The 72,089-nt window shown below is 35.4% G+C and overlaps 4 protein-coding genes across 4 annotated transcripts; all 4 read left to right on the top strand.

Moving 5' to 3' along the window:
- The first annotated feature begins 1,784 nt into the window (after positions 1-1,784).
- On the top strand, positions 1,785-2,592 carry LOC127107761 (dirigent protein 22). The gene has a single exon (XM_051045084.1). The coding sequence runs from the start codon at positions 1,889-1,891 to the stop codon at positions 2,474-2,476; it is 588 nt and encodes a 195-aa protein (XP_050901041.1). The 5' UTR covers positions 1,785-1,888; the 3' UTR covers positions 2,477-2,592.
- A 20,030-nt stretch (positions 2,593-22,622) lies between these two features.
- On the top strand, positions 22,623-42,085 carry LOC127107760 (dirigent protein 22). The gene is made up of 2 exons (XM_051045083.1): positions 22,623-23,122; positions 41,803-42,085. Exons 1-2 carry the CDS (start codon positions 22,645-22,647, stop codon positions 41,916-41,918), a joined length of 594 nt encoding a protein of 197 aa, XP_050901040.1. The 5' UTR covers positions 22,623-22,644; the 3' UTR covers positions 41,919-42,085.
- A 20,449-nt stretch (positions 42,086-62,534) lies between these two features.
- LOC127107759 (dirigent protein 19) lies at positions 62,535-63,488 on the top strand. Its single transcript, XM_051045081.1, has one exon. It carries the CDS (start codon positions 62,637-62,639, stop codon positions 63,198-63,200), a length of 564 nt encoding a protein of 187 aa, XP_050901038.1. The 5' UTR covers positions 62,535-62,636; the 3' UTR covers positions 63,201-63,488.
- A 648-nt stretch (positions 63,489-64,136) lies between these two features.
- On the top strand, positions 64,137-65,623 carry LOC127107758 (40S ribosomal protein S11). Its single transcript, XM_051045080.1, has 6 exons — positions 64,137-64,148; positions 64,234-64,274; positions 64,370-64,470; positions 65,078-65,222; positions 65,316-65,405; positions 65,533-65,623. The coding sequence occupies exons 1-6, from the start codon at positions 64,137-64,139 to the stop codon at positions 65,621-65,623; spliced, it is 480 nt and encodes a 159-aa protein (XP_050901037.1).
- Positions 65,624-72,089: the final 6,466 nt, after the last annotated feature.

The following is a 72,089-nucleotide window of genomic DNA, read 5'->3' as shown; positions in this document are numbered from 1 at the left end:
ACATAAAATAAAAAAAAATAAAAACTTAGCCCTCCAAGGACTTAGAACCCTCCTCACTACCGGCTTCAGAACCGGTAGCCTCATCATCATCATCATCACCATCAGCAACACCACCAGAAGACGCACTAGCACCCGCCCCCTCACCAAACACAGGCCTGTCCACAGGCCAGTTAGCGTTAAGCACAAACTGCTCACGCGTTATCAATGAGTGATCACCGGTGGGGTCACTTCCCTGCAGCTGTAACCGCTGCATAGAATCGTGCATATCGAGCATGGCACGCTGAGTAGCCGAGATCAATCGAATGTAGTAGAGTACTATCGACTGGACACAAACATAGCGTGTACTGCATCGACTCTGAGCACTGAGGCTTCTATATATGTTGCTGGCATTATGGTCGGAGATCCCCTAGAATGGTTAGCTTTCTAGTGGAGCCCGAGAAGAGGATATGAGGTTCTTTGGAAGAATGCATGGTCCCGTTTCATGAATGAATGTTCACAAGAATAAGACTATGATTTCCTTTCTTTAATCGAATGAATGGCTTTCGATGCTACCATGACAACAAGAATTGGATCGATGAGCTATCTGAGGAAGAGATCAATGCTTTGATAGAGAGAAGATTGGTGATATAAAAGAGAAGAGATCGACGATCTAGAATTTTGTTTCTTCATGCAGAATCGTGGGAATTAGAAGTCGATTCCCACAGACGAAGCCACAGTTTCGTACAAGAAGGTGTAATTTGTGGAGATCGAATAGACTTGAGTTCCGATGCAGTGGAATGAGTTTCCGGTGCGGCAAAGAAAGAGTAAACATGCAAGGTTATCACTCTAACTTCTAAGTCAGTGAATGAGTGAGAGAGTAATTAGTGTGTGTGAATGAGAGAATACTTAAAATGACTCATGTTATTCTTTATATAAGATAGTAAGTTAAAATCGTCTCCATAAGATCCGACGCCTTATACGGTGACCGTCCGATCTGATTCAACGGTGCAAAGTGCATTAGGGGCCGAAATCACGTGTCATCTAATTGAGTAAGGTGTCATCTGTTTCATCATCATTATGCGCGGAACTTACTATTGGTATTTGCGAGCGATCCAAAACACAAACTAAAAATATATTAATTAAGTCAATAAATAAATATTTTTTTATCCAAATTTAAGTTCTTTTTTACTTCAAGCATTTTTATTTGTTTTCATTTTCATAAAATACACTTAAAAACTTTTTTCATTTTTATTTATTAAGTGTATTTTATAAAATCGTAAACAGAAATCACTTAAAAATAAATAAAACTAAAGATTTTTTTTTGTTAGTTCTTTAAATAATACTATTAGAAGTGCACTTACTAGCCACTAAAATGAAACCTACAACAAACACAGAAGACATGGGCACCCCAAAATCAAAGTCAGCAAATCCCTTCCCTCCCAAGTCGTAGTGCCTTTTTTCCAATGTTGCCGTATAGGAAAGAAAAGTGATGCATGCAATGCAACAGAGTCAATGAAATTATTCAACCATGAACCAACTACCACCCACTCATAATCAGTCATGCTTTTCAGGAAGAAAAAAAACTTTGGTAGTACGTTATTATTATAAAAAAAAACTGTTAAATAAAATTTAGAATTTTAGAATTTATCATTGTTAAATAAAATCTATACAACAATGTAAAAACTATATATTTACAGGAATAAATAACATAGTAAAAAAGTTAAACCTCATTATAATTATATTATTTAGGTATTTTAAAAATGAAATAGAAAAAGAAGAATACTATGTTTCCTTCATTCTACTCCAATTCGTCCTTTCACTTTAATTCGTTAACTTTCCCTTTTCCATATTTGTTGTCTTTATTTATTCTTCCTTTTCCTCTCATAACAATCTCACAAACCTCATCACAATGTCTTCCCAACATTTCCTCACTTTCTTCTTCTTCCTTTTCCTCTCTTGCAACACCATCCCTTCTTCAACATCATCACAAAATAAAGACACTTTCGATTTTGTTCGTCCTATAGATCGCAAGCTGTTAGGCCTAACCAAGAAGGAAAAACTAAGTCATTTCAAATTCTACTGGCATGACATTCTGAGTGGAAAAAACCCATCTTCAGTTTCAATTCTTCCACCATCATTAAACTCAACCACTTATTTTGGTTCAGTCAACATGATTGACAACCCTTTAACATTAGGACCAGAATTGAGTTCCAAACTTGTTGGAAAAGCTCAAGGCTTCTACGCATCTGCTTCACAGGCTGAACTTGGTTTACTTATGGCTATGAATTTTGCTTTCATTGAAGGAAAGTATAATGGAAGTAGTATAACTATCTTGGGGAGGAATCCGGCTTTGAATAAGGTGAGAGAGATGCCTGTTGTTGGTGGGAGTGGACTCTTCAGATTTGCTAGAGGATATGCTCAAGCTACTACTTACTCGTTCGATTACAAATCTGGAGATGCTTGTGTTGAGTACAATGTTTATGTTTTTCACTATTGAGTGCTATTTCTTGATGTTATTGTTTATTTTAGGATTTATGGTTGTTTTCACTTTTACTGCACTAGTTAATGTGGTTGGTGTTACTCTTATTAATAATAGTTAATGTGGTTGCTGCATCGAATGTTGTTAAAATCATACAAGTCGATTGAATCGAGAACCAATGTTTGGTCTAGATCGTTTTTTTAATTTTAAACAAATCTATTCTCTCGATTGTTTAAACAATCAAGAGGTATTATTAGTTATCTTTTCTCTTATTTTTTTTTATTTAAATTTTATCTATTTTCTAAGTTGATTTGTCCTACTGAGAAAAAATATATTTGCATGTATTTTTCAGAACTATAGTTTCTAACTATTCATTTATTTTCCAACTCTTTTATATTCATCCTCCTAAGAAATCAAAAGGTCTTTTCAAAAAATATGGACTCATCTTAAAATATTTATTTTAAACTTCCATGATTTATTTTACAAGTATATAACTATATATGATATATATTTTTCTGTTTAATACTAGTATCAATTTTATTCTGTAAACGTTTAGTATTTTTATTCTTTCAGAAGATGATAAGTTGGAAAAGAAATTAATATCATATGCTAGTGAGAGTTGGAGGAGTTTTAAGACACAACACACAATAGATTATATTACAAATCCAAAGAAAACCTTAACTTAACGCCTCTATACATGACTTATAATTTTATTGATAAAGATGTTTGGGAGAAATTTATCGAGTCTCGGAATACTCCTAAGTTTCTAGCTAAGAGTCAAAAAGTAAAGGACAATAGTGCAAAAAATATATATCTTCATAGATTGTATTGTGGAGGATATGATAAATTAGAAGAGATTATGATAAAAGAAAAAAGAAAAAAAAAGAGTTGAGATATCCTTTTCTAAGCGTTGGTCGTAGCCCATCTCCACCATCACTCCATGAGAAATGGAAGATCGCACATCAAAGATTGGGAGTGAGTTCATTTGGGATTCGTTTTTGTTGAAAAGATTGTAATTAAATTCATTTTTCAACATTATTAATGGTAGTTAATTCAATTTGATAATGAACTTTTATTTTTGTTGTAGGATTCATTGGTTTAAAAAACTAATTTTTGTGCCTTTGTTCCACAATGATGCCTTGATATATTAGTATAAGCAATTGGAACTAATGAACATGTTAGGCATATCTATGGTGTTGGATGAGGCGTCAACCTGAAGTTATTTTATGGATCACCATCAAAGAGTGACATAATGTGTAAAAACCAGATTGAAGAGCTGGTAGATCATAGGCTAGCAGAAACATTAGAAAAGGAGTGAGTGTCTATGCGAGAGAGTATGACCAATGAGGTGGAAGAGAGGGTGGCCTGTGAGGTGCAACTGATGGTGGCCAAGGAGATTGAGAAAAGGGGGGCCAAGGAGGTTTGGGAGAGGTTGACCAAGGAGGTGCAAGAGAGGGTGACAAAGGAGGCGCATGCGAGGGTGTCCAAGGATGTGGAGGATATAATGATCAAGGAGATGTAGGAGAGGGTGACCAAGAAAGTGCAGGAGAGGGTGTGTAACACCCCGAATATTTTGGATTAATTTAAATATTATTTTAATAAGATTATTGGAAGGAAAAAGGAATTATTAAATAATATTGGGAAATATTATTATTGGTGTTATTTATTTTAATATTAATTAAATAAATAAAATAAATGGAATATGAAGAGTGGAAGGGTAAAAGTGGAATTGGATATAAGAGGCCAAAGTGAGAACTCAGAAGTTTTGTCACGTATTTTGCCTCAGAGTCAGAGAAAGAGAGGAACCGCTGAAGAGAAAGAGAAGGAAGAGGAAAAGGCCAAAGATTGCTCAGAGCTTCCTTCAATCCAAAGAGGTAAGGGGTCTGAACCTTATTAAACAATGATATGCGAGCAATTGTATGACATCTGTTGAATTGTTGATGAATTTTGGGGATTTTAGGGAGATTGGGAAAGTTGGGGTTTTGATGGAAAATCCTCTGATTTGTGAGTTTTGTTGTGTTATATGCATCGTAATCGAAGTATGTTGCGTATATGTGTCTGTTAAATGTCGATTTTGGTTTGCTAGCTGTGGGGTACGGGTTATGGCGAGTAGAGAAGCGAAGCTGCGCTGAATTCTGCAGCAGAGGGTTCTGGTTGCGCGCGATTCGCGGCGCGAAGCCTAGTTCGCGGCGCGAACTGGGCAGGATTTAGAGGGGTTCTGTAATTCGTTGTTCGCGACGCGAACCCTGCTTCGCGGCGCGCACTGAAGCGAAATAAGTTGTTCGCGACGCGACCCTTCGTTCGCGGCGCGAACTGTGTTGTGTTGGAGAGTTCGCGGCGCGTCCCGATGTTGGCGGCACGAACTGGTGAAATGCAGAAGCTAATGTTGGTGGGTTTGGAGTACGTTGAGTTGCGAGACTCTTAGTAAGTCGCTGTAGTTGTACTATAAACCATTAATAGTGATTATATGATTTGTATGAGGTGTTATGATGATGATATGTTGAATTTATGTGTTTAATTATGAATGTGTTGTGTGACGATGTGATATCGTTATGATGTTGTTGTTGTTTTGTTGAGTTGTATGTCACGATATTAATGATGATGATAACATGACTATATGATGTTGTTGTTGCTATGATGATTATGATGCATGTTTGATGTGCATGCATTCATGAAAGGCCGATGCCTAGTGATGAACGGACATGAGTTCCAATGATGTTGTTGACTCCGGGCTTGTTGAGAGGCTTGGTTCCTTACGGGGGACTCGGATTCTATGGTGGTGAATCTGGGAGTGGTGATCCTGTAGTGGTCACAAAATGGGTATACCGAGTCGTGTTGAGTCATGCATGGGTTTGTGCATTGCAATTGATGTGTTGTTTTGTTGATGTTCATGAGTTTGTTGATTTTGATGATGATGTTGAGTTGTGTTGGCATATGTGAAATATATATTTATGTTTATATTTCTGTCGTTATATTATTATTTAATAATGTAATTCTCACCCCTTCTGCATGTGTTTATGTTCATCTATGATGAGCAATGTGCAGATAAAGAGGAGTAGCTTTTGTTGAGGTTCGAAGAATAAGTGTAGAATTATTCTACAGAGTCGAGTCAAATGCTCTGGTCATGTGACACCGGGAATTATGGGATTCGATAGCCAAATTATTTTTATTTACGTTGTTTATGATGAATAATTGTTGGGATGTTTTGTTGAGATCATGTTGACACATTATTATAATATTTATGTTGTTGTCCGCTGCGAAGTTTTAAATCAAATAAATAATATGTTTTATGTTGTGATGTGATAAAAGTGTTATGTTGTAAGGAATGTAAACTCTTCTACATGTTGTACTCTGATAATCTATTTAATTATGTCGTTTGGGGGTAGAAGGGTGTTACATTAGTGGTATCAGAGCATGGTCAGTCCAGTCGAGTCATAATGTGATGTTTTCCCTGTTGGTCGATTAGTGTAAATGACACTGTCGATATTTAACGGTTGTGGTTGTGTTGTGTAGAGTATGGCTGGAGAAAATGACTGTGCGATTGCTGAGGCTTTGGCTGCTATAGTGCAGGCTATGCAGGCGCAGCAGAATCCGCCGGTCGACGAGTTTAAGAATTTGGGAAGGTTTCTGAAGAATAACCCTCCTACATTCAAAGGGCGCTATGATCCAGATGGTGCTCAGATTTGGCTGAGGGAAATTGAGAAGATTTTCCGGGTGATGACGTGTACTGAAGCACAGAAGGTGCAGTTTGGTACGCATATGTTATCCGAAGAGGCTGAAAATTGGTGGGATAACACTCGCCAGAGAATTGCAGTACCAGGTGCTGAGATGACTTGGGAAAGGTTCAAGACGGCCTTTCTGGAGAAATATTTTCCTGCTGATGTGCGATGTAAGAAGGAGATGGAATTTCTAGAACTGAAACAGGGTAACATGTCTGTTGCTGATTACGCTTCGAAGTTTGAAGAGCTGGTGCAGTATTGTCCTCATTATAATAATGCTGATGCTGAGGAATCCAAGTGTGTCAAGTTTGAGAACGGGTTGCGTCCCGAGATCAAACAAGGCATTGGTTACCAGGAGATTCGTAGGTTTCCTACACTGGTTAATAAGTGCAGGATATTTGATGAAGATAGCAAGGCTAGGACTGCTCATTACAAGAGTCTTAGTGAGAAGAAGAATAAGGATCGTGGTAGTCCTTATGCATCTCCGAATGGTAAAGGTAAGCAGAAAGTGGTAGATGAGAAGAAGCCAAGTGGGGGAGGATCTTCCATAGCTGGTAAATGTTTCAAGTGTGGCGAGCCAGGCCACCGTGCTGATAGCTGTACCAAGAGAGTGCTGAGATGTTTCCGATGCGGTCAGGCTGGTCATAGAGTTACTGAATGTAAGGATGCTGGTCCGACGTGTTTTAATTGTGGCGAGAAAGGCCATATCAGTTCGCAGTGCTCGAAACCGAAGAAGGCGGCTACTGCAGCTCATACTACTGGTAGGGTGTTTGCTCTGAGTGGGGCTGAAGCTCCTAAAGAAGATAATCTGATTAAAGGTACTTGCTTGATTAATAATGTTGAATTGCTTGCTATTGTTGACACTGGTGCTACTCATTCGTTCATTTCGTATGAGTGTGCGACCAGGATTGGTGTGATTATGTCGTCCCTAGGCGGAAGTATGGTGATAGATACTCCTGCTAATGGTTCTGTGAAGACTTCTGTTGTCTGTCGAGGTTGTCATTTGACGATCTTTGAGAGAGAGTTCGTGGTTGATTTGGTGTGCTTACCCTTGCACCAAATTGACATTATTCTGGGAATGAATTGGCTAGAATTCTATGGCGTGTTTATCAACTGCTATAGGAAGACGGTGCGGTTTTCTGAAGTTGGTGAGAATGATGAGGCAAGATTTCTATCTGCTAGGCAGGTGGGGGATTTTGTGAAAGATGAAGCTCAGGTATTCGCTTTATTTGCGTCTCTGCAAGCGGATAGGAAAGTGGTGAGTGCAGAGTTGCCTGTTGTCTGTGAATTTCAGGATGTGTTTCCGGAGGATGTAAGTGAATTACCTCCAGAACGTGAAGTCGAATTTGCCATTGACTTAGTACCAGGTACGAGTCCAGTGTCGATGTCTCCTTATAGAATGTCGGCAACTGAATTAGTTGAATTGAAGAAGCAACTTGAGGAATTGCTTGAGAAGAAGTTTGTGCGTCCAAGTGTTTCTCCTTGGGGTGCACCAGTATTGTTAGTGAAGAAGAAAGAAGGTACGATGAGGTTGTGTGTCGATTATCGGCAGTTGAATAAGGTGACTATCAAGAATCGGTATCCATTGCCGAGGATTGATGATTTGATGGACCAGTTGGTTGGAGCTCATGTTTTCAGTAAGATTGATTTGCGGTCGGGTTATCATCAGATCCGAGTGAAGTCAGGGGATATTGCGAAGACTGCTTTCCGTACGAGGTATGGTCATTATGAATACACTGTGATGCCGTTCGGTGTGTCTAATGCTCCAGGTGTGTTTATGGAATATATGAATCGTATATTTCATCCGTACCTTGATAATTTTGTTGTGGTGTTCATAGATGATATATTGATATATTCTAAGACGGAAGAAGAGCATGCAGGACATCTGAGAATTGTTTTGCAGGTGTTAAGAGAAAAGAAGTTATATGCAAAGTTATCTAAATGTGAGTTCTGGTTGAAGGAAGTGAGTTTCCTTGGCCATGTGATTTCGAGCGGTGGGATTTCGGTCGATCCTGCTAAAGTTGATGCTGTATTACAGTGGGAGACTCCGAAGTCTGCTACCGAGATACGCAGTTTTCTGGGGTTAGCTGGTTATTATCGCAGATTTATTGAGGGCTTCTCTAAGTTGGCATTGCCGTTGACGCAGTTGACTAAGAAGGGTCAAGTGTATGTGTGGGATGCAGCTTGTGAAGCGAGCTTTGTTGAGTTGAAGGGGCGGTTGACCAGTGCTCCAGTGTTGATCTTGCCTAATCCTGGTGAGTCCTTCGTTGTTTATTGTGATGCTTCTTTGATGGGTCTTGGTGGTGTTTTGATGCAGAATGGTAAAGTTGTAGCTTATGCTTCTAGACAGTTGAAAGTTCATGAGAGGAATTATCCTACGCATGACCTAGAACTTGCAGCTGTTGTATTTGTGTTGAAAATGTGGAGGCATTATCTGTATGGTTCCAGATTCGAAGTGTTCAGTGATCACAAGAGTCTGAAGTATCTGTTTGATCAGAAAGAGTTAAATATGAGACAGAGAAGGTGGTTAGAATTACTGAAGGATTTTGACTTCGAATTGAGTTATCATCCCGGTAAGGCTAATGTAGTTGCAGATGCGCTGAGTAGAAAGTCTCTACATATGTCTATGATGATGGTTCGGGAGCTTGAGTTAATTGAACAGTTCCGTGATATGAGTTTGGGTTGTGAAGTTTCCGCTGATAGTGTAAAGTTGGGTATGCTGAAGTTGACTAGTGAAATTCTGGAAGATATTCGGAATGGTCAGCAAGTTGATGTCGCTCTAGTTGATCATATTACTATGGTTAACCAGGGTAATGGTGGTAATTTTGAGATTGATGAGAATGGCATCCTGCGATTTAAAGGTAGAGTTTGTGTTCCTGAAGTGTCTGAATTGAAAAAGAGTATTCTTGAAGAGGGCCATAGGAGTGGATTGAGTATCCATCCAGGTGCAACTAAAATGTATCAAGATTTGAAGAAGTTGTTTTGGTGGGCTGGTATGAAAAGAGATGTTGCTAAGTTTGTGTATGCCTGTTTGACTTGTCAGAAGTCAAAGATTGAACATCAGAAACCGGCAGGTATGATGCAACCTTTGAAGATTCCTGAATGGAAGTGGGATAGCATTTCCATGGATTTTGTGACGGGATTGCCGAGGACGACGAAAGGTAATGATTCTATTTGGGTGATTGTGGATCGATTGACTAAGTCGGCGCATTTCTTGCCGATGAAGATTAATCACTCTTTAGAGAAGTTGGCAGAGTTGTATATTGAGGAGATAGTGAGGCTGCATGGTATTCCATCCAGTATTGTGTCTGATAGAGATCCCAGATTTACTTCTAGATTTTGGGAAAGTTTGCAGAAAGCGTTGGGGACTAAGTTGAGGTTGAGTTCAGCTTATCATCCTCAGACTGACGGTCAGACTGAAAGAACTATCCAATCCTTGGAGGATTTGTTGAGAGCTTGTGTGTTGGAGCAGAGTGGTTCTTGGGATAGTTATTTGCCGTTGGTGGAGTTTACTTATAATAATAGTTTTCATGCTAGTATCGGTATGGCTCCATATGAAGCATTGTATGGTAGGAGGTGTAGAACTCCATTGTGTTGGTATGAGTCAGGTGAGAGTGTTGTACTCGGACCTGAGATTGTGCAGCAGACGACTGAAAAGGTTAAGATGATTCAGGAGAAAATGAAGATTTCTCAGAGTCGTCAGAAGAGTTACCATGATAATAGGAGAAAGGCACTTGAGTTCCAAGAGGGAGATCATGTGTTCTTGAGGGTTACTCCGACGACAGGTGTGGGTAGGGCTTTAAAGTCTAAAAAGCTTACTCCGAGGTTTGTGGGTCCGTATCAGATTTTGAAGAGGGTTGGGGAAGTGGCGTATCGGATAGCTTTACCGCCGTCGCTTTCTAATCTGCATGATGTGTTTCATGTATCTCAGTTGAGAAAATATATTGCGGATCCTTCGCATGTTGTTCAGTTGGATGATATCCAGGTGAGAGATAATTTGACCGTTGAGGTGTTGCCAATTCGGATAGATGACCGAGAAGAGAAGACCCTGAGAGGTAAGAAGATTGCTCTAGTGAAAGTTGTTTGGGAAGGTCCAGCTGGTGAGAGCTTGACTTGGGAGCGTGAAGATCAGATGAAGGAGTCGTATCCGGCTCTATTTGCTTGAGGTATGTTTTCGAGGACGAAAACTTCTAAAGTGGGGGAGAGTTGTAACACCCCGAATATTTTGGATTAATTTAAATATTATTTTAATAAGATTATTGGAAGGAAAAAGGAATTATTAAATAATATTGGGAAATATTATTATTGGTGTTATTTATTTTAATATTAATTAAATAAATAAAATAAATGGAATATGAAGAGTGGAAGGGTAAAAGTGGAATTGGATATAAGAGGCCAAAGTGAGAACTCAGAAGTTTTGTCACGTATTTTGCCTCAGAGTCAGAGAAAGAGAGGAACCGCTGAAGAGAAAGAGAAGGAAGAGGAAAAGGCCAAAGATTGCTCAGAGCTTCCTTCAATCCAAAGAGGTAAGGGGTCTGAACCTTATTAAACAATGATATGCGAGCAATTGTATGACATCTGTTGAATTGTTGATGAATTTTGGGGATTTTAGGGAGATTGGGAAAGTTGGGGTTTTGATGGAAAATCCTCTGATTTGTGAGTTTTGTTGTGTTATATGCATCGTAATCGAAGTATGTTGCGTATATGTGTCTGTTAAATGTCGATTTTGGTTTGCTAGCTGTGGGGTACGGGTTATGGCGAGTAGAGAAGCGAAGCTGCGCTGAATTCTGCAGCAGAGGGTTCTGGTTGCGCGCGATTCGCGGCGCGAAGCCTAGTTCGCGGCGCGAACTGGGCAGGATTTAGAGGGGTTCTGTAATTCGTTGTTCGCGACGCGAACCCTGCTTCGCGGCGCGCACTGAAGCGAAATAAGTTGTTCGCGACGCGACCCTTCGTTCGCGGCGCGAACTGTGTTGTGTTGGAGAGTTCGCGGCGCGTCCCGATGTTGGCGGCACGAACTGGTGAAATGCAGAAGCTAATGTTGGTGGGTTTGGAGTACGTTGAGTTGCGAGACTCTTAGTAAGTCGCTGTAGTTGTACTATAAACCATTAATAGTGATTATATGATTTGTATGAGGTGTTATGATGATGATATGTTGAATTTATGTGTTTAATTATGAATGTGTTGTGTGACGATGTGATATCGTTATGATGTTGTTGTTGTTTTGTTGAGTTGTATGTCACGATATTAATGATGATGATAACATGACTATATGATGTTGTTGTTGCTATGATGATTATGATGCATGTTTGATGTGCATGCATTCATGAAAGGCCGATGCCTAGTGATGAACGGACATGAGTTCCAATGATGTTGTTGACTCCGGGCTTGTTGAGAGGCTTGGTTCCTTACGGGGGACTCGGATTCTATGGTGGTGAATCTGGGAGTGGTGATCCTGTAGTGGTCACAAAATGGGTATACCGAGTCGTGTTGAGTCATGCATGGGTTTGTGCATTGCAATTGATGTGTTGTTTTGTTGATGTTCATGAGTTTGTTGATTTTGATGATGATGTTGAGTTGTGTTGGCATATGTGAAATATATATTTATGTTTATATTTCTGTCGTTATATTATTATTTAATAATGTAATTCTCACCCCTTCTGCATGTGTTTATGTTCATCTATGATGAGCAATGTGCAGATAAAGAGGAGTAGCTTTTGTTGAGGTTCGAAGAATAAGTGTAGAATTATTCTACAGAGTCGAGTCAAATGCTCTGGTCATGTGACACCGGGAATTATGGGATTCGATAGCCAAATTATTTTTATTTACGTTGTTTATGATGAATAATTGTTGGGATGTTTTGTTGAGATCATGTTGACACATTATTATAATATTTATGTTGTTGTCCGCTGCGAAGTTTTAAATCAAATAAATAATATGTTTTATGTTGTGATGTGATAAAAGTGTTATGTTGTAAGGAATGTAAACTCTTCTACATGTTGTACTCTGATAATCTATTTAATTATGTCGTTTGGGGGTAGAAGGGTGTTACAGGGTGCCCAAAGAGGCATATGAATGTGTTACCCAGGAGATGCGAGATAGTGTGGCTCGAGATGTATTGAGGTAAATATAAGTTTGCTTTAGAAACTTTCTTTTTCATATGCGAAAGGTGGTAAACAAGTTACTTTAGGCCACATTTTTCTTGTGTTGCCTAAACTCGTTTTGTTTTAGGGTCACTAGATAACTTATTCGAAATGTATCCAAAATGCAATTTTATAATAAAAAAATTAGACAACATATGAAAATTGTGGCCTAAACTAAACAATTGTTGCCAAAAGTCTTTTACAATTCAGCCTACATTTTTTTATAAACCGCATCACTTTTAACCACAGTTTTAAACCGTTGCGTAAAGTCAAAACTTTTGAAGGAAAAAAACCATCGAATAACCTTAACTAAGTTATCCGATGGGAAATATCAAAATTATCATATAACTATAACTAAGTCATTCGGTGAGCAAAATGAAAACTACCATGAAACTTACCAAGTTATCCGATGAACATATAATTCTTCTAGAATACTTGATTGCAAGTTATCCAGTAAAGACAATTTACATACCGAGATTTTTTAGGTAAGGTTTTTCGATATGCAAAAAAAAAATTAATTTTTTTAATAAATAAATAAAAAGGGTATAATTAGAATATTTTAATAAATGTTGGAGTATGTGTCATACCCTACTTTTTACCCATAAGATCCCATCTTATTTTCATAATTTGCATAGCATCAAACATCTCATGTGTGTGTCTTTTATGCATTGTCAACCTTAAGAAAATACAAAATATGTTTTTTCTTGTTTGATTCTTTCACAAGGTAGGTGTGTTGGTTTAAGGAGCTCAAGTGATTGACTGGTCAAGATTATGGACATTCCTCAGTAATTCAAGCTTCTCATTCATTCACAATAGTCAAGTGATTTTCATTCATCATAATCAAGTTCAAGATTGCATCCATTCAATATCAATAAGTTTCAAATTCATCTGATGCCTAAATTAGTGTTTTGATCAAGATTGCTCTGATGTTGACTTTTTGACCAAGACATGATCTAATGGTTTGAAATATGATTCAATATTCTCAAGTGCTTTATTATAATACATTCATGTGCTTCAATTGGCTTAAGAAGTTTGATTCATTGATCATTGAAGATTTGGAATTCATCTGATGAAAAGTCAACCGCTCAAGGTCGAAGTTTGACTTTAAAGATTTTTTGGTCAACCATGGGCTTCTCAAGTAGAGAATCTTGAAAATATGGTTTATGGATGCATTTGATCAAGTTAAATCAATAAAATCAAGAAAAGTTCAAGAATGTCAAATTTAGGATTTTCAAAATTTCTCTAAGTTATGAAATTGCATGTTCATGAAGCCCACTTTACAAGTTTGTAACTTCTTCCTCAAACCATCATTTTTCATGCTCGGAGGATGATGATGTTCCATAATTCAACTTCATAGAAATAATGAACCAAATATCTCATAATTATTGGAAGATATGAAGTGATGAAAATGAGATCTCAAAGTTGTAAAATTGTTCAACACTTGGAAAATTTTCCAGGTGTTTAGCAGTTAAGATTGTCAAAGTTGATGGTCAATTATCTCCATGATCCAAGCTGAATATCTTCAAATGTACAACATGAAAGTTATAGAGGATGTGAAAATCTTCCAAAAGATCCCATTTTCATGAATTTATCACACTTGAGCTAGGAGTTTCTAAGAAGGAAAGTCACCATGTTATGCCAAATTGAAAGTCCATCTTCATGTCAAGTTTCATGTTCAAACCAAAGTCAAACCTCAATATCTTGCTTTGCATCCTATGATGCTTCTAAATATCAGCATAATGAGTGTTTTACACAAACCATTGATGCATTACACAAGGACTTGAACCATTATCTAAACAACATACCATTCATGGATCATTTTGCCATAAAGCTTCATTGCCATTTCCATAAAGATCACTTTTATCAACCACTTTTGCTTGGAAATTTGTAAATAAATCTTGATTTGATCATACTCTATCTAAACACCAAAAGAAAAAGAAATTTTGTAATTTTCACCAATTTTTTAGATTTGATTCAAAATCTATCAAACAATACCGATAACCACTGCACCAAATTTGAATTCATTCGCTATAAAAGGAGACGTCATTACAATGCTCCAACACTAAAAAAAATCCATCATCAAGCAATAAAGAACATTAAATCATTCTTGCACTATTTCCATATTTTCACTCAAGGAAGCTAGAGAGATCATTATTTCTCATCTGTAATTGCTTTTGAAGGTGCAACAGACACACTCCGTTAGGTAAAAAATGCTCATTTTGAACTCCCTCTTAAAAGCATCATTTTCACTCATTCTTATTACCATTATGTTTGTTTTTAACATGAACTCCCTCATAAAAGCTCATTTATTTTTTATTTAGTTTTTAATTTTATATTAAAAAATCCAAAAAAAAAACTTTGTTATTTATTCCTTTTTATTTTTTCTTGTAAGTATGTTTTGATTCAATTTTTTCCATGATTAATTTGCTCCCATTTTGATTCATATGTGTTGAACATCTTGATTATACTTGGACTTAGACTTGATGATACCATGTTTATTCGATTTGTGCTTGAAGTACATGGATATTTATGGTTGGTGACTTACTTTGGAACCCTAATGAATGAACCTTAGAGGCATGAACCCTAATGATTTGAACCCCTGTATGAGGTGAACTTTTGTCATAAAATGATACTTTGATGTGCTTTGAACTTGCTCCAAAACATTGTCTTACTATTGATGCATGGCATAGCTGTTTAAGGTTTAACATGCTTGTATGCTCCTTATAGGTCCACTTTTAAAATGCCTCGACCATTGCTTTCCATGTCTTGCGATTGATATCATGATATATCTTGTTTTATGTTTTGCCTTGATGAACTTTGCAAAATTATTCTTGAGTCATTTTTCCTTGTATGCTTGTATGATCCATGTGTTATGAGCTATTCTATATGCCATGTCTTTTGCTCTATTCTGTATTGATGGCCTTGATTGGTGTCTTAAGATGTTTAAGCTTGATACATGTTAGTGATTTTGTTCATATGCTTGCTTAGTGCATATTGTTAATCCGTGATATTTCTTCCATGATATTTGTACTTATGTTTCAATCCAAGGGAAAGGGATTATAGTTGACTTATTGTCATGTGCATATTCATTGTGTGTGTTTGTAGCTTCCTTTACCAACCTCGTGCCCTTTAGCCCTTTCTAAACGCTAGTCCAATCTTAGGATTTTTCAAACTTGAACTTCTTTACAAAAAACCTTGACTTTAGGTCATTGAAGTTTTAAACGTTCTTCATAAATGCTTCAAAAAACACTTTAAGCATATTAAACTCTTTCTATAAGACTAAAAAAACACAAATCTCATTTAAAACTTTTGCCACTTGGCTTTTTCACTTTAAACCATTTCTCAAAAGAGACTAGACATGAATCATCTTTATAGTTGAGGTATAAATCTCCTACCCCATAGTAATGATTGAAATTGATGTTGTTTCTTTTTTATATGAAGGAGTTACTGACATACTTGTAGATTCTATATCCAAGTTAGAACCCTTCCTTCATAATGATGCAAAGTTCCATCTTCTCATATTTGTGGTGGCTTATATGAGTATTCTCCTTAAGATGACAACTTGTCTCTTCTTCTAAAATTAACTAAACAAACCCTTTTGTTGTTTGTACCCTGAACTACGGGATTTTGATCCTTTATTGGTACGTAAGCACGAGACTTTATGTCTTTTCAAATAAAAAAGGCAATAAAACACACTTCTTTTCTCATCTCCACAATCTTTAGCAAACACAAATATCTCAAGAAGTTCCTATAGGATACTAGAGATGATTAGAGTGCTAGTACCTTCCATTTTCATAACAAACTCTCGAACCTTTAATCTCTTTATTGCACTGTTTTGCATTGAATATTTATGGGTTATTTGATATTTTCTCCTGTCCTTGGATAAATAAAGTTTGATGGTGACATTTTGTTTTGCGAGTCAAGTTAACCTAATAGCTTGGTCTGCAGTTCTCACCGCGACAGTATGGACATAATGATAGGGGTATAGAGTAAAGTTTTCTGTTATTGGTTTATTTTTTTAACAAGTTATTAAAATATGTTCCATCCCATTTAGATTTTAGTTTTTATTTTTTTATTTTTGTTTATTTATTTTGTTTGGACTCAAGTGATTTGAATCAAATGGGCTAGCTTTCTTCAGTACTTTTAGTTATTTTGTTTAAATAAACTCATTTTATTTTGTTTAACAAAATTTAAATGATTTATATGAAACATCTTTTTAACTTGTGCGGTTTTTTTGAAACTATGATAAATTGATTGTTGTACAAATTAATTGTCAAGTGAACTAATTAAAAATGTATTATTTTTAAAAACAAAATCTAATTGAATATGGCATTTTTCTTTGTTTTTTTATAATATTAATTTGAGCTTAATTGTCATAAAATTAACTCAAAAATAAATTAGGCTAAATTATAGTTTTTGTCTCATAATTTTGTCTGATTCACGAAATTAGTCCCCAATTTTATAAGATTAAAATTGAATTAAAAAAGGATTACTCCGATGTATATCACTTTTATTTTCAAGTGTTCAGACATAAGTCGTACCGCTTGTTTGTTCTAACTCTTATCTTCCTTCTAAAAATAATTACAACAACCAACCAACATAGTTTTATTCGCTCTAACGCGATATACAAACAACACTTTTATCCGCACTAATGTGACCATTAATGAATATTTTTCCACTTGAACGCGATCATAATATTTTTTTAAATCAACCAACACACAAGATTTCTCCACCAAAATCTACGTAGTTTTGAATTCTCCATCATGCCGAAAAACACATAAAAGCAAGAATCAAATTAAGTCAAGCACATTAATAAATTTTAAAAAAAAACTTCTCTCCCATTTTTATTTGTAAATATACATTATTTTGGTTTTAAAGAGTAAGAGAAAGTTGGATTAATAAGATTAACAATATTTATCTTTACAAAATTAACTAGAGATAATTTTTTTTAACGAATGTCATAAGATGTTATCCCTACGAATAATCGACTTCCGAATCTAAATTTGGTTGTGATGACCATCCTTTTGTTCTTTAAGGGTTTTATCAATGTTTTTCCTTTTTTTTTTAAACTTTGATGGCGACTTCATTTTTGTTCGAGCACATCATGAATTTTTTAGGTCACAACAATCACCACCACTTATTATTTTCGAAGGAGAAAGTCTTTTCTTGGATAAAAAAACATTGGTTGGCGAGTGTATCCTCTTCATAAACAAAAAAGATCTTCTCCATCTCAGATTTCAAATCAGACACTAATACAAAAAACACATGTAATCTCGAACACGAAGTTGATTTAACATCAGTTATAAAGGCGAGGTAACGAAGAACGTCATGAAAAAATGTCACTTTACTCCTCGATTTTAGAATAATCTAGAGAATAGTTGAAATGGTCATTGATTCGATTCCTAGTAATAACTTTGTTATATTTTCAAAACTAGCATTATATACCTCTCGATTTATTAACAAAATTTAGGGGATATATATATATATATATATATATATATATATATATATATATATATATATATATATATATATATATATATATATATATATATATATATTCTCATTACATTGTTTACACATAATATTACATTTGTTCCTCATCGTCATTATTATTAGTGAAGAACAAACGCTGGATATCTCGGGGAAGAGAAAATGTTAGGAACCCTCGTTTCATTGATCTTATGGAAGATCAAATGTCTAGTATAAAATAAAAAAATATTAGATAAATAAAATAAAAATTTAGTTATATGATAATTTAAAAACACAAATCTTGAACCCTAATAATTTTCTACTCTTACAATTCATCATAGAGAAATTTTCCCATATAAAATTACGCTTTTTTAAGTTTCAAAGTTTTCATGTCAAATGTTTTATTATCAAATTTTAATATTCAGAATATTTTTATAATGAGGATTTTAGGTTTCACGCAGATCAATAACGGTTGTGTGTTGAGCGTTTATACTCATTAAATGGATGACAAATACTTGTTTAAGGACGATAAAGCAACTGAATAAACACACTTATATTTTACCTCAATTATTACTCAAAACTGAGGTAAAATATGTTTCTTTTTAGATAAAAAAATACAATAAAATATGTTTCATCCAAAGCACCACATACCTCTTGGTTTCTATAAGAAACCGATGGAACAAACTTTTTTTGAAAATTACATTGTTTACACAAAATCGATCAAGCCCTCGGAAACTAAAAAACGATCAAGTCTACTTGTTGAATTACCTGCTAAGTTAAACCAAGAAAGTTTATTTCCCAGGGCCGGTAAATCCACCAAATCAATATTCCCAATGAAATCAGAGAATTCCACAATTTCTGAGTGAATAATGTTGGATCTTGAACCTTTCCTTTCACAAATCTGATTGATGGCATTAAAGTATCCTCAAATGCACCACTCCCCATTAGCGAGGGATGATTTTAACCTGATAAGCTCAGCCATCAACTTCCTCTTAAGCATAATATGAAAGGAAGAATACGCATTGATAACATAAATGATAGATCCATTTCATAAAAATTGCACACCTATATACCCTTCACCCTCAAAGCTGAATAGAGAAATAAGGAGGTTTTGATCCCACATAATAACCACACCTCCATAATTACCTTTAGAGTTCTTTGTAGTCATACTGGCCTCTTTGTTTCCCCAAAAAAGATCTAATTGATGACTCTATTTTCAATTTTTTTTTCTTCTTAAAGTAAGAAAATATCCACTTTCCATTCGTTGATTAAATTTCTCACAACCTTCCGCTTCGTTGGGTTTCCCCCTCCTATAATATTGTAAGAAACAACATTCATTTGGAACCTAGATTGTTAACATCCTTATAAGAAACTCTTGCTTTATCCTTCAATTCAAGTCTTTTGATTTCTGAGATGTAAGAAGCCTCATCAACACTGTCGATAATACCCAAATCAGAAGCTTTCTTCCTAATGGTTGAAGTAACATTACCGATATCTTGCACAAAAGGGTCTCATTGGACGTGTCAATTTGTTTAGTGGTGTTTTTAGTAAACAATCACGAGTTTTAATTCACTTAATGGATTAAACTCAAAAAAATTCTAAGGAATTTTTTTTGCAGGAAAGTGCAATGAAAAATGTTTGTGAATGGTCCTTAAATATTTGAAAGTTAACAAACAAGACGTAAATTCTTATTGAAACAAGATGGTCGAACCATCTTTAGTCGACATTTTTAATATGTTGAAGCTATCTTTAAGACTCTTGACACTTAGCATTTTCAAACATGGTGACTACCATTATTTGTGGAATTCTTTAGTTAAAATTTCTAGGATAACAATAACGTGTTCAAGAAACTTTGATTATTAGGCGAGTTTTGAATGATGTGCCCTTTAATCAGCTATTTATTGAAGAAAAAAACAACCTTGAACTTCCCTTATCGTTACAAGATGTCAAGAATGTAATTTGGAGGGCATCTAGTGGCAAAAGCCCGAGTCCAGACAAGCTTATAATGGATTTTTTAAAAGCTTAGTGCAACATAATCAAGTATGATATGTTTGACTGTATCTCTGAATTTCGTTTTTGCAGGTCCATCTTCCGAAATCATTGGCTTCATCCTTCATCTCCTTAATTCCGAAAACGTGCACCCTCGAGGTTTGAATGAGTACCATCCCATATTCCTAGTTGGAAGTATATAGAAAATTATTTCAAATCTCTTAGCATATAAGGTAAAAGGGGTTATGGATAAGCTTGTCTAAAAGAACCAATCTACTTTTATCCCCAACAGAGGAGTGCTCGATGGTGTATCTATGTGCTGAGATAAATGACTTCACTACTACAAAATAGATCTTTCATAACAACAATTTTACATCGGTTTTCTTGTTAACCATTGTAATAGTTCTTTTTTTGGAACCTTTTTTTTGGTATTTACTAAAGGACATTTCACAACGGTCATAGGTACAAACCATAGTGAAAGGTAGCTGGAGTGAAATGGTTTGAATCCCAACACCTATCATTTTTTATTTATCGTGACATAATGTGCTTGACCTTGTATATCACCATGATTGTTATAATCAATTGTGGTGTAAGTTGCAATTATTTTATCACGGTTCATATTTTCAATTGTGGTGAAATATGTTACTTATTTATATATAAGCGAAATTATCTTTTGCTTCAGTACATTACAATTGTCTCTCTCAAAACAAAACCCTAACATCTCTTTCACTCGTCTCTCTTAAAACAAAACCCTAACATCTCTCTCATTCGTCTCTCTTATATGGAAACCCCAAACTTATCCAACCAACTCGTCTACTTCGAAGTTTTCCTATATTTTATCAAATCTTAGAAAATGACTACTTTACAGGTTCGTCTTCATTATATTTTATGTTACAAAATATATTTTATTTATTATTGTGTATGTTTAAATAACTTGTTTCAGAATGTTTGAACTTTCTGCTTATTTTGACTTGTAGGTAGAAATGCTTATTTCAATAACGAGGACGAAGCTAAAGTGAGCGTTGCAAACTTGTGTGAAAGATCTAGAATGACATCCATTCAAAATAGACACAAGTTTGCAGCACTAACTTCAACTTCATTCTTATTTCATTATGGATTCTATTATGGGACATCTAAGTTTCTGAAACATTCTTTGTGTATATTATTTATGGTTTGTTGTTGATGAATGTTGTTGTTAATGTTTGTTCAAAATATGAACTTATTATATATTATGTGGTTTGAGTGTTTTTCCAATCCCTTACTGAATATATAACTTTTCATATTGCATTAGAAAATTCTAATATGATAGATAAAATTATATTAGAAAACAAGTACACATTTAATTCTTGACAAGAATTCTTTTATTTGTTATCTGCATATTGTTCTTTAACTGTTAGAACTTTATTTAATGATTGTAGATCTTCAACCTCCCCTCTCTCCACCTCTAATTTTGTTTGTAAAGTAAATAATATTTTGTAAAATGAACTAGAGGTGAAAGAAGGGGCGGTTGAGGAACTAGGCTCATTAAACAAAGTTTTAACTGTTAAGGACAAAAATGTGGATAAGGAGTTGAAGAAATCTTGTCAAGCATTTGAACATAAACTTATTCTTTTAATATAACTTAATTTGTCATATTATATTATTCTAAATCAAATTAAAAGATTATATATTTAGTGAATATTGAGAAAATAAGTTTTCCACATAATTTAGAATAAACTCAGTTATATATATTACAATGGTTGTTTATACAAATCGTTATTAAATGTTATGCTTTGAAGAATATCACAACGGTTGTGGAAACATTGTACATACTATCATACCTTATGTCACAGCGGTTGATTCAACATGGTGGTATCCATTATCCAACCGTTATGATAGGTGTTTTCCGTAGTAGTGATTTCGGTAATAAATCAATAAGTTGGATTAGGGAGCATGTTTGTTATAATTTCTTCTATGTTATGATTAATGGAAGCCTCACTTTTGATTTCCAAGCAAAGAGAGGGCTCAGATTAATTTGAGTAGCATTAATGATATCGGGAATTCGTTTAGTAGCTGTATTACTTGGAAATTGGAAAATGGGGAGTCAATTGACTTTTTGGAGGGATGTTTGGATTGGTCAAGACTCTTCATCTAGGAAATTCACACTGCTGTTTAAATTCTTGCAGGAACCACAAATGAAGATTGATGGTGTTGGTTCTTGGATTAACATGATTTGGTCCATTTCGGCCTTGCTGCTCCAGATGATCTCAGGAATAAAGTAGAATTACTGCATTGTATTCTGATAGGAATTTCTTCCTCAGTGGGCATCCCAGATAGGTGTTTTGGGTGGTTTGACCCTAATGGCTTCTCTGTCAAATCAGCTTATTCCAAATTATTTTGTGGCCACGGATTAGGAACAAAATATAAAACATCAACTAAAATGACAAAAAAGAAAGAAAAAAATAAAATATATATATATATATATATATATATATATATATATATATATATATATATATATATATATATATATATATATATATATATATATATATATATATATATATATATATATATATATATATATATATAAATCTAACCCAAATTTGCATTTAGTCAAATTAAACGTACTAAGTTTGAAAGTCTTAATTTAATAAATAAATATAAATATTATTAAATAAGATACTAATTTGTAAGTTTAAATTTGAATGGAATGATTATAAATCTAATTAAATTATAATTTTTGTTCTAAACCCTCATGAAGATATTTAAGTTGTATTTGACCTAGTTTGTTTTAGTCTCCTCTTCTAAGTGGTATTTATAAGTTGTTTCCTTTATCTCTAATTATAATATGATCAATTTTCATTATTCTCCTCTCTCCTCCACAATGCCTCCCCAAACTTTTCTCACTTTCTTCTTCTTCCTTCTCCTATCTTGCAACACCATCACTTCTTTAACATCATCATCATCACAAAATGATGACACTTTCGATTTTGTTCGTCCTCTAAATCCCAAGTTGTTAGGCTTAAACAAGAAGCAAAAGCTAAGTCATTTAAGATTCTATTGGCATGACATAATGAATGGAAAAAACCCAACATCAATTATGGTTGTTCCACCAACCTTAAACTCGACCACTTTTTTTGGTTCAGTTCACATGATTGACAACCCTTTGACTTTAGGACCAGAATTGAGTTCGAAACTTGTTGGAAAAGCTCAAGGCTTCTATGCATCTGCTTCACAAGAGGAGATTGCTTTCCTTAATGGCATGAATTTTGTTTTCATTGAAGGAAAGTATAATGGAAGTAGTATCACTATTTTGGGGAGGAACCCTATTTATGATAAGGTTAGAGAGATGCCTGTTGTTGGTGGTGTAAGACCCCAATTTTGGCCCTAAGATCCCTCATGGCCCATATCATATCATATCATGGCCTCAAGGATCATTGCATACCCTAGCTTCCCTCCTAGTGGGTGGGATACCTTGTGAGTGTGGTTCTTGATCACCAAGCATGTATTGCATTTGTATGTCATTGCTTTTCATATGTTTACTAACCAAAAGTACAAAAATATTGTCATCTAACCATGTTGCTTGCAGCTGAAGCAATCATCAGTTAATCAGTCAAATCAGACCTTGAGCAATAGAGGGTGGCCATTCTTGAAGAATTTGGACACCATGATCATTCAAAAAGAGTTCATATAACTTGTGGTATCATTTGGAAGCAAGATCTCATGTGAAAGAGGCCTGAAATTCATCAGAACATGGCCCAGTCAAACAAAAGTCAATAAAAGTCAACTGTGGTCAACTGTGGATTTAATCAGTGATTTGATGGTTGGAAATGGTTGAAAATGTCTCATTCATGTCTATATAAACTTCATTTGGCATTTCAAAGACCAAGATTGAAGGAATTGAGCTCAGACAGACAGTTTCCCAAAATGGCAAATGAACCTGTGACTTTCAGCTGCCCAAAATGGAAAATTTTTCCCCTCAAGATAACTTCATGATACAAGCTTCAAATCAAAATTTGTCCAACATGAAAATTGAAGGTCTTGATCTCACCTTTCCAAAAAGTCCAAGAACTCAAAAATCCAGTGTGTGGTTTGCAAGATATGATCAGATGAATTTCAAAAAAAGACCCGTAATCGGGAGGGCATAACTACCACATGGTTTATCCAAAATGCAAGTTCTTTATATGCACAAACTCCATTTAATATGTACTTCAAAGTTGCATAATTGGATTTTTGGGAAAAGGCTCCGTGCAAAATGCCATTTTTGAAGTGAATCAATTTAAGGAGAGGGGCAAAATGGTCCATATTTGAAAATATTGAGAATTTGGAAACAAGGCTTATACCACCAGCTCCCAAATGATAATTGTGAGGGATTCCAAGTGAAAATTCTGCAGGAACTTACTTCTAAGCATTGAAGGCAAAAAGATCCAAATTGCACATAAGCCATTTTGCTTTAATTTTCAATTTTCACTAATTAAGATTATTGGATTAAGCATTGCATATATATTACTAATCCATAACAGAATTACTGTCTAATCACAATTTCACCCGCATTCTACAAAAAACTCATAACAGAAAATTTTCACAAAAGATCACATTCTCTCATTTCTCTGGTTTTTTTGCTCAAAGCTTTTTGAGAATTTTTTGAAGAATTCATCTAGAATTCATCAATTGGAAGCAAATTTTCTTGTGGATTCTGAATTTGCAGGTTGTCTTGAAATGCTGTTGAGGAAGAACGAAGGCAATTGATGACAAGATCGAGCTGTGGCAAAAACATTCTTCATCCATATCAGTCGCTGATTCTTGAGCGTTTGTGCGTCGTCGAGCTGAGGTCGCGTCATCATTCACCTTCCACGCCATTCTGCTGCATCTGTTTCATACCTTCGAGCTCGAATTCGCGCGAATCCATCATTGCCGTCATCAAGAAAGGTCGGAAATCGAATTTCAAGATAGCTTAAATTGAGTTAGGGATGTGTTAGATTATGCTGTGTAGAGTGTATATCAAATTGTAGCATTAGAAATTGTTGGATATTGGTTGAGCTATTGCGATTTTAGGTTTTTCGACGCCGTCCGTTTCTTTCCTTCGATTCGCATTATGTAGTAAGCTATTGTTGAAATTGATTATGGATTCATGCTCCTGATGCCGAGCCGGTTCGACCGGTATGCGTTTCGCGTGTTTCCATGGACATTCGTCCAAAACCTGCATTTCAGTGAAGAACTGATGAACGAAGATGAAGAACATTCATCATTTCTGGGAATATTTCCCCCTTTTGATCCGCTTCATCACAATTGCCGTGCGTTTCAGTGTTTCCGCTCCCAGATTAAATCTCGGCCGTCCATCCCTTGTAACTGCAACGCTGTCGTTTAGGGCTTTGGCTTTAATATTACAATTGTGCCACTGGCACCAAATTAAACTAAATAATCCTAAATTAATTCTAAATAATTCTTAAATAATTATTTAAAATCTTAGAAAATTCATATAATATTCAAAAATGATCCAAAAATACCATTCTTTTTTTGTTAATCATATTTTCTCATCTACTATTTTATAAAAATGAAAAAACAAAATAGTGCTTGAAAAAAATATTAATTGACCTAGATGTGTTATTAATGTGTATTATTTTCATACACATTACCATTTTAATTGTCTAGACCATATACTCCATCCAAATTAATTGAAAATTGAAACACTTGCTCTTGACATACTTCTGGATTTTTTGACATAGATTTCATAATTTTTGAGTCTATGGTTTATTATATATGAATTATTGAATTGGATATGTATATATGTGACATAGTTGGATGTGCTGTACTCCCCAAATATTTTTTCATACTTCCCGTTGGCCAATGGCCTTGAATTTTTGCAGGAAACTCATTTGATATGTTAGCTATCACTGTTAATTTTTGTGGATTTTATAATCCATTTTTCTATTTGATCCATATTTTTTCTTGCTGCCTAGCATGTTAGAACTTCATTTGTGTCACATTTAGAATATATGTTGCCATATGCACATACTTTATCCAATGGACATGAAAATTGATAGCATAGTTCCTAACACATTAATGTAGCATTTGGCTTTGGTCCTACTAATTTACCATGTACCATTGCTGTTTACCATTAGATTGAAGTTGATGCATAATTTTTGACTTCATTTGATGTTGTTTTTGCATGCTGTACCATGTTTAATTAATTCCCATTGATCTACCCGTCCAAATGACTTGAAATTTAATATGTGGCTTGTTGAATGCCTTCTGGTTAGAACATAATTTTTGTGGAATTTACTGTGTTGTTTTGATATTTTTTTGGATGTAATCATTCTGGTTGTCCGTATATGATTCAGCATTGCTCACTTGGCCTTACATGTTGCATAAATTAAAATAGGAACATAGTTTGAATATGGGACCAATGGGGATCCCTTTGTATTTGATATTATTTGACTTTAATCATGAATTGGCTGCTGTTTTAAGATTTTTCCATCTTTTGACCCTAGGCTAGTCCTAGTGGTCATGTTACTTACATTTGAAGTTAATTGTGCCTTTTCAGGTTAAGGAGTTAATGATTAAGGAATTTGCTCCACATTATGGATTGTGTTACTTGACACATATGACTAATGTATTTGTTTTGTAGGATGTTTGGTTCATGTGAGCCTTGTGCTATGCACATCATTAATTGTATAATTGTACTTTGTTAATTGATTCTTATGTTGTTATCTGTTTATGGATGGGATGCTGATTTTATTGGATTGTTTCCAGGTACCCTTTAGTCGTTCAGTTCTCTTAAGAACTTGCTTTGCTTTGCTTAAATAGCAACTTGCATTGAGGTATAAAACCTTCTTCTTCATGTAGTCTGGAGACCCGGTCTGTTATTTGACCGGGCAAATTGTCTGAAGTCCTCCTTAAGAGGCATTGATTGTGTATGTTTATATTTGTCCCAAGCAGGAAAAGTCCTCATTTGAGGCAATTGGTGGAAGGTAGAGATAAGTAGCCTATCTCCCACTATTCAGTGAGTCTTCTCCTTGCTCCCATTACATGGTTGTAGCATTGAGATCCAAACCCAAGATCTATCGAGTCTATATATAGGGGAAAGAGTTCCATCTTTCTGAACTCCCCCACATTCTTATATTTACATGCTCTCTCGGACATGAGATAGAAGCAATGAGGCACACCCCTCATATCCTTTCATCTGCTTCACCTGAGCCCCTCAATGGCCAGGTTAAGAGCGACACTTACCTCGTACAGTGGACTTTCATAGTCAAACCCTTTTGCTTGAGCCTCATGAATGGTTATAGCGTGTGCTACTTGAATTTATGTGATTGATTACTTGATTCATTTATACATGATTACTTGAGTTTGCCATTGTGCATTTTTCATCTTTGTTTGCCATTAGTGCATGATCATTTCTTTTGTCCTCGTGACATTGTTGTTTACCCATTGAGGAACCAGTTATAAGTCCCTGTAAGTTGGCATCTGTTCCCATGACATGGAAGGGGTAGAGTGTAAGACCTCATTGGTCACTCATACCCATTGCCTAGTGCATTTATTTGTTGTATGTGAGGATTCATTGTAAGTCCCTGTGATGTGGCATTTGTACTCCTAGGATCATACTGTGGAGGTTAACATAAGTCCAGATGGATTGGCAGTTGACTTCCCTGTTTTGTTTCTGTTTTATTCTGAGGGAGATTAGTGTAAGTCCATAGAGTGGCTTCTGATATCCTTGCTTGTTTTAGGAGACAGGTATAAGACCATTGAGTGGCATCCAGTATCCGCTTTTATTTACTTTCATCTGTGACCATGTTCATATTATTGCTCGGTTGTAGCCTATTCCTAAGGACGCACTTGAGTCATCTTCTATATGACTTCAAGAGGCGAACCGCTTAAGAAGTTTTACATTCCACCATTATCCATTCATCCCATTGTGCCCTACCTTTTCACACATGTTTTAAAAACTTGAAATAAATGTTGTGCAAACATTCTCACCTCTTTCCAAATTAGAAACTTGGACCTTAGGTCCATGATTTTCCAAACTCCATTTTTGTAAATACTTCATTTTGAATTGACTTTAATCATACTTTGACTTTTTGTAAATAATCCAAATAACTTCACCCATTCAAATGATTTTGTGGCTTTGTCCATGTTTGTTAAGTTTTCATACATTAGCTATAGGTTTGATTTACCCTAGTTGGTTGATATTAATCTCACCTATTTGTCCTTAGTAGATGAATTGTAAGCCTTCCTTGCCTATTATAGGGTTAACCCCTCCCTGGCAAGTGGAAGCTTTTCTCACATGGTGGACTAGTTGTTATATAAGGTTGAGTTTTCTCCCGTGGGTAACGTAAGACCTTTAAGCTTGTGTTTTAAAATTGAATCCACTAACTTTTGGAAATCTTTTAGCCGAACTACGGCGTTTTGATCCTTACCTTTGATGGAAGGTACGTAGGCAACGGGTTCATCCGTTCGAACACAAAAATAATTAACATGTACATTCTTTCCTCACCATCCCACTCATGTTTGCACATTACTTATGTCATGACAAATAATAATTTTCAAACAACAAAGTGTAAAAAGGGCTCCCTAGGAGTACCTAGGACGCATTGGGTGCCTAACACCTTCCCATTGCGTAATTTACCCCTTACCCCGATCTCTGATCTTTTTCATTAGTTTTCTACGTGTAAAACTTCTTAGGTTTTTGTTCGCTTTTTAACCAGTCCTTAGGATAAATAAAAGTGCGGTGGCGACTCTATATTCATTGTATACATTGCTTATGATTTAATTGATAGATCATATAGTAACGAATACACCGCTACAGAAAAGTGGCGACTCCACTGGGGAATGAGTCCTTGGTGGTATTGCCTACTTTTCACCTTTGTGTTATATATTATTATTTGTTATTTGACATATTTTTGTACAACTTGGGATAACTGTATTGATTGTAATGTTTGAATTGCTTGATATACAATTGCTGTTTGCTTTGGTGATCTCTGTGAGATGAGTTCTATACCCGAACTCGAGTGCACTTTAGGATAGGAGAATGGCGTAGTCTTGTTGACTGGTGTGGAGTAGTCCTTAGCCAGTTGACTTGCGAGTCCATTCACTTGGTGGAGGTCATGTTGGATTAATAATGTCACACAAGTTATTTGTGGTTAGGCATTATTCTTTCAATCATGTGCCTTAGAAGCCAAGGACCTTAGTTTACCAAACCCATCTTGGCCTATTTTTAGGACGTAGTGCGGAGGTCGTTCAGATGTAAGTTCTGATGCGATTGTCACGCGATACTACACTCATAAGAGTTTCTCTTGAGAATATTCTTGGAATACGAGTATTCGTTCCTCCGATAATATTCGAGAGATGGGACGATGATTATGGGAACCTCTGGTAGAACATGTCTGGCAGGTTTAAACCCTAGTACACTCCCGTTGGGTGGTTCTTAACCTAGACTCCATGCTCGTGACTCTCAGCAAACCCGTGATTCGTGGTTGAGTCGTTCAAACATCGTTAATATCAATGGATCCCGGATCAGGTGTAAAACCTAAAATCCACCAAAGCGGCTGGTTGATATTAGGGATGTTGAGCCGGTTCATGTACCGTTAATATCAATGGAACTTGGGTGTCGATAAGGTGAAAACCTAAATCCACCAAAATGGATGATTGATATTAGGGATACAATGAGCTTTCCCACGACCTTTGTTTGGTGTGCTTTGCTTGATCCTTGAGTGTGATTGTTGCATTCATGCATTCATACATTCATCTGCATCCATATCATCAGATAAAAAGAAAATTTTCAAGGAACTCAAACGAGTTTATTTGCAAAAATTTTCAAACATGAAAAAACCGGGAAAATTTTTTCACCTGATATATCTGATGAGATATTCTCATATATGATCAAAATGTTAAAATTTCAAAGTTTGCAAATAGAACCCTCGAGTTCCTTTGAAATAAAAAACAAGCATATGCATAAACACTTCATGCATCATTTGCATAAGCGGGTGTTTTGTTCCGGTCTCCCGTCCTGTGGCCTGACCCTGCGATCTTCATTTATTTTGAAGACGCACTTCGCCGGTATTATACCAGAGCCGATTCTGCCAGATTGATGGATCATCCTGAGCAAGAGAATTGTGAATTCAGAGGAGGATTTTGCCAGACTTAGTACTGTTGATGGATTTATTCCTGGTTAACCGATCCTGGGCTGGCATTGGCTACTGTTCTGGGGCATATAATGAGCACGGTCTGTTCACGAGTGGAGGATTCATCCATGACGATCAGCCTATTGAAAAGGAAGCTGTTGCTATCATTGAAGAAGATGCAGAGGATGTGAACAACTTCGTCATTCCTGGTGGTGTCTGCCACAATTGGGTCGCTGTGGATGTTCCTACAGTTATCCATAAGTCAGAGTAATAATGCTCACTTTGTTTAAAACCCTTCTCCCATGCCAAAAGGAGAAGTGATGACATGTTTGGCTCATATATACAATGATGTTTTCATTCAATTAATGCATTGTTAAACATTTGTTTTTCCATTTGTTTTCACTTTTTGCCTTTTCATGAAATCAGTGATCACAAAAAACCTGAAGAACAAGAAAATAGCTTTTTCATCTGCATAAATGATTTGCTTGTTTAAATACAAAAGCTTTTCGTTATCCAGAATCATTATGCAGGGACTTCTAAACCCATTGAACATAATGATCCAACGCCATCTCCCAAATTTGAATTCCTTGTATTCGAAGCAGAGGAAGATGATGTTGAAGGGGATTCCTGATGAGATTACCCGGACACTTGAGCAATGAAAAGCAGATCATTCAGCTGCGTCTCAAGAACCCAGCAACAGTCAGACTGGGGCATTACAAATGTAATGTAAAAAAAAAAAAAAAAAAAAAGAGGAGAAGAGGGTGAAAAATCAAAGTAAAAGCAAAAATCAGGAAAATTTTTTCAAATAGAAAAAAGAATAAAAGAAGCCTGATACCCTCAAAGTCCCTAGTTGACTGATGCTGAATGGATTCAGAGTCGTTATGACCAGCTGAATTTGATTGAAGAGAAGCGATTAACTGCCATGTGTCATGGTCAGTTATATCAGCAAAGAATGAAGAAAGCATTCGATAAGAAGGTCAAGCCTCGTGTGTTCCGAGAAGGTGACCTTGTGCTCAAGAAAGTTCTGTCTTTCGTGCCCGATTCCAGGGGCAAGTGGACTCCAAACTACGAGGGTCTATATGTTGTTAAGAGAGCCTTTTCAGGCGGAGCTTTGATGCTTACAACAATGGATGGGGAGGATTTCACTCGTCCTGTGAATTCAGATGCAGTTAAGAAATACTTTGCCTAAAAAAAAAAGTATATGCAAATGAAAAACAGAATAGCTTGCTAAGTTGAAAACCCGAAAGGGCGGCTTAGGCAAAAAAATGAGCGTCTCGGTGGAGAACCTGCAAGGGTAATCCAGGCAAAAGTTAGAGACTTGATAAAAAAGCATATTTGCATCCCGCTAGATTGAGTACCTCACTCTGGGGCAAACTAGGCAAAAATTAGGGATTTGGCAAGTAACTGCATCCTGACAAGACTTTCTGTTTCATCAGCTGTCTTTTCGTCAGAAGATTCTCGATTCGTCGTCAACTGAAGCTTCAAATACATCGAGATTCAAATTGGTAGAGAAAGGATCATTATGTTCAATGTAGCCCTCTTCCAATATATATCACTGATTTCAAATTTGTACAGATCTATGGAGTCTTGCCATTTGCAGACTACCATTCCATCAAATAAATTTGAGCTTTTATCCCATTCTTTGCACTCTTATTTGTTTCAATTCAACAAATGTTTTGCATGTTTTAATTAATAAAAATATCATTGTTTTAAAAACAAAATTTTTCAAAATTATTGTTTTAAACAAAGTGAACATTCACAAATGATAAAAGGATACTCAAAGAATTTCCCCAGTGCTCTCCCAAGGGTGGCGTGGTTTCCAACAGGTAAGACATTTGTTCATACTCCTGGTTTGGTTTGTATCCTTCTTCTCCAGATTTGGTTGTTGGGGTTGTTCCCCAAGCAGAGATTTGGTTGTTGGGGTTGTTCCCTAAGCAGAGCTTCTGTGGATTTTGACTCCCCGAAGCAGAATTGTGAATTGAAGACTCAGTCTGTTCTCCAGCAGTAGTCTCTCCCCGGCTTGATTGCTCAGTTGTTCAGAAAATTTGTGGTTAGTGGGTTGATATCCCCGTATCCCGTATTTCTCCCTAAGTGAGTTGCCAGCATAATTGCAAGTCGAGTTGTTGGTGGGGTTGTTCCCCCAAGCAGAGTGTTGTTGAAGACTCAGTTTTCTCCAGCAGCAGTTTTCCCCGGCATGGATGCTTTCCTTGTGGAAAACTCGGCGGTTGATAGTTTGCCACCTTAGTGCCTCGCCACTTTCTCCAGTGGGTCGCTATCCCTAGACTTTATTTGTCTCCTTGGCACAGTAGAGCTGTTATTGATATCCCCATTGCAGGTCGCGAGCAGAGTTGTTGTCACTCCTTCCCAGCACAGTTGCCAGCGGATTTGTCTGTTTTCTCAGCACGGTCGCTTTCCTTTTGGAAGACTCGGTAAGTCAGTGGTTTGATACCCGGTACTTTACCTTTTCCTCGGCAAAGTCGTCAGTGGAGGTGTTTACGTTCCCTCTATCAGAATGGTTGTTATTCTCAGCAGAGCAGGATTTATTTTCCTACTCAGTGGTTGATTGGGTTGATATCCCAGTATTTTCATCCACTTTCTCCAGCATTTGTCTGCAGAGCGGTTGTTGTGGCAGTGTTGCCTGTTGAACCTCCTTTAATCCCCGGTATGGTCGGTCGATAGCTCCGTCATCCAGAGATTGGATTGGTTCCCTGATTACTTTTCGATCCTCAGTAGAGCGGATTTTATTGCAGAATCTGCTGATGTGATCCATCAGATGTGTGTTCGCCCCGAGTAGAGTGGTTTGTTGCAGAATCTACTTGTTTGGTGTTTTCCTTCCTCAGTGGGTTGTCCCCCGAGAGAGTAGTTGATGATATCCCCAGTAGAGTTGCTTGTGCAGCCAAACTCTATCCGGGTGACCTTTGCTCCCTCAGTGGGTTGTTCCCCAATGGAGCTATGTTGGATCCGTTTCCATAGCAGTGTTTGCTAGGATCCCCTGCAGGACTCTGAGATTTTCTCTTGTTCCCCGACAGATTTGTCTTTGTGGCTCTTTGCCTGTTGTGACTTTCTGTGCCCTAGTTGGGACGATCGTTGATCCATTGCTCAGAGATTTGGTATTCTCTTGATATCCCTGATTCTTTTGCTTCTGCTTCCTAGCAGTACCCGCAGATCTTTGCTTTATAGCATGTAGATCTCCAGCAGAATTGGCTTTCCAGTTGGTTTTCCCCTGGAAGTGTAATACCGGACGTTTGATTCCTGGACCTGTTGTGTTAGAAATGTCTGTTTTGTCAGCATTCATCAAACATAAATCACGCATATTCATGCATATTCATAAAACATTCAAATATTCATGTTGCATTTTTGCCATATATCCTTTGTTTGTTGTTCCCTGCTATGGTGATATGGATCTTTATAGATCTTCCTAAGCAGATGTCGGGTGTTAAATCTCTCCATGTAGAGTCAGCCCCATAAGCAGAAAATGTCTGTCTGTCCTTCTGCAGTTCCCCACTGAGATATACCCTCGTGGATGACGGTTTCTTCCGTTTCCTCCCCAACATATATATTGGGATGGAGTTTTCCTATTTGAGTTATATCCTCATTAGGACGTGTCTTGATTCAGTCTGTCTTTTCGGATCTTTCCCGAATTTGACGTTTGTCGTCTGTTCCTTGTGCTTCCCTGTGGTGATTTTTATCCCCAGCGGAGTTTCGGGCCTCTACCCTTATACCGGTAGTTGTAAGTCCTATTGTTCCCTTCCTCTTGGCGGAATTTGTGGTTATATACCTTTCATTCCTCCGCAAGAGTCGATTTTGGCCTCTACCCTTATACCGGAAGTTGTAAGTCCTATTTTTCCTGGCTTTCTTGGCAGAACTTGTGGTTATATACCTTTTAGTCCCCAGCCAGAGTTGTTGGCTTTCTACCTGATAGTCGGTAGTCGTAAATCCTAATTCCCTACTCTCCAACAGAGTTTGTGGTCTGTTATAAACCTCATTTTTGGTTTCTCGTGCGGATTCGTGATTTATTCTATCCCCACGCAGAGTTTTGGTTTTCTACCCCGTATTCGGTAGATGTAAACCCTAATTGATGGTTATTCCCACCAGAGTATGGCTACTGCCCTTATACCGGTAGTCGTAAGTCCTATCTCTTTTCCCCTAGCAGTGGTAACCTTTGTGGTTCGATCTGGTTGTTGGTGGATTTCCTGTTGTTGTGGTGTTATCCCAAACAGAGTTCTGTTCCCGGTGGTGATTTATATCCCCAGTGGAGTTTGTGGTATTCTACCCCATATTCGGTAGTCGTAAATCCTATGACGCTGTGATTTTTTTTCTCCAGCGGATTTCTATCTTATGATACGTGCGGATAATTGCCGGTTGCTAGCAATGTTATCCTCATCTGAGTCTTTGGTTTCTTATCCAGTAGTCGGTATTGTTAAACCTCTTGTTTTCTCAGCCAGATTTTCGGTCTTCTGCCCCGTATTCGGTAGATGTAAACCCTAATCGCCTTTGTGGTTATCTTCATTCAATATTCGATGTTGATATTCCTCCCTGCTTTGGGTAGTTGCTCTTGAGTAAGCAATTGTTTTCCCAGCAGTCTTCTGGATCATTGCCGGATGCTTGCAATGTTGTCCTTTTGAATTCGCCAGTGGGTCTTGTCACCGTTTGCTAGTGATTTGTTCTCGGATCATTGATTGTTTATCAATGTATTCCTTGCCTTTGCGGATAATTGCCGGGTACTTGCAATTTATCCCCAGTGAGTCTTTCACTTACCCGTTTGGTTGGTAATATTGTTGCTCCCCTTTGATTGGTCATCATTATATACCTAGTTTTGGTATCCCGATGTCTTTCCTTTCGGTCGATTTATCCTTTGTTAACCCTTATACCGGTTGTGGATAATCTTCCATGCGAGTATACTATCCACGTTCTGACGGTAATGGATAATATATCTCATGCACTCTTCAGTTGAAGCCTTTTGTGTTTTCCCTGGTCGAGTAGGATTCGTGTTCCCTTTGCGGAGTCGAATATTCTTCCTTGTTGTTGGATGATTGCCGGATGCTTGCAATTTATCCCTTTGAGTTGTCTTTCGTTTACCCGGATGCTTGGTAACGATTGTCTCTCTTTTTGGTTAGTCACCTATTATATACTTCGGTATCTCTGGTGTCTTTTCCTTTCGAGTATATTATTCACGGTCTGCCGGTAATGAATAATATGTCTCATGCGCTCTTTGGTTGGAGTCCTGTGTTGACTTTCCCCACCTGAGCAAGATTCGTATTCTTTGTAGAATCGAATATCCATCCTTTAACCAGTTTGTGTTTCGGATGTGTGTTTTGGCATATATACCAATCCACGTTTCGGTAGATCACCTATTATATACTTCGGTATCTCTGGTGTTTCTTACCAGGCGAGTTTATTATCTACGTTCTGACGGTAATAGATAATATGTCTCATGCGAGTATCTTATCCACGGTCTGCCGGTAATGGATATTATATCTCATGTATTCTTTGGGTTTGTGTCCCCAGTCGAGTAAAATTCGTCTTCCCGTTGTGGATTCGAATGTCCATCCTGTAAGTCGATTTGCTTTTTCAAGCCCTCCTTTCGGATGATGAGTGTCTTGGCATATATACCAATTCACTTTTTCGGTCGGTCACCTATTATATACCTCGGTATCCCTGGTGTTCCTTCCTTTCTACTCCCTATTATGACCTTGGTCCCCTGTGGAGTCAGATTTTCCTGAGTATTATACCCTTTGTAGGTCTTTCTCAGATGTTGGTTGATTGATATCTCTCACCCTTATACCGGTCTTAGATATTCATTCTTCCTGAGTTTGTTACCCTTATACCGGTAACACCTCATTCCTGTTGCTTTCCCAGGAGAGTCTCGTTGTTAGACATTCCCCTGCGGAGTTTCCTTTGGTGATTTTTACCCTTTGCTATATGGGCGTTTCCCCCAATATATGCATTTCCCGGCAGGGAGGTTCTATGTGAATCTTTTCCTGGTCCGAGTCCGGATTTTTATCCGAAGTATCCTTGATGGATAAGTTGAGTCAGCTTATGTCTTTCCAATGGATTTATTTTCCTCTGGAATTCTTTATCCCCCGGTGTGAGTCCTTTGCTTCCCCAGCAAGCTCTCTAGTCCGATGTCTGTTATCCCCAATCGGAGTCGTGTCTAGTTCACGCTACGTCAGTTTTGTCATTACCCTAATCAAAGTCGTGTCCTGCTCACGCATTCTTTTTCTTATTATCCCCCAATAAGAGTCTTATTAGTTGAGTCTCTGTTCCTGGTGAGTGTATTACTCCGATGGATCATCCTTTTCTTCTGTGTGAACAATATATTCCCCACAGAATTTGCTTTTTGCATGCATACATCTGCATCATGAGGTCGCTTAGGGACCAAAATTTGTCTCATTACTATTATTTAAGCCCATTCTACCGCGTCGAGATGAAGATTTCTAAACTTCACTTCTCCGGCTAGAATGACCTTAAATAGGGGCATCTGTAAGACCCCAATTTTGGCCCTAAGATCCCTCATGGCCCATATCATATCATATCATGGCCTCAAGGATCATTGCATACCCTAGCTTCCCTCCTAGTGGGTGGGATACCTTGTGAGTGTGGTTCTTGATCACCAAGCATGTATTGCATTTGTATGTCATTGCTTTTCATATGTTTACTAACCAAAAGTACAAAAATATTGTCATCTAACCATGTTGCTTGCAGCTGAAGCAATCATCAGTTAATCAGTCAAATCAGACCTTGAGCAATAGAGGGTGGCCATTCTTGAAGAATTTGGACACCATGATCATTCAAAAAGAGTTCATATAACTTGTGGTATCATTTGGAAGCAAGATCTCATGTGAAAGAGGCCTGAAATTCATCAGAACATGGCCCAGTCAAACAAAAGTCAATAAAAGTCAACTGTGGTCAACTGTGGATTTAATCAGTGATTTGATGGTTGGAAATGGTTGAAAATGTCTCATTCATGTCTATATAAACTTCATTTGGCATTTCAAAGACCAAGATTGAAGGAATTGAGCTCAGACAGACAGTTTCCCAAAATGGCAAATGAACCTGTGACTTTCAGCTGCCCAAAATGGAAAATTTTTCCCCTCAAGATAACTTCATGATACAAGCTTCAAATCAAAATTTGTCCAACATGAAAATTGAAGGTCTTGATCTCACCTTTCCAAAAAGTCCAAGAACTCAAAAATCCAGTGTGTGGTTTGCAAGATATGATCAGATGAATTTCAAAAAAAGACCCGTAATCGGGAGGGCATAACTACCACATGGTTTATCCAAAATGCAAGTTCTTTATATGCACAAACTCCATTTAATATGTACTTCAAAGTTGCATAATTGGATTTTTGGGAAAAGGCTCCGTGCAAAATGCCATTTTTGAAGTGAATCAATTTAAGGAGAGGGGCAAAATGGTCCATATTTGAAAATATTGAGAATTTGGAAACAAGGCTTATACCACCAGCTCCCAAATGATAATTGTGAGGGATTCCAAGTGAAAATTCTGCAGGAACTTACTTCTAAGCATTGAAGGCAAAAAGATCCAAATTGCACATAAGCCATTTTGCTTTAATTTTCAATTTTCACTAATTAAGATTATTGGATTAAGCATTGCATATATATTACTAATCCATAACAGAATTACTGTCTAATCACAATTTCACCCGCATTCTACAAAAAACTCATAACAGAAAATTTTCACAAAAGATCACATTCTCTCATTTCTCTGGTTTTTTTGCTCAAAGCTTTTTGAGAATTTTTTGAAGAATTCATCTAGAATTCATCAATTGGAAGCAAATTTTCTTGTGGATTCTGAATTTGCAGGTTGTCTTGAAATGCTGTTGAGGAAGAACGAAGGCAATTGATGACAAGATCGAGCTGTGGCAAAAACATTCTTCATCCATATCAGTCGCTGATTCTTGAGCGTTTGTGCGTCGTCGAGCTGAGGTCGCGTCATCATTCACCTTCCACGCCATTCTGCTGCATCTGTTTCATACCTTCGAGCTCGAATTCGCGCGAATCCATCATTGCCGTCATCAAGAAAGGTCGGAAATCGAATTTCAAGATAGCTTAAATTGAGTTAGGGATGTGTTAGATTATGCTGTGTAGAGTGTATATCAAATTGTAGCATTAGAAATTGTTGGATATTGGTTGAGCTATTGCGATTTTAGGTTTTTCGACGCCGTCCGTTTCTTTCCTTCGATTCGCATTATGTAGTAAGCTATTGTTGAAATTGATTATGGATTCATGCTCCTGATGCCGAGCCGGTTCGACCGGTATGCGTTTCGCGTGTTTCCATGGACATTCGTCCAAAACCTGCATTTCAGTGAAGAACTGATGAACGAAGATGAAGAACATTCATCATTTCTGGGAATATTTCCCCCTTTTGATCCGCTTCATCACAATTGCCGTGCGTTTCAGTGTTTCCGCTCCCAGATTAAATCTCGGCCGTCCATCCCTTGTAACTGCAACGCTGTCGTTTAGGGCTTTGGCTTTAATATTACAATTGTGCCACTGGCACCAAATTAAACTAAATAATCCTAAATTAATTCTAAATAATTCTTAAATAATTATTTAAAATCTTAGAAAATTCATATAATATTCAAAAATGATCCAAAAATACCATTCTTTTTTTGTTAATCATATTTTCTCATCTACTATTTTATAAAAATGAAAAAACAAAATAGTGCTTGAAAAAAATATTAATTGACCTAGATGTGTTATTAATGTGTATTATTTTCATACACATTACCATTTTAATTGTCTAGACCATATACTCCATCCAAATTAATTGAAAATTGAAACACTTGCTCTTGACATCCTTCTGGATTTTTGACATAGATTTCATAATTTTTGAGTCTATGGTTTATTATATATGAATTATTGAATTGGATATGTATATATGTGACATAGTTGGATGTGCTGTACTCCCCAAATATTTTTTCATACTTCCCGTTGGCCAATGGCCTTGAATTTTTGCAGGAAACTCATTTGATATGTTAGCTATCACTGTTAATTTTTGTGGATTTTATAATCCATTTTTCTATTTGATCCATATTTTTTCTTGCTGCCTAGCATGTTAGAACTTCATTTGTGTCACATTTAGAATATATGTTGCCATATGCACATACTTTATCCAATGGACATGAAAATTGATAGCATAGTTCCTAACACATTAATGTAGCATTTGGCTTTGGTCCTACTAATTTACCATGTACCATTGCTGTTTACCATTAGATTGAAGTTGATGCATAATTTTTGACTTCATTTGATGTTGTTTTTGCATGCTGTACCATGTTTAATTAATTCCCATTGATCTACCCGTCCAAATGACTTGAAATTTAATATGTGGCTTGTTGAATGCCTTCTGGTTAGAACATAATTTTTGTGGAATTTACTGTGTTGTTTTGATATTTTTTTGGATGTAATCATTCTGGTTGTCCGTATATGATTCAGCATTGCTCACTTGGCCTTACATGTTGCATAAATTAAAATAGGAACATAGTTTGAATATGGGACCAATGGGGATCCCTTTGTATTTGATATTATTTGACTTTAATCATGAATTGGCTGCTGTTTTAAGATTTTTCCATCTTTTGACCCTAGGCTAGTCCTAGTGGTCATGTTACTTACATTTGAAGTTAATTGTGCCTTTTCAGGTTAAGGAGTTAATGATTAAGGAATTTGCTCCACATTATGGATTGTGTTACTTGACACATATGACTAATGTATTTGTTTTGTAGGATGTTTGGTTCATGTGAGCCTTGTGCTATGCACATCATTAATTGTATAATTGTACTTTGTTAATTGATTCTTATGTTGTTATCTGTTTATGGATGGGATGCTGATTTTATTGGATTGTTTCCAGGTACCCTTTAGTCGTTCAGTTCTCTTAAGAACTTGCTTTGCTTTGCTTAAATAGCAACTTGCATTGAGGTATAAAACCTTCTTCTTCATGTAGTCTGGAGACCCGGTCTGTTATTTGACCGGGCAAATTGTCTGAAGTCCTCCTTAAGAGGCATTGATTGTGTATGTTTATATTTGTCCCAAGCAGGAAAAGTCCTCATTTGAGGCAATTGGTGGAAGGTAGAGATAAGTAGCCTATCTCCCACTATTCAGTGAGTCTTCTCCTTGCTCCCATTACATGGTTGTAGCATTGAGATCCAAACCCAAGATCTATCGAGTCTATATATAGGGGAAAGAGTTCCATCTTTCTGAACTCCCCCACATTCTTATATTTACATGCTCTCTCGGACATGAGATAGAAGCAATGAGGCACACCCCTCATATCCTTTCATCTGCTTCACCTGAGCCCCTCAATGGCCAGGTTAAGAGCGACACTTACCTCGTACAGTGGACTTTCATAGTCAAACCCTTTTGCTTGAGCCTCATGAATGGTTATAGCGTGTGCTACTTGAATTTATGTGATTGATTACTTGATTCATTTATACATGATTACTTGAGTTTGCCATTGTGCATTTTTCATCTTTGTTTGCCATTAGTGCATGATCATTTCTTTTGTCCTCGTGACATTGTTGTTTACCCATTGAGGAACCAGTTATAAGTCCCTGTAAGTTGGCATCTGTTCCCATGACATGGAAGGGGTAGAGTGTAAGACCTCATTGGTCACTCATACCCATTGCCTAGTGCATTTATTTGTTGTATGTGAGGATTCATTGTAAGTCCCTGTGATGTGGCATTTGTACTCCTAGGATCATACTGTGGAGGTTAACATAAGTCCAGATGGATTGGCAGTTGACTTCCCTGTTTTGTTTCTGTTTTATTCTGAGGGAGATTAGTGTAAGTCCATAGAGTGGCTTCTGATATCCTTGCTTGTTTTAGGAGACAGGTATAAGACCATTGAGTGGCATCCAGTATCCGCTTTTATTTACTTTCATCTGTGACCATGTTCATATTATTGCTCGGTTGTAGCCTATTCCTAAGGACGCACTTGAGTCATCTTCTATATGACTTCAAGAGGCGAACCGCTTAAGAAGTTTTACATTCCACCATTATCCATTCATCCCATTGTGCCCTACCTTTTCACACATGTTTTAAAAACTTGAAATAAATGTTGTGCAAACATTCTCACCTCTTTCCAAATTAGAAACTTGGACCTTAGGTCCATGATTTTCCAAACTCCATTTTTGTAAATACTTCATTTTGAATTGACTTTAATCATACTTTGACTTTTTGTAAATAATCCAAATAACTTCACCCATTCAAATGATTTTGTGGCTTTGTCCATGTTTGTTAAGTTTTCATACATTAGCTATAGGTTTGATTTACCCTAGTTGGTTGATATTAATCTCACCTATTTGTCCTTAGTAGATGAATTGTAAGCCTTCCTTGCCTATTATAGGGTTAACCCCTCCCTGGCAAGTGGAAGCTTTTCTCACATGGTGGACTAGTTGTTATATAAGGTTGAGTTTTCTCCCGTGGGTAACGTAAGACCTTTAAGCTTGTGTTTTAAAATTGAATCCACTAACTTTTGGAAATCTTTTAGCCGAACTACGGCGTTTTGATCCTTACCTTTGATGGAAGGTACGTAGGCAACGGGTTCATCCGTTCGAACACAAAAATAATTAACATGTACATTCTTTCCTCACCATCCCACTCATGTTTGCACATTACTTATGTCATGACAAATAATAATTTTCAAACAACAAAGTGTAAAAAGGGCTCCCTAGGAGTACCTAGGACGCATTGGGTGCCTAACACCTTCCCATTGCGTAATTTACCCCTTACCCCGATCTCTGATCTTTTTCATTAGTTTTCTACGTGTAAAACTTCTTAGGTTTTTGTTCGCTTTTTAACCAGTCCTTAGGATAAATAAAAGTGCGGTGGCGACTCTATATTCATTGTATACATTGCTTATGATTTAATTGATAGATCATATAGTAACGAATACACCGCTACAGGTGGGAGTGGAGTTTTCAGATTTGCTAGGGGCTATGCTCAAGATACTACTTACTCGTTGGATCCTAAAACTTTTGATGCTGTTGTTGAGTACAATGTTTATGTTTTTCACTATTGATTTAATGTTTGATTTTAAGGTTTGTGTTTGTGTTGGATTTGGAATTAGTGTGATTATTAGTTTGATCAATTTGTAGTTGTAAGCAATTGGTAGGTTTGCTTGTGAAGCTTGGATTTCATGATGCTCAAAATTCATGTACTCTTTGTATTTTATTTATAGAAAAGTTTGAAATGTCAAACCTTTATGGCTGTTTTTTATATAGCAGCATCCGCATAGCTAGAATATTAATCAAATGAGAAAGGATATTGTTGGATCATGGAGGGGTTCAAGGATTATTATATTAGGTGACAATAGTGAAATTTCACTCGATTTTAATTTTTTTTTTAAAAAGGAGATATTTTGTGCAAACTAAAAATATGACTTATGAATTACCACTATAATCATTGTCAGAAAACATAGTTGAAGGGGGCAATTTATCATCCAAGTCACCACTTAAGCCACAACAATGGTGGAACATAAAAATAGAAGAAAAAACAACAACAAAATTTAAAGCTAATCATGATAAAAAAAGTCGAACTGAGTTGATCTAAACCATAATAAAATGTCAATTTAGAGCAAACTGAACCGTTTTAGTTTATATAGGATTAAATCCAATCAAAATTATAAGGTTGGTATACCGCTTCGGAATTCCGAATCATACCAAACTGTTAAAATATAATTTATCTCTAATCGAACTATTTGTTTAAAATCAAATCGTTATACTTTTTTTGAAAATTTTAATTTTAAATTTTTGTTCGGTTCGATTTATTTTTTATTTGGTTCGGTTATAGAACTCTTTGTGCAATATATGTTCGGTTAATCAACCAAACATAACAGTTCAGTTACTTTAACTTATGTTCAATTATGTTCAATGGTTTTTAAAGTCCTAAAACAACTATGGTGGAACTAGGGGTGGTAAACAAACAAGTACCTCTCGTTAAATTCGGTCATTCAAAAACCCACCTACAAAAATGGCATATGATAGGTAGGGTAGAGTGCACATGCATAAAATCTTAGCTCAACTCGCCAAAGATTACAAGTAAAGTAGGCATGTCTGACAGCACATACTCAGTTTTTCACCTCTATAGGTGGAACAATAGAAAAAATAATGAAAAACATCAAAACACGATAAGGAATAAAGAAGCAAAACTTACATGTATTGATAAAAGTCGAATTATAACAACAATGGATGTTGTTGAGTCATGTAAGTTGTTGATACTGGAGATATCATAATAACAGAGAGTTTAAAGAGATAATCAGGAGCTTAGAAACTGAAGACAATGGAAAAATGGAAATGAGTGAAGGTAGACAGTCCACCCTCTAGAAGATACAATTGACAAGTCACGTTGGTCGAAGGTTCGTTCACCAACCCCAAACCAAATCCAAAAAGGAATCAGAACCTACGATGTTTTATATGATAGAGATATCACTGACATCCGTCTTATATTGGGACGCATTCGAGAAGCTCTAGTTGGATTCGGACAGCCTCCAGACGTTCGAAGGCTCTCTGTTCAGATCCTGTGGTGGGGAAATGCAAGTTAAAAGCCACATAAAGATAGTGTTTGGGATGAACGAGAATACAAAGATGATCAAGGTAAGATATCCTGTGGTAGATGCCCCCTCTTCATACAACATCATCATAAGATGACTAACCTTCAACCATTTAAGGGTCATTCTGTCAACCTTGTGCTTAAGCGTGAAGTACCTGCTACCTGAAGAGCAATTCAGAATAGTCTAGGGTGATCAAGAAACCTCCTAAGAATGCTACCAAGACAACCTGAGGATAAGAAGGGCATAGATGGTTGCAGTCGTTTGTCTATAATCAGACGTGCAAGAAATGAATCTTGTTAATTTGGATCCTAAGATAGAGCACGGGAAAGAAATGTTAATGCCCACAGAAGATCTGAAGAAGTTCAAGATTGAGCCCCAAGGAATTCACTCCAGCAATATGAGCACCTCCTAGACCAAAGCTGAAGAGGGGGAATTGGTCTGCTAAGAAGCAACTTTGAGTTAATTGTTTGGGCTTCGCCAACATGCCAATTATAAATGTTGGGATGGTCTTACACTAGCTTTTCATCGATTCCACTATGAAACCAATGACACAGATTAAATGCAAGGTTGGCAAAGAGAAGCGGACAAAAACCAAATAGGAGTTCAAGTATTGGAAGAATCATGAATTCATAATTGAAATTAAATATCTGACTTGGTTGGCTAACATGGTCTTAGTTAAAAAGTCATCAAATAAATGACAGATGTGCATCAATTTCACTAGCCTAAACATAACATGTCATAAAGATCCATACCCATTGCCACAAACTAATTGATGGATCATCAGGTTATAAGACTTTTGGCTTCATGGATGCTTACTCCAATTATAACCAAACAAAATGGATCCCTTGGATAGGCCTAAAATGACATTCATGACCAATCATGCAAATTATTACTATAAAAGTCATGTCATTCGGACTGAAGAACGCAAGTTCTAATACCAAATGCTAATGGACGTGGTATTCTCAGATCAAATGGGGTATAATCTAACGATCTATTTTAAAGATATGATAATGGAGATCCATAATTAAGGAAGCCACTATAGAGATTTGGAGTGCATCTTAGAGTCAGTTAGAATTTACAACATGCGCTTGAACCCCGTCGTGTTCTCCTTCAAGGCTTAAGTGGGAAAGTTCTTGCGATTTATGTTGACCCATAAGGGATTGAGGCGAACCCTGACAAATTCCATCTGATCATTTACACGAGGATCCCCTTTAGCGTCAAGGAAGTTCAATAACTAAAAGGGTGCCTAGCCGCGCTATCTCATTTTGTTTCATGTGCATGTGAAAAAGCTTTCCACTTCTTCGCCACTCTAAAAAAGAAGGAAAAGTTTGAGTGAAAAAACTAATGTGAGGAGCCGTTCATATCTTTAAAAGTATTTTTGGAGAAACCTCATATACTAACACGCTCAGAAATAGGTACACCCATGTACTTATATTTATTAGTTACTGATAAGGCAATGAGTTATGTGCTCATCTAGGAGAAATACAAGAGGTAATAACTGGTTTACTTCATAATCAAGGTATTCGAAGGCGCTACAACAATGTATCAAAATATTGATAGGTCGGTATTATCGGTATCTATTAATGTAAGAAAGCTCGGATGGTAATTCCAAAAGGCGTCGTGTGTCGGTCAAGATCAACTATCCAATCCATCAGATCCATAAAAAGTAGGATCTAACAGGTAGAATGATATCTTGGTAAATTGATATGTTCGAGTACGATATCAATTTCATGCTTAGAGGAAGTATAAAATATCAGGTGTTAATTGGCTTCTTGGAGGAATTCAGTTCTCTAGTCGTCAAGGAGGTCCCCATGTATGGATACTATTAGTAGATGGCGCCTCAAATATAAAGGGGAGTGGTTCTTGAATCATGTTAGAAGTCCCACACAACCTCCTCATAGATCAATCTCAATGATTTTAGTTCAAATCTAGAAACAACGAATTTGAGTATGAAACCCTCATCGGTTGTATGAACATCACCTTATAGATGGGAACTTTGTGTCTCAGAACTAGGAGCAGCTCATAGTTGATCAAAAATCAGGTCATTGAGGAGTATCAGGAAAATGAGACACAAATAGTCAAATACTTCATAAGGGTATGAGAATCGTACAATCGTTTCAAATCATTCGAAGTGATATATGTTCCCAAGAAACATAAATCTCGAGCAGATCTCCTCTCGAAGCTTGCTAGAATCAAAATACCTGGCTATAACCATACTCTCATACAAGAAAACTATAACATCTTATAGTATCGAAATAAAATAAGTTAAAACCATCAAAGTCATCAAATCGACAAGTTTGATAACTCCTATAACGCGCTACATGAAGACATATGAGCCTCCTACATACGAGGTTAATGCAAAGAGAACCAGAAAGCTTACAGCTAAATAAACTATGGTATTAGGAAAGCTCTATAAAATAGGAAATACTTCCCCCATTCTGAGATGCATAGGGGAGGGTAAGACCGTCTTAGTCCTCACATAGGTCTACCGAGGCGGAAGTAACGTTGGCGCATAATCTCCCACCCATAATCTGCCGAGGGCGGGTTATTATTGGCCCAACCCGATGAAAGATATAGTAGATTTCATAAAAAAAAACCAGCAAAAAGTGTCAGAGGCATTCCAATCTACATCATGTACCAGCTGAGGCTTTGTATTTTGTCACATCTCCATGGTCAGTTTACCAATGAGGCATGGATATATTAGGACCTTTCCCATTTGCAGTAGGGCATCTGAAGTTCCTAATCATCATGGTAGACTACTTCATGAATTAGATAGAGGCGGTAGTCGTCTCCAAAATAATGGCAGATAAGGTTCATCATTTCTATTGGCAATGAATTGTATATAGATTTTGCCTACCCATAACCATTATCTCGAATAACGATACACAATTTATAATAAGTTTATGGTAGAGTTTTTCCATCATATTATAATACATACGAAGGTCATCTCTGTCGTCCATCTGTAGGCCAACAGACAAGCTGAATCAACAGTCATACTAACCAGGATAAAAAAGAAACTAGACAATGCTAAAGGACAATGGGACGAACAACTTCAACAAGTATTATGGTCATATAACACTAACCTGTTAGAAAATTCGGTAAAATTAAATGGATCCAGGACTGAATCGTGATTGAGAATCACTTTCCTTAAAAGTATTTCAAGCACTCTTTTATTATGTCTTAGAGTTGGAAAATGCAAGAACACTCAGGATAATGTCAGCCTTATTTCGAGTCTGCACAAGACAAGTGAAGAACCCGAAATGCAAGGAAGGTTTTCTGGAATTTGGAAGAGAAATTCGTTTTTAGTTCTTTTGTTATTTTTCTGAATAGAATCATATATTTATAGGAGATATGGATGTTGTTTCAAAAGTTTGCAACCTTTGATGAAACAACACCATTTCACCATAAAACACAATGTTTCATATATGACACTATTTCATGAAAAGATATGAAAATTGAATTCAAAATTCAAACAAAACAATAACTAAAAAATTGAATTCAAAGCATTAAATGCTATTTAACTCTTTTGTCATTTTGGAACTAATATTGCAAAACAATTTCCAACAATCCCCCACTAGTTCTAATAATGACAAAAATCATTCCAGATAGTGAAATATAAAAAGTGTTAATACAGTTAGGTATCTTTCGATTTTAAACTTAACCTTAGTGAGGATAACGCAAAGTTTAATCGGAATGTTTGGTAGCAAAGCTTTTAAACCATTAATCCATGGGATCAGACCGGCGTTACCTTACACACACTCTTTAAAGGTTCTTCCTTTACATATCTCGCTTAGCACTTATTTATGGCCATATGCTATCCTTTTCATGAATTTTTCATGAGAGAAACTCCAACTCTCACTTTGAGACGTTGTCTTTAGCCAATGGAACTTCCAACAGAAGATCCCTCAACCATTCCGCTTCTTGACCGGCGGAAGCGAGAGCCACAAACTCTGATTCCATGGTCGAAAGTGTAATGCATGTTTGTTTCTTGCTCTTCCAAGAAATTGCTCCACCAGCAAGTGTAAATATCCATCCAGTTGTAGATTTATGGTCTCCAATATTAGATATCCAACTCGCATCAGTGTATCCTTCTAATATGGCAGGGAACCTTCCATAGTGAAGACCAAGGTCCTTGGTTTTCAGTAGATAGCCAAAAATCCTTGTAATTGCCTTCCAATGTTCATTACTTGGATTACTAGTAAATCGACTCATTTTACTGACTGCAAATGATATGTCGGGTCTGGTACATTGCATTAGGTACATTAGACACCCTATTGCACTTGCATATTCCAATTGAGCCACTGATCTTCCATTATTCTTTTGAAGTTTGTTGGCATGATCAAATGGAGTGGTTACTTCCTTAAAGTTTAGATGTTTAAACTTATCAAGCATTTTCTCAATATAGTGGGTTTGACTAAGTTCATAACCCCCACTATTTCGCTTAACCTTAATCCCTAAAATTGTGTCAACAAGTCCAAGATCTTTCATCTTGAAAGTGGATGTTAGAAACTTCTTTGTTTCTAAGATTCCTTTTAAATCATTACTAATGATCAACATATCGTCGACATAGAGACAAAGGAATATTACAGTGGTTTTGCACGTCTTTGTGTATAAACACTTGTCACAAGAATTAGGAATAAATCCATTTGAGAGTATTACAGAGTCAAATTTTTGATGCCACTGTTTTGGTGCTTGTTTTAGTCCGTATAAGGATTTGACAAGTTTACACACCTTTTGTTCATTTCCAGGAAGCAGGTAGCCTTCCGGTTGTTCCATGTAGATTTCCTCATCGAGATCTCCATTTAGGAACGCTGTTTTAACATCCATCTGATGGATTATAAGATCATTCAAAGATGCTAAGGCAAACAACAATCTAATAGTAGTTGTTCTTGCTACTGGTGCGTATGTGTCGAAGTAATCTATGCCTTCTTTCTGTCTAAATCCCTTTGCCACTAATCTGGCTTTATAAGTATTTAGAGTACCATCGCTATGGTATTTCTTCTTAAACACCCACTTGCATCCAATGGGCCTTGATCCCTTAGGTAAGTCAACAAGTTCCCAAGTGTGGTTTGATACAATTGAATCCATTTCATCTTGGATAGCATCTTTCCAAAAAGTGGAGTCCCTTGAAGTTATTGCTTCCTTATAAGTTTTTGGATCATCTTCCACTTGAAGAATAATCGGAATGCGTTGAACAAAGTTCTTACAATTTCCCTCAACAAGATAAAAGGAAATAGATTGAGAATCAATCTCATCTGGTCCTAGATTCTTTGTTTTTCGAATTCTCTTGCTTATCCTAGGCTCGGGTTGTGGTTCAATGATTATAGGAGTGCCTTCAGTTTGTATTTCTACAATCCGAGAAGAGTTATCTTCATGAGATTCTTTATTAGTGGCCGACTCCGATCCTTTATCCTTAGTGATAAGGTTTTCAAAGAATTCTACATCCCGGGATTCAACAATTACATTAGATTCTAGATTTAAGAGTCTATATGCTTTACTGTGTTGTGCATATCCTACAAAAGCACATCTTATTCCTCGAGGACCCAACTTGGTTCTTTTAGGGTCCATGTTTTTGTAGTATGCCACACACCCCCACACTTTAAAGTAACCGATATTTGGCGCTCTGCCTTTCCATGACTCATATGGAGATATACCAGTTTTCTTTAACGGAATTCTATTGATTATATGACAGGCGGACAATAATGCCTCACCCCACAAGTTAAGGGGTAATTTAGAATGCATCAACATGGCATTCATCATCTCTTGATATGTTCGATTCTTTCTTTCTGCCATGCCATTTTGTTGCGGTGTTCGTGGTGCCGAACATTCATGTATTATACCGTGCTCTTCACAGAATGCATCAAATTCAATTGAAAAGTATTCGCCGCCCCTATCACTTCTAAGGACCTTTATACTTTTATTTAATTGATTTTCGACTTCTGCTTTATAAGTCTTAAAGGCATTAAATGCATCATCTTTATGCTTTAAGAGATATACATGAGTGTATCTAGAGGAATCGTCTATGAATGTAATAAAGTATCTATTCCCTCCACGTGTCAACATGCCATTAAATTCGCACAAATCTGAGTGCACAAGATCAAGTAATTTCGTTTTCCTTTCAACACTTTTGAAAGGCTTCTTAATCATTTTTGATTCAACACATAATTCACATTTTTTGAAATCCTTTATATTACATGAAATTAGTCCAGATTTAATTAGTCTCTTCATAGAACTAATACCACAATGTGCTAATCTATTATGCCATAAAGAAACGGAATCAAGCATGTAAACGGAATTAGAAATTTCATTAATAATATTATCATTAGTACATAGTTTGATCATTCCCTCTGCGGAATATCCTTTTCCAATGAATACACCATTACGGGTCAAAATAAGTTTGCCCGATTCATATACAGATTTAATACCCGGTTTTCCCAATAAATCCCCACTAACAAGATTCCTATTCATGTCTGGAACATGAAGCACATTTACAAGTGTAACTTTCTTTCCAGAAGTGAAGTTAAGTTCGACCGAACCGGTTCCAACAACTTTAGAGCGGACTTCATTTCCCATTTGTACCTCTTGTCCATTAATTGCTTCAGAATAGGTTTTGAATGCAGCCTTGTCATAAGTAACATGCACTGTAGCACAAGTGTCATACCACCAACCTTGAACTTTTCCTTTGATTGCCATAATTTCGCTCACTGTAGCAATTATGTCATCATCTGATCGAATTGCATTGATCTCATTTTTTGCTTTATTTTGTCTGCAATCTCGAGCATAGTGTCCAGGTTTACCGCATACGAAACATCCGTTCTTTGGACCTTTATGACCGCCAGAGTTCTTGAACTTGTTATGTTCTTTCTTTGGTCCAAGATGACTCTTTATGCCATCATGTCTCTTCTTTCCCTTGTTGGTCACAGCGTTTGTTTTGAAATGAGTAGGGGGTTCTGATTTCTCCCTCTCCTTCGATTCCTCCTCGATTCGAAGATGTTTCTGAATTTTCTCCAAGGAGAAGTCCTCGGAACTGTGCAACAATTTCTTTCGGTAGCCTTTCCATGAAGGTGGTAATTTTGCAATAATTGCACCGACTTGGAAGGTCTCAGGGATGTCTATTTTTACTGCCTTTATTTTATTGACCAGAACTTGCAATTCATGCACTTGGGGAAGAATGGGCTTAGAATCTAAGAATTTAAAATCGAAATATTTAGATATTAAGAACTTCTTCGTACCTTCCTCTTCAGCCTTGAACTTGAATTCTAGTGCCTTCCATATTTCTGTTGCCGATGGATTGTCTGTGTAGAGGTCGTAGAGACGATCAGATAAAGTATTCAGAATGTGTCCACGGCAAAGCAGTTCGTCCTCCTTGCGTTTCTTGCGCTCCTTCTTGAGTTCTTCCGAATCATTTTCTGTTGGTTCAGGTATTGGTTGTAGGTCGGGATCAAGAACATAGTGAACCTTCAGGGCAGTCAATAGGAATGTCATCTTGTCTTGCCATCTTGTGTAATTTGTTCCATCAAATCGATCTAACTTGACAAGATCCTGGTTCATCACTTTGATGCTTGAAACAACAGCGTCTGAAGCCATTATGTTACTAATACTTTTAAGATTGTTAGAAAATTCGGTAAAATTAAATGGATCCAGGACTGAATCGTGATTGAGAATCACTTTCCTTAAAAGTATTTCAAGCACTCTTTTATTATGTCTTAGAGTTGGAAAATGCAAGAACACTCAGGATAATGTCAGCCTTATTTCGAGTCTGCACAAGACAAGTGAAGAACCCGAAATGCAAGGAAGGTTTTCTGGAATTTGGAAGAGAAATTCGTTTTTAGTTCTTTTGTTATTTTTCTGAATAGAATCATATATTTATAGGAGATATGGATGTTGTTTCAAAAGTTTGCAACCTTTGATGAAACAACACCATTTCACCATAAAACACAATGTTTCATATATGACACTATTTCATGAAAAGATATGAAAATTGAATTCAAAATTCAAACAAAACAATAACTAAAAAATTGAATTCAAAGCATTAAATGCTATTTAACTCTTTTGTCATTTTGGAACTAATATTGCAAAACAATTTCCAACATAACCATCATTCCACCATCAAGGAAACCCCATTTACAATGGTTTACATTGTTGATGCCATGCTGGAGATGGAAATTGACACACCCACTTAGAGGTGAGCATAATTTGATGAAGAGGAGAATGACACAAAACTCATATGTATATGTAACATGATCGACGAGATTATAGAAATCACCCATGTTAAGGAATTCACTTTCAATTATAAATTTGTCAAGATATACAAATCGAAGGTGGTTCCAAGGGAAAGGAAAGAAAGAGACCTTATACTTAGACAAGAAGTATCACCCACAACGTTGGAAAATATGCTACATAACTAGGAATGATTTTATCAAATATACCAGAAGTTGCCACACGACGCCTAATTTGAGGAGCTGGACGAAAGACTTATCCCCAGAATCTAGAATCAGTTAATTTGAGATATTATTATATCTAATTATTTAATATTTCCTATTTATAAGGGGAAAGCTCAAACCCACCAATGTATTAATCCTCTTAAAGGTTTTATTTTTTATGTATCAAAGATAGGTTCACACTCTTTTCCCCGGCAAGGGTGTCGATTTTAATGAGGCGCCTCGTCGTCTAAAACATACGGTAATATGATCAATTACATGTTGGACCTTCAAGAAATGATCCTTACCGCCTTTCAGGGAATTGAATGATGGACCTTCAAAGAAAGATATTTACCGTCTGTAAGGCAATTATATGTTAGGCCTCCAAAGAAGGATAATTTCCCTCTTTAAGAGAATAGTATGTTGAACGTTCAATGGAGGATCTTTACTGCCTATAAGGAAACTATATGTTGGACCTTCAATGGAGGATCCTTGTCGCATATAAGACAACTATGTATTGGTCCTTCAATGAAGAACAATTGGCGCCTATAAGGTAATTGTATGATGAATCTTTAATGAAGGATCCTTTCCGCCTATAAGGAAATTGTATGTTTGATCTTTAATTAAGGATCATTGTCCCCTATAAGGAAATTATATCTTGGACCTTCAATGAAGGATTATTGCCGCCTATATAACATATTAGTATCAGAGTCCTCATCAAAGTTGAGATAAACATACCCATGCAAGCTAATTATAAATAAATAGACAAAAACAAGGGTAGTTGTTAAAAGTCATGCGTGTTTTTATCGATAAACCGTGAAGGGCCTACAAAGGGTCTATAGAGGGCAAAGGGAAAAAAAGAACTTAAGGGCCTCCCCCGAGCTCCATCTAGGGAACAACAAACACAAATGTTACAAAAATAAATACTCCCTGAGGGACTCAAATGTTTAAGTCTCACTTGAGGGACTCAAATTTCTAAGTCTCACCTAAGGGACTCGACTGTCCAAGTCTTGCTTGAGGGACTCGACTGTCTAAATCTTGCCATTGGAACTTGAATGTCTCAGTCTCACCCGGAAATAAACTATTTTGTCCTTTATTGAACAACTTCTCACTTTTTAAGACATCGTACTTGAGGGACTATGGGCTGAGATAATTTAATTGAGCTTACAAAGGGGTTTTCCAAGATATACATCCTGAATAAAATTAGTAATATTAGGAAAATACTTGAGGCACAAACAAGTCCCCAAAGTGCCTTAACATCGCCCCTTTTGGCCTGATTTATCTCTCATAAACTATGGTCTTTGACCCATTTAATTTATCACATGTGGCATGTGAAGGGCCTATAAAATTTCTATAGATGGCAAAGAACAAAAATAGAACTTGAGGGGCTCCCCTGAGCTCCATCCAAGGAACAATAAACAAATATTGCAAATATGAAGAGTCCCTAAGAGAATCGACTGTGTATGTCTCGCCTAAGGGACTTGATTGTCTAAGTCTTTTCTAAGGGGCTCAAATGTCTAAATCTCGCCTGACGGACTCAAATGTATTAGTCTCATTGAAAATAAACTATCTCAGTCTTTATTGAATCACTTCGCCCGTTTTAAAACCTCGTGGTTGAAGAACTATGGACTGAGATAATTATATTAGGCCCAAGAAAAGACAATCCATGATAAAACATTTTGAACTAAAAGCAATAATATTGGGTGAGGGCCTAACTCACAAACAAGTCCCTAAAAAGCCTCTAAGTCACTACTTTTGGGTTGAGTTATCTCACCTGAACTAGGACCCACATTATTACAAAGGAGACCTTTCGTAACACCATATTATAAAGGCCTTAATGTTAACCCTGGTAATAGTTAACAACCGTAGTGAAATGTACCTGGAGTGAAAGGGTTCGAATTCCATCACCAATAATTTTCCATTTATCGTGACTTAATGAGTTTGACCTTGTATATCACCATTGTTCTTATAATCAACTGTGGTGTAAGGTGCAATTATTTCATCAAAGTTCGTATTATCAACTGTGGTGAAAGCTGTTACATATTTATATATAAGCAAAATTATCTCTCGCTTCAGTACATAACAATCGTCTCTCTCAAAACAAAATCATAACATCTATTTCACTCGTCTCTCTCAAAACAAAACCCTAACATCTTTGTCACTCATCTCTCTCATATGGAAACCGCAAACTTATGAGCCGAACTCGTCTTCTTTGAAGGATTACCTTTGGTGCATAAAATCTTAGCAAATGGTTACCTTACAAGTTCGTCTTCATAATAGTTTATGTTTCAAAATTTGTTTATGTATTATTGTTTACATTTCAATGGCTTTTTTCATGATGTTTAAACTTTGTGTTTGTTTTGACTTGTAGGTAGAGATGGTGAATGAAAAAATTAACGAGGATGAAGCTATAGTAAGCACTGAAAACTTATGTGAAAGATCCAGAATGACATCCGTTCAAAATTAACACAAGTTTGCAACTTTCACTTAAACTTCATCCTCTTTTCATTGTGGATGCCATTATGGGACATGTACATTTCTAAAATATTCTATGAGTTGATATATTGTTGTTGTTGTTAATAAAAGTTATATGTTGTATGTAGTTTATGCTATCTGTTGATGATTTTGTTGTTTTTAATATGAATTGTTTGTTGTATCTTGTATGTTGTTTAAGGTTTGTTGTTGAAGGTTGTTGTCAATGTTTGTTTAAAAGATGAGTTTATTATATCTTATGTGGTTTGAGTATTTTTTCAACCCCTTACTGAATATATAACTTTCATATTGCATTATAAAACTATAATGTGATAGATAAACTTATATTAGAAAGCAAGTTACACGTTCAATTCTAGACAAAAATTCTTCAGCCCATTATCTGCATTTCACTCTTTGTTCGCTAGAATTTGGTTTAATGCTTCTAGTTCTTAAATTTCCCATTGCTCCCCCTCTAATTTTGTTTTCAAAGTAAATAATCCTTTGCAAAATGAACTAAAGGTGAAGGAATGTGAGCTTGAAGAACTAGGATTAAACCAAGTTTTAACCATTAAAGAGAAAATATGGATAAGGAGTTAAAGAGTTCATGTTTAGCATTGAACGTGTAACTTGTTCTTCTAATATAACTTAATTTGTCATATTATAATATTCTAGATCATATTGAAAAGTGATATGTTTAGTGAGCATTGGAGAAATAAACATTTCACATAATTTATAATAAAACAACCGTTGTTAAATGTTATGCATTAAAGAATATCACAACGGTTGCTTGAAGTAACTGTTGTGATAGATAGCGTTATACATAGCTTATAATCACGGTCGCACGACCGTGGTGGAAAACATCATACATATAACCACCCCTTAGGTAAAAAGAGTTGGTCAGACATGGTGGTATCCCTTTTCCAACCGTTGTGAAATGAATTTTACGTAGTAGTACCATGAAATGTTTCATTTATTACACGTGGCCTATGAAGGGCCTACAAAAGGTATAAATCTTTCCTGAGAGAATCAAATGTCTCAGTCTCACCTTGAAATTAACTATCTCGACTTTGATTGAATCACTTATTCCTTTTCAAAACCTTGTGTTTGAGGGAATATATACTAAGATAATTTTATTGGTTCCAGAAAGAGACGAACCATGATAAAACTTTTTGTTCGCTTGAACTAAGATTCGTTACCTGTTTCGTTTATCAAGTGTGATTTGTGAGGTGTTCGAAGGAATGACGATCTAGAATATCAATCAAAGGGAAAAAAAACATTTTCTCAATGATTTTAAATCAACCTTCCTTTACTCCCACATTTCTGATATAAAAAATAGTTAAAATATTTCTTTAATTTTTTAGCCAGACCCAACGAGTCTTTTATAAATACTTCACTCCTAAAAATCGAAAAGGATCATCCACTAATTTTAGAGTTTCCCACAATCTTGAGCAAGTTCTCTACTTTTAGCAAGAACAATATATAACAAATAACATAATTAAATTTAAGACTTAAATGTTTTTTTGGTCCATGTAAGTTGGCGATTTTTTAATTTTGGTATCTAAATCTTTTCTTTATGGTTGAAGTCTCTACATGTTACTTTCTTGTTGGCGAAAGTTCTATTAAAAAAATAGTGAGGTGGCTAACGGTGCTGATGTGTAATTATTTTTCCATTTTCTTCACTCATGACGTGACTTATATAATTATTTTTTATTGGTACACGTGTTAATTACAAATTTAACAGAATAAATTTTTGTAACTTGTAGGATTTGAACCCACAATCTTTTGTTAAAATACTACCTCTTTTACCACTTAACCACGAGCTTCTTCTATTCATTAATTGCACAGAAATTGTAGTATATGAAAATTGAAGTTCAATTCTTATTCTTGAGAGAGATCATGCACTTGCGTTCCTTGTTTACACTAATTTATGTTCAATATTTATTCATGAAACATGAGCATGACAATCATAATGACATGTTCTAGCTCTTACCCTTCTTAAACCAACTTGACATTGCATTCCATCTCTCTCATATTGTTGTCATAGGTGTATATACATACATGAGTGTATATATTTTGGAAAATGCTTCACCACCCTGCATATATAAATATCACATTGGTATTTTGAGAAACTGAGAATTCAAATCTTACGTCAAAAGAAAACATGAAGATGAAGCTTTAATTTGAGATGATGGTGAAGATTCTGAGAGAAAGAGTGAATAATAAAGTTACAAAATCAAACCGTCAAAGATGATTATGGTTTTAAATGATGGAGCATGAAATAAACATACATGAATACCTCATAAACGAACACATATGTTTTCATCGATCTGAAAAAATTATGGATTTGAATGGAGGTTGTGCATGAAGATATGAATTCAAACCCATAATTAGGGATTAAAATTTATAAAAAAAATGATGTTACAGGAACTAAAACCAAAAACTCGCCAATTTATAGGAACGAAAAGACTATTTAATCCAAAATTTTGGGTTTGTGTCCATATCTCCACCCCCAACCATTATACAAACCCTGAATTTTTTCAAACCCAAAATTATTCCTTGCTTTCCTTGGAATAAAAATGATTTCTCACATTTCCATCAAAACCAAAGACTACCAATGTATAACAAAAATCCACCACCAATTCTATTAGATAATGAAGCTTGCAAACTCATCCCTCATCATTAAAAACAACAACAAAATTAAATGAAACGGAGTAAAGTTACCAACTGAGGATTTGGAATGGAATAAAGTTACTAACTGAATATGTAGCCATGAATGAATATGTAGAAGAAGAAGAAGATTACAAATTAGACGAGAGGAAGAAGAAGTTCAAATTGCAAAATAATTTTATTTTTGGATTTTGTCCTCCTTCCCATTATGTAATATATACATATGTGTTGCAATTATTAAATAAGATACATAAGTGACTTAGTGAAAAAGCATAATGGTTGTAAATATACAGTCCAAAGTTCGAATCCACTTGGGACTAATTTTTGAAAATCAACTGTTAGGAACTTCAACAAAAAAAAAGATTTAGGGATTAAAAAACTATTTAAGTTTTAATTTAATTACATTTTGCATCTATAAAAAATTATAATCATTACATAAAAAATAATCTCTTTATTGAGAATGAGTAAGCAGAGCCATCTCAACCCTTAGGCGAGTAAAGCCCTCGCTTAGGCCTCAAAGTTTTTTGTTTTTTAACTAGTATATATATTCACTTGTAACCTTTTGTCCTAATTTGAAAAGTGAACAGAAAAACGGTTTTAATGAATTCTTGTTCTTATTCTTCTCTCTCTCTCTCTCTCTCTCTCTCTTAAAACTAAAAGGTTTTTGTGTTTGTTCAAGAAACACAATCTTTATCATAGTTTTTTATTCGTTCCTGGTGCAACGTTTGTCACAACACGTTGCAATTTTTTAGCCTTAGCGTTTGCAATTTACATTCCACTATTTATTAACATTGCTATTCACATCACACTTTTTTAAGGTTAGTGCATACATTGTTTTTCTCTCCTCCTCTTCCTCTCCCTCTCCCCCTTTTACTCATAGTTTCATAGTTTTGTTGTCAAGTCTCTATAACTCTTTATTTATTAAGTTGTTCTCCCCAAATCCCGTGTTAAGTCAGTATTTACAAGTATGTGTTATTTATCTTGAATTATTCAATTTGTTAGGTTTATTTATTTGCTCACAACCTTGTGCTTAATTCAGTTCTTTCAATCATCATTTTTATTTGTTTGTTAATTTAATTCTTTCAATTTTCAAATTTTAAAATAATTGTCATGTTTAAAATTGCTAAGTTTTGAATCGATTAACAATTTTTTTTTGCCGAACGTGAAAGAAGATAAGTAACAATATAACGCCTAATTTTATGAAAACCGAATTCTATTGTTCTAATTGTTCTCTTTAATCTTTATTTATAATAATTTTTCAGATTTTTGCATTATTTTTTATTTTAAAATATATAATATCAACTCAAAAATGTGAATCAAGTTATTCAAAATTACGAAAAAGGAAAAATTAAAGTTTTCATTGCATCGTAAAAGAAGCCCTAAATATTATTAAAACAAATAATAATAAATAAAATATAAAAATATAGGTGATTGTTCATTAATGTTGCTATAGAGCAATAAAAGATCTAGTTAAATTTTCTTAAATTAAAATTAATAAAATTATATCTAAGATCAAAAATGTCTTACAAAGATTAAATAAGTTGATTTTACTATCCATTGAAAGTTTTTTTTATAAAAAATCGATTATGAAGATTCAATAAATAAATTTACATCTCAAAAAGCACGGAAAATAATTTATATTTAAAATATTTATATAAAAAAAATTAATTTTATAAAAACATAATTTTTAGAATTTACTTTAAATCTCAATATTTGTAAGTGTTGTTGACCTAGATTTTAATACATCATAACAACATTTATTTATATTTTTTTAACAATATTAGTGTAAACAAATCAATCATTTAAAGAAAAGCTCATTATTTTAATAATGGTGTGCATTCTTCAATAATAGTAATAAAATGAGAAGAAATGTGAAATCCTTTGGCCTCCACAAAAAATTGAGTGCCATTTTCCTTGTTTGTCGGTCTGTGGTCTTGGTCGCCTGTTAAAGAAAAAAATAAAAGTGATGCGCGTGTTGCATGGTAGTCCAACAAACACACCACATACACCCACCCACTCTACCATGGAACCAAAATATACATTCATACTATCTTAACTTTTTTAGTGAAATATTAAATTATTACTCATATATTAAGAGTTTTTGCTAATAATAATTAATTTCTTGATAAGTATAATTGTATTTTTCAAACCTTAACACATTTTTTTGAAAAATATTTTCAGAATTATATTTTTAAAAATAAAAGTTATTTAATTTATTTATAAATTGAGACATTATAAATGACAAAATATTTGTGAGGACATTTAAAATTGGGACATTTCTGTTTCTATTTATATTTTAGACAACATTTTTATTGAAAGTGGTTATTCAAAGTTCTAGAACATTGTCTTCACAAGTCACAACATATGCTTTTCTATTAAAAAATTGTATGATTTCTTTTAGACTAAAATGCGTGTAATCTGTCTAATAGATATTTTAATATGAATATTTTTAATTTGAATTTATCAATTAAATAACTTAACAAACTACATATTAATTTTTTTTATTATATCCAATAAAAAACTTAAAAGATATTTTTTAATAAATTTAATAACTTAAAAAAATTAATATTGATTTTTAAATTGAGTTGAACACATTAAATAAATCTATCACATACCTAAATTTTAATCACTATATCGCTATAAATAGATAAATCTTAGCAACATAAATATATATATATATATGTGCGTGCGCGCACATGTGTGTGTGTGCGCGCGCGCGTGTGTGAGAGAGAATATACTGGATATATAGCGATTCAACTCTATCGGTCTCGCAAAAGCTTAATTTATTCTTCAATGGTTTCTCATTGAAAATTGTTCTTCCACTATAAAATAATATGACAATTGTTTACAAAAATTACACAACCACTTGATACAAGATACTTCTGAAAAATATATAGTCTTCTTATCTTGATCCTATCTTGGTGTATATAGCTCTTCTTTGCCAATCTTGCAAAATCCACGTGATTTTGACATAACTATTCCATAAATAATAATTGTGTCAAGCCTTTTTTCAACAAAGAATCTTTACTTTTTCCTACCCGTCCCATGAACATTGATATGTCTCAAGAACACAGAAACTATGACTTTGTCAGTAGGATTCCACACATCACTACCAAATCAACTTGGAGAAAAGACTTCTTCTTTCTCTTGTTGTATTGCAAAACTCCAGCAACACCACATAATCTGAATCTTGACCTATAACTCAAGAACTTCACAAACATCAACAAAGAATGAACCTACTCTACGATAGATTTCACATTCTTTAAGAATTGAAAAGTAATTGATGTTAATCTTACTAGAGGTTGAAGATGCATTTAGATGCAAAAGATAGATGTAAAAGTGTGTCCTTTGAAAGTAATTTTCCATGTTTTTAGAAAAAAATTCAGAGTCATGATTATCATCGCAATAATAAATGGTGATTCTACTAATGAAAATTTTGATTCGAATCAAACAAGTCAGAAGAAAAAACATGGGACTACATCACTTCATGATTCGAGTCATAAAATCTATTATTCGAATCACAGAGTTCGGTGAGTTGAGTCAAGTGTAAATTGTGAGTCGAATCATGATAGCTTCACAAATTTCCTGAAAGCTTATGTTTCATTTTATTCAAGTCATAAGATGTGTGGTTCGAATCACACACCTAACATCTTTTTTTTCTTCAGTTTTAATGGTGCTTTGAGATTATAATAATGTCGTGACTTGAAGCAATCTCAAATATGATTCTTGATCCAAAAACTCGATTAATTGACTTAAAGCATACTGCTTATACTAAAAAACAAACATTTTAATTTATGCATGTAAAAAATGATTTAATGCAAAATACCATTTAAAAAATATTGCACTCAATTCTAAGATGCTTACAAATATCTAACTAGACGATTTTAGTGACAAATTCTAAATTTTAACTATGGATCTTCATCTTATTCATCTTATGCGGTCAATTTAGCGTCTAAACTACCGATATCTATCTAATTAATTATTATAAAAGTGTCAAAACTGCCACATGACACATCATGTCAACATCCTTGTCACTTGGTGTTCGCAGATGTTTTTAGCGAACAATCACGAATTTAAATAGTATGTAAGATTAATTCGAAAAATCTCTGAAGTCCATCCCCATCAATAGAAATTAACTAGAGAGATCATTAGTGCAGATCAAAAGTTTAAAGAGACAAATATTTGAACGAATTTTTTAGAGACTAAAATTGAAATATGATATATTTAAAGAGACTACATATTTATTTAATCCGTATTTTTTTAACAAAAACCTAAATTATTTCAAATAATTTTAGCGATAAAATTCATTGTCAAATAACAATTGATTCAATAAAAAAAAAAAATCTTTGAAATTATCTTGATTTTACAGAAAAACTAATGATCTATAATTGTTTTTTTTAAATATGCAATTAAATAACAACATCAATATTATTAGTTATTTTATAACTACTATCAGTGTTTTATATTTAAATATAAATTCAAAAAATTATAAAATTTAATAATTATATTAAATTTAAAAAAAAGATTATAAATATTAACATTTTATTTACAATAATACATTATAAAAAATATAAATAAATAAATTATTGTTGAAATCGTGAATTTTAACTTATTTAGGAAAACTACTTCTAACATAAATCAATAAATTTGTCTTATTTTAATTGATAGCGAATTGTTAGTTCTAAACAAAGTCCTTACTATAATTTTTTTTGAAATATTGGTCATATTAATGATTATTATTTTGATTTTTTTTTCAATTAAAAAGATATTACTCTTAAAAAAGATAAATATTTTATGTTTTATTATAGAGATTTCCAAAATGACAACAATAATTAGTATCAATTGTATTTATCATATTCAATAATAATAATAATAACAATAATAATAATAATAATAATAATAATAATTTCTCCGTCCCAGTGACCGATTTAAAATAAATAGTATTTTAAAATGAATGATCTCTTGTAATTTTCAATAGATATTTTTTAATTTTACCCTGTAATTAATATTATTTTTATCATTTCCAATACGTAATAAAAGTATTTTAATAAAAATATCATTTTTCTTTTTTATTTATTTATTTTTCTTAATATGTACTAAAATACTCTCTTCATTCATTTTTAAGTGTTGTTTTTTTATTTTTTACACATACTAAAAAACCTAATCATTATTGTTACTTTTTCAACAACAATTCTTCTTTTATCTATAATACTCTTAATTATTTATTACATTCATTTTACTCTTTCTATCTATAACAATTATTTAAGGATAATTTTGACAAAATATAATTAATATTATCTTAAATTTTATAAATAACACTTTAAAAAAAAATAAAACTTTTTCAAAAATAGACACTTTAAAAAGAAATTTAAAAAGAAACGGAGAGATAGATAATTGAATCACGATGATGATCATAAGGAGTAATTAATATTTTTTTAAAGAGTACAAACTTTGCGTGACGTATACTTTTGATCATATTTAGTGATGAATTAGAAAAATATTGTTATACATCCTATTACTTTTGTTCTTTGTCCTTCACTTTCCACCTTCTACATTTGTATTCTTTTTATAAACAAACCAACGCACACTTCACAACTCATTCACGCTTTCATTATTCTCTTCCACTACAATGCCTTCCCAAACTTTTCTCACTTTCTTCTTCTTCCTTCTCCTTTCTTTCAACACCATCACTTCCGATTTTGTTCGTCCTATAGATCGCAAATTGTTTGACCTACACAAGAAAGAAAAGCTAAGTCATTTCAAATTCTATTGGCATGACATTTTGAGTGGAAAAAACCCATCTTCAATCACGGTTGTTCCACCACCATTGAAACTAAACACAACCACTGCTTTTGGTTCAGTTCGCATGATTGATAACCCTTTAACATTAGGACCAGAATTGAGTTCCAAACTTGTTGGAAAATCACAAGGCTTCTATGCATCTGCATGTCAAGATCAGATTGGTTTGCTTATGGCTATGAATTTAGCTTTCATTGAAGGAAAGTATAATGGAAGTAGTATAACTATCTTGGGGAGGAATTCTGTTTATGATAAGGTTAGGGAGATGCCTGTGATTGGTGGGAGTGGACTCTTCAGATTTGCTAGAGGATATGCTCAAGCTACTACTTACTCGTTTGATCTTAAATCTGGAGATGCTGTTGTTGAGTACAATGTTTATGTTTTTCACTATTGATTCTTAGGATTTGTGTTTGTGTTAACTTTTTCATCAGAAGATTATGTATTTGGTTCTATGGTGTTGGATTTGGATTTACTGAGATTATTAATTTAATAAACTTGTAGTTGTTGTAAGCAACTGATATGGTTATTACATTGACATATCAAAGCCTTTTTCTATTTGAGGGTTTGCTTGTGAAGCTTGGTTTTTCCTTTTTTTGGAATCCATATTTGTCCTCTTTTATCTATTGTATTATCACTTGTTGGTGAAATGATGAGATTGTATTTTAAAAAGTCTTCTTGATATTGATTTGTGTCCTCGCTGAAGAAAAAAAACTAAGAGTAACATTAAATTCATATATGTTGCATTTTAGATAGGGAGTTTCTCTTTGGTAAGATGGTCCCACTATTGTGAAAAGTTACAATCATCTTTAATCGTTTGAAAATGTATTTTCGAAAGCACCATTTTCCGCACTCCTCGTCGTAAAATTGATGAAAAGTTTTTGTTTTGCCAAAAATTAATCCGAAGATGCATCTCCGAATGTGTATGCACTACGCCAAAAAGGTTTTTTAACAGCGCATCTTAGACAGCGCTTTTAAAAGAAAGCGCTGTCTAAGGTTAAAATAAAAATAAAACACGGAAAATGTTCTAAAAAAATAATGAAAGCGCTGTCTAAGGGGGGGTCTTAGAAAGCGCTGTCTAAGACCCCCCCCCCCCTTAGACAGCGCTTTTAGAAAGCGCTTTTAAATATAGACCTTAGTCAGTGCTTTTGAGAAAGCGCTGTTTAAAGTCTTTCAATTAAAAAAAAAATTAGAACAATCAGGTTTAGGTTTAAGGTTTGACCGGGTAGACATATAACAATCAGGTTAGGGTTTCTCATCCTCTACCAAAAATCTGAGCGAGAAGGTTTCCAGTGCGTGCGGCTTCACCAAATCCCTCCTCCGCAATTCCACCATGGCTGAACAAGTAACTTCTTGTTGCTTCGTTTTTCGTTTTTTCATTCTGCTATGTTTCGATTTTCCATTGATGTGTATTTTTTAATCTGTTACAGACTGAGAAGGCTTATCTCAAACAACCCAAAGTGTTTTTATGGTATATTCAGCACTTCATATCTCAATGTGTGTTTTGTTTTTAACTGTGATGATTGTTGATCCATATTTGTTTGTTGTTTTTGCTCAATTTCGTAGCTCGAAGAAATCTGGTAAGGGGAAGAGGCCTGGTAAAGGTGGAAATCGCTTCTGGAAATCTGTTGGTCTTGGATTCAAGACCCCCAAAGAAGCCATCGAAGGTTCCTTTCTCTCTGTATTTATATATCTCAGTGTTTGTATATATATGGAGTGTCTTCGAGAGTGTGTTGATGTTTGGTTTTGAATGTATAAATGTAGCCTTTTAAAGGAGATGAGTGATGAACACACTTTGATAGCGAATTGATGCAAATCAAAATTAGAGAAAGATAGAAATAATGCAATAGAATACTACTAGAGCATTTTGGATTTGTGTAGTGGATGCTTAATTACATCTCTATATTTTTCTATGATTTCATACTTGTGAGGTTGCCAACTCTGTTTTTGTTGTGTGTTTTGTATTGTATTCCTATTGGAAGTATTGAGGTCTCGGGTCTCTATGATGTGCTTAGAAATCCTCAATACTTGTTCAAGTTATTAGGTGTTGCTTTTTAATGAATGGTTTTGGTATCTATTTTGAAAGAATTGGTATATATGTGGGGCAAATGTAAATGCTTGTATCTTGCTTCATGAAAGTGTTAATTGCAAACAGAATAATGGTCTCAATATATAGAGGCAGACTATTCTTAATATATCTCTGTATGATTATATGGTTATGGTTATTTTATTTCTGCTTCTAATACAGAAATGACCTTTGAATTTCAAATACAGGAACCTTTATTGACAAGAAGTGTCCATTCACTGGCAATGTTTCCATCCGTGGTCGTATCATAGCCGGAACCTGTCACAGTGCCAAAATGAATCGGACTATTATTGTCAGGAGGAATTATCTTCACTTCATTAAGAAATATCAGAGGTATTCTCCTTTAATGGCATGCTCTTCATTTTTAATTTGCATGCTTGGATAAACATAATTTGTAAAACCTTTTTCCTTACGTGCTCTACTTAGGTATGAGAAGAGGCATTCCAACATTCCAGCTCATGTGTCACCTGCCTTCCGTGTTAAGGAAGGTGATCATGTCATTATCGGTCAATGCAGGTGAAACTCTAGCAGAATTCTATCATTTCTGTATTAACCCATAGATACTTTTATTTTAGTATATTATCATATAGATATTGGTATATGTATGTGTGTGACTAAGCCTTTACTTGTGCCACTTCTATAGGCCACTCTCCAAGACAGTGAGGTTCAATGTATTGAAAGTCATCCCAGCTGGATCATCCAGTGGTGCAAAGAAGGCATTTTCTGGCATATGAGATTTGGTTGGCACTCTTAGTATAGAGATTTTATCATCTTTGTTGAAAGTAATTCCCGATTTCTGTATGGTGAAGTTCTTATCAGTTTTGGTAATTTTTGTTTGCTTTTGAAGTTCTGTACTGTGATTTGATAAAAGATATTTTAATTATGTTTATTTTACTGGGCATGATCTTATTTTGGTTATTGAATACTAGTTTCAAATATTTTGAATTTTGGACAGAAAATTCCCCCTAAATTACTGTTTAGTATTTTAAACAAGTCTATGTGATCCAACATAGAACCTCAGTTTACAGAACCCATTACCCAACCTTATCAAATTTCAATGGGTTGGGTTCTTCGACGGATTTTCAATTTTGTTGTCAAAACTGTCCGATCCGTTCAGTTATGGGTTGAATTGAGTTTGTGGGATGTGTTTTAAATTAAAAATATTTTTTAATTTAAACCCTAAACCTGGAAAAAATGTGGTTTAAAACAAAAGCTTCAAAAATTTTCGTATACCTTAGACAGCGCTTTTGTAAAAAGCGCTGTCTAAGGGGGGGATTAGAAAGCGCTTTAGGCAAAAGCGCTGTCTAAGGGGGGGCTTAGACAGCGCTTTTTGAAAAGCGCTGTCTAAGGTATACCTAAAAAAATTAAAATAGGAGGGTCTTAGAAAGCGCTTTTGGCCAAAGCGCTGTCTAAGGGGGGGGGCTTAGACAGCGCTTTTAAGATTTAAAAAAGCGATGTCTAAACCTTTAGCAGCGGAGGTTTAGACAGCGCTTTAAAGCGCTGTCTAAGGCTAAAAAAAGCGCTGTCTAAGGTCTTGTTTGTTGTAGTGATGAGGTAATTTCGAAGATACATCTCAGTAAACATCATTAATTAAAAAGTTCAGTGGTTGGTCCGAAGATGCATCTCCGGATACGTTAAATACATCAGCTCGTGTTTAGCCTTAATTATGGTAAACAACCGTTGGTCTTTTTTAAAAAATTTACTTACATGATCAACTAGTGTATCCTAAGACATATATTCATAAATTTAAAGATCAACTAGTGTATCCTAAGAGATATGCTCATAAATTCTTTAAAGGGTGGTTAACTGTTTGGTGTAAATGTAACATAAATTATAACTTTGCAAGAAGGGAAAGACAACTTGTAAAGAAAACAAAGGGATTTCGACAGGATCAACACCCTTATAAAATTGAACTTGAAATGAGCGTAAATTTAAGGATAAGAGTATAAAAAGAAAGAAAATACAAGAGTTTGCTTAAATATACAAAAGCATGGTATGCAAAATCATATATTTTTCTCACTGACTCGTTTCTCGCCATCGTCTAGGTACTTTAAGTGTATAGAGTTTTTTGTAATGACTTGTCACCCTGAATCCTAACACTAGAATCCCTATATATAGTAATACATAAATAATTGCATATAACAACTCTATTCCTAGCAATCAACACATATCTAATCGCATGACTTCTATCTTCCTAGCATGCCTCTACGTGTATTTATTACATGAATAAGACTAACAAACAATTACATGATCTGATCATAACGCTTCGTTTCCAACTGCCATTGTCGATCATGCAGCCTTCATCGAATTCCTGAGAACATAGGCGAACTCCTAAGAACATATTATGAGAAAATATTCTATTTCCTCATCTTTAGTTCAACATGATTATTTCGCCACCCTTGGACAAAGATATCATTTGTCGAAATGTTATCATCCATCACCATATTTTTATGTGTTTCTGAACCTTTTTTCCTCATACTAAATCCATAATGTCGAAATTCCATGCCAACAAATTACCCCCAAAAATGTCACTTTCAACCAACTCAGATAAGGGTGTTTTTTAAAACTTCTCAACACTGTATCACATAATAAGCTGACGTCATCGTCATCATGGCATCTTTAACAAAACATTTTTTCAAGATGTGAAGCTACTAACTCTCAATCATGACTCCACTTTCCTAGGAGAACGTCATCCATCAAGATCTACACCCCTCCTTCTGCCTCTTAGCGATGAACACCTATTCGACGTGGCGGACATCAATGGCCTTCGCCCCACCAGCGAAATGTTCGACCCAACTATACGGGACAAAGATACCATCAAATTCTACCAAAAATGTACTACTTTCTCCAAATTCATTATTGGTCACCACAATACCAAAACTGGAAAAAAAGTGTTAGATAAAGAACACATACCCTTCCTGACAATGTGGTTGTCCCGTTTCATTTTCTGCTGCAACCAACTCCATGATGGTCGAAACATTTGTTTAGGACATTTAATCTTAGGCTCTCTCTCTCTCTCTCTCTCTCTCTCTCTCTGAGTCACTAGGGCTTGCAACATATACCCTAAAAAATCTTGGCCCTTCAACCAACCTCTAACTTGTTGGCCCCTTTTGGTTACTTCAACATTGGCTTAGTGCCATGTTTGAATCCTCTTTGCAAATGGATGTACCAAACAGTCAAGCTGAAGAGATAAAGAATCGTCAAATTGAAGGCACTAGACTTGTCTTTATGACTCATGGTGATATTTCATGATGTTTGCAAAGCTTAATACCTTCATTGGCTCTCTTTGCAAACCAAAAGTATGGGCCATAGTGACTCAAACGAGAGTTCCCTGCTCTTTCCCATGAATACGAGATTGAAGTCGTCGAGATCTAAGAGGCTTTACTTTCCCCATGATTGTTATCATCAAGGCTTCAGAACACTAAATATACTATGGGATTGGTTTGTTATCAACCAAACTTAGTATCTCGACAGTTTGGGTTCAGCCAAATTCTGCCCAAATCTTATTTTAGTCGCAAGAGTGAGCTTTGCATAAGCACCGTCAAAATGATTGAGGCGTAGTATAATGAGCGTTTGAGTAGGAAACCTAACATGTGCCTTGATCTCACATTTTTTCCATTCCAAACATCCTTCTACTGCACTCAAGAGTTTAACACCTGGTGGAGAACTTACCATGCTGAGCAATTTGTAGCTATGTCGAATCTGATGAGTCCTCTAACAAAAGCTTTTTCCTCTCTGCAGAACAAGTTAGCTAAAGGTAGGAGTTTGCATATTAAATAAATTCAAGTCTTCCAGAAATTCTTTGAAATTGAGTATGATCCAAGTAACCTTAGGAGAACTATCTATAAGGCAGCTAGGACTTTGGAAGAAAAACTCACTGGAAAATTTCCAAAACTACATTTTCCCCCTTATGTAACTGATAAGTACACTTTTTCTTTACTTTACACACACTTGAATTTCCACTTTTAACTTCTAGTAAATTCTTTAATAACCCCCTTAGGTGCCCAATTGGCCATCATTTCATTCACATGAAGACCTAACACTGAGGCTAATTTAGCATAATAATTTTTTCTTCCAACTTTGGGAAAGGATTATGATCTCTGATAGGTCGATCCAAAATCCTCTCTAACTCTTCTAAGGTAGGAGCTATCTGGAAGTCAGGGAAAGTGAAACATCGTAAAGGGATATCATAACACTGAGCCAAAGTGACGGGAGCTCCAAAGTCCATTTTTCCTGTCAATAGGTCCAACATATTCGCATATGTTGCATGGAATTTATTGTGCTTGATAGGTGTCACCATAGAACTCAAGGCCTTCAAGATGTCAATCTAAGGTTCCTTGTATCGGAAGGAGAATGTGCTTTTCCTGGGAGGAGGATTCATGATTACTTTGGAAAATGTTCTTGTGTATTCCTACAATGAACACAAGATATTAAGAGCTTTGTTTTGTATTGTTTATGCTTATGATGCATGAATGTATGAATGCGTGAATGAATGAAACTTGGGCATGGTTTCATAATACTGAGGTGAAGATGGAATATAACATTGATTACTTTCCAAATCAGGGATCTCCCCAGATATGATATAAGGTTATAAACAGGAATTCTAGAGTTATAGATTCATCTGAATGTTTGCCGCTTACGGCAAAAGGCTTTCGTGTCGATAAATCCATCAAATAAATCTAGTATGGGTTAGGTTTTCGTACCGACCAATGTGAGAAAACATTCTCGGGGACCCATACTACGTTACATCTAACTTGAGTTCTAGACAAGGGTCTCAGAATCATGGATTTCCTCGATTGTTTGCCAATTATGTTAATTTACTTGCTAGGTGACAACTCCATCAAGTAAATCTATTCTGAGTGAGGTCTTCGTACCGACCCACGTGAGAAAAGCTTCTTGGAGACTCGTACTACGTGACCATCGTTTCTAGTTGGACAAAGGTTCAAGGTTCTACAAAGGTCCTTAGAGTCATGAATCCTAATTAAAACATTGACGTTTACGCCAAATGCTTGACGACTATCAATATCCTCAAAAGAATCTACTCTCTAAGTGAGTTTCTCATATCGACCATAACAAGAAAAGCTTCTCGGTGGCCCATTTTACCCAACCTCTCCTATCTCATGTTTTCACTCTAGACTCGAGTAGAGACTCTTTCCCTCAAGGTTTCATGTAATCAAAGTATCCATCCAAATCCATAACACCATGGAGCCATCTAACAGATGAGATAATATTAAAAGAAATAAAAGAAAGCAATAGGTAGCACGATAAAGCAAAAGGATATACATACAAACATGTGAACGTGCAACCTACAATAGGCTTGACTTTCTTAGGGAACCGGGTCCCTAGCAAATTCGCCAACTGTCGTTGCGTAAAAAATACAGTCGCCATCAGATTTTATTTATTCCAAAGGAAAGACAAAATATCAAGAAAACCCCTAAAAGAATGGTCGTCCAACCATGAGTGGATTCAGAAGTCAATTATGCAAGGGGAATGCATTATCACCCCTCACATCCATTGTACTCAATGGGAACCATCTTGATTGTCTTTCACTTAAATGGGTGTTACTATCTTAATGCTTATTTGCTAAAGGTTTGCGGAGTGGAAGTGAGTTTTTTATTAGTGTGCTCGCCAAGGATTTGGGCCCACATGCCTACGTATTCTCACTCACTGGAGTGAGAAATCAAAGTCTCGTAGTTTGTGGTAAAAATGATTGCGTGTTGGTTGTTTTTACATTGAAAAAGAGTTTCGGAGTGATGCCCTAAGGCCCAAAAATATAGTTATATGAATTGATGTTGTTTTTAATGATTTTGGAAAGTAAGTTGTTTGACTTCGGATTGCACTAAAGACTATTAGTGAAGGTGAATACCTAAACACACGGGCCAAGTGTCATGGGGTTCAAAGTACTCGTAATGAGGGTAGGAAAGCTCCATTCCTATTCCTCCTCCACTGCTTAAGGCTCATGACATACAATCCTAAGTATATTTTATTATGTTTTGCATTTGCTTTGAGAAAATGCCGCTTGAAGTTGGATCAAAAGTTTGTTTATTATTTAAGAAATATGGTGACGATCCTAGTTCCTAAGGTTGGATAACAAGTAACAACATACAAAAGGAAAGCGAGTAAAAAAGTACACCAAAATGGGGAGAGGGATACATGGAAAATACAAGGGAGTAATGAGAGAAGTAAATGATCTCGTTGTAAGGTATCCCAAGAGAAAGTCTTGTGTGTGCATTGTGCCCTAACCTAACAAGTGGATAATGGAATCAATATGTCTCCCTAGGGTAATGCCATGAGCGAAAGCCATTCTTGCAATAAAAGATTACAAGTCCATGATGAAACTCTAAATTGTGCATAGTTCATTCACAATGGTCCAAGTCTAAGCAATGGTCCTAACCAGTCCTCTAAGTCAACATTAAGTCCCAATACTCCATGATATGCTAAGGTCATTCACAGAGTCCCATAGTTCATTATGTCTCATAAAGAAATTAAGTCTTTTTAGTCTTTTCCATTTTTATCATGTTTTTGTTCGTTTTAGATTAGATAACAAGATAAAGCAATAAAAGACCAAAATAAAATAAAATGACATAAAGGTAAAGTGCATGAAGTAAATAAATGATAAATGAGCAAGAAAAGTAAATTGCAAAAATGTAAATGACATAAAGTTAAATTGCACAAAAGTAGAAGTTAAAAGTTAGGAATTAGAAGTCAATTGTTAGTAGTTAATGATCAAAGGATCAATTAATCTAATCAGGACAATCTAGCGCTATGTTAAGCAATCGTAAATGAACTTATGTAAAAGTCACACCTATCTGAGATCGGGCAATGAGATCTATGTGCTCAAACATGTTAGAGAAATAACACAAAGTTATTATCCTAAAATATGCAACACAATAAGAAAATCAAAAGAAAAAAAGAAATAAAAAGAATGAAAAATCAATTAACCAAGTAATAAAAATATTTGAAAAGTGAAATAAAATCAAGAGTTTAAAAGAAATTAAATGTAAAATGATTTGGAAAAGAAATTAAAGCAAAAAACTGAAAGAAAGTAAGTAAAATATAGAAAAAACAAGACGGAGGGGGTGTATGGACAAGTTTTTAGGTGTGAGGAGCAGTCTGGGCGCTGGGTCCCATTGACTAGGCCCAATGCTACTCTTAGAGCTTTAGCCAGGGGGTGCAAGGGCTTGTGAGAGGTGTGCACTA

This window comes from Lathyrus oleraceus, chromosome 7 (genome assembly GCF_024323335.1).
Source record: "Lathyrus oleraceus cultivar Zhongwan6 chromosome 7, CAAS_Psat_ZW6_1.0, whole genome shotgun sequence".
Lineage (NCBI taxonomy): Eukaryota > Viridiplantae > Streptophyta > Magnoliopsida > Fabales > Fabaceae > Lathyrus > Lathyrus oleraceus.
This window is presented reverse-complemented; position numbering and strand designations above follow the sequence as displayed.

Coding starts and splice junctions, on each gene's coding strand:
- LOC127107758 (XM_051045080.1), top strand. Junction 64,275..64,369: donor CAACCCAAAGTGTTTTTATG/GTATATTCAGCA, acceptor TCAATTTCGTAG/CTCGAAGAAATCTGGTAAGG. Junction 64,471..65,077: donor CCCCAAAGAAGCCATCGAAG/GTTCCTTTCTCT, acceptor TTTCAAATACAG/GAACCTTTATTGACAAGAAG.
- LOC127107761 (XM_051045084.1), top strand. CDS start 1,889: ATGTCTTCCCAACATTTCCTCACTTTCTTCTTCTTCCTTTTCCTCTCT.
- LOC127107759 (XM_051045081.1), top strand. CDS start 62,637: ATGCCTTCCCAAACTTTTCTCACTTTCTTCTTCTTCCTTCTCCTTTCT.
- LOC127107760 (XM_051045083.1), top strand. CDS start 22,645: ATGCCTCCCCAAACTTTTCTCACTTTCTTCTTCTTCCTTCTCCTATCT. Junction 23,123..41,802: donor TAGAGAGATGCCTGTTGTTG/GTGGTGTAAGAC, acceptor ACACCGCTACAG/GTGGGAGTGGAGTTTTCAGA.